This window comes from Nicotiana tomentosiformis, chromosome 5 (genome assembly GCF_000390325.3).
Source record: "Nicotiana tomentosiformis chromosome 5, ASM39032v3, whole genome shotgun sequence".
NCBI lineage: Eukaryota > Viridiplantae > Streptophyta > Magnoliopsida > Solanales > Solanaceae > Nicotiana > Nicotiana tomentosiformis.
In genome coordinates this window covers 127,198,303-127,270,391 of record NC_090816.1, presented here as the reverse complement: position 1 = coordinate 127,270,391, position 72,089 = coordinate 127,198,303, and the positions used below count along the sequence as shown (strand labels likewise).

Sequence of the window (72,089 nt, the reverse complement as noted above, 5' to 3'; positions counted from 1 at the left end):
TGTGGAGCCTCAGGTGGATTTCGAAGCGTAGGTTCTAGCTCAGACAGTACCTATTGGACCAGTTCAGGTCCCGGAAGGATTCATAGCTACTCCAGTACTGTAGGACGCTCTAGTCCATTTGGTGAGCCTAATGGAGGGGGTGGCCCAAAATGGTACATTTCCAGTGGCACCAACCATCTCACAAGTTGGGGGAGGAGCACAAACTCCCACTACTCCCGCTCCGGAGCAGATAGCTCCCCAGTATCAGGCTCCAGCAATTTCGCCATTTGGAGTAGTTCAGCGTGTTGTTGCGGCATAGGCCAGTGATAGGCCCGCCATGTCTTCTGAATCCCTATTGAGATTGGATAAGTTTACAAAGCTCTTTCTAGTTCACTTCAGTGGTACACCTACTGAGGACCCACATGATTATCTTGACTGCTTCTATGAGGTGCTGCAGAACACGGGAATAGTTGAAAGCAACATAGTCGATTTTGCTATATTTCAGATGACTGGTTCCGCCAAGAGGTGGTGGAGAGATTATGTATTTACTAGACCAGCTGATTCACCTGCACTTACCTGGGAGCAGTTCTCACAATTATTTCTGGAGAAGTTTGTTCCTATTACAGTGAGAGAGGAATACCACAGGCATTTTGAGTGTCTCCAGCAGGGTAGTATGACTGTTAGCCAGTATGAGACCCGATTTGTGGACTTAACACGTCATTCCATCATCTTACTTCCTACTAAAAAGGAGAGAGTGAGGAGATTCATTGATGGACTCACTTATACTATCAGGCTTCAGATGGCCAAGGAGACAGGGAGTGATATTTCCTTCTAGACAACTGTGAATATTGCTAGGCGGATCGAGTTAGTTTGTGCTTTGGAGAGAGGGCCAATTTCAGATAAGAGGCCCCGTCATTCTAGTAATTTCTGAGGCGCCTCATCTGGAGGCAGGGGTACGTATGATAGGGTTCATCCTCTCATGCCATTTTATCCAGCACTTCAGGCATCTCACGGTGCTTCAGGGAGTCATGGTCCTATTATGCCTTACTCTGGGCAACAATCATTTAGTGCACATTCAGCTCCTATCAGTGCACCACCGCTCCAGAGTCACTATAGCGGTTATCTGGCCCGTTCGGGTTAGCTTCAATAGCCACAACAGCAGGATGGGTGTTATGAGTGCAGGAACATTAGTCACATCTGGAGACATTTCCCTAGGTTGTCGAGCAATAGATCTTAGTAGGATTCTTGTGTCATCATACCGGCACAGGTTGCTTCACCGCCCGGTCGGCCAGCTAGGGGCAGGGTTTAGATAGTTAAAGGTTGATGCCAGTCAGTTAGGGGCTGTCTCAGAGATACAGCTCCGAGTGGTGGGGCCCATCCCCGATTTTATGCTTTTCTAGCTAGGCCTGATGCCGAGTCATCCGATGTCATGATCACATGTATTGTTCCATTTTCCATAGAGATGCTTCAGTTCTATTTGATCCAGTATCTACTTATTCATATGTGTCTTCCAACTTTGCTTCTTATTTGGTTGTGCCTCGTGATTCTCTGAGCGCTTCGGTGTGTGTCTCCACACCGGTGGGAGATTCTATTATCGTAAATCATGTATATCGTTTGTGTGTGGTTACTATCGGGAGTCTTGAGACTAGTGTGGATCTTCTACTTCTTGATATGGTATATTTTGATATCATCTTTGGTATGGATTAGATGTCCCCTTATCATGCTATATTGGATTATCACACCAAAACAGTGACCCTAGCCATGCCGGGGTTGCCTCAATTAGAGTGGAAAGGGATTCCTGGCCATTCTACTAGTAGGGTTATGTCTTATGTGAAGGCTCGATGTATAGTCGAGAAGGGCTGTCAAGCTTATTTGGCTCATATTCGCGATTCTAATGCGGATGCTTCTTCTATGGATTCATTCCCAGTTGTCCGTGACTTTCCAAATGTCTTTCCTGCAGATTTACCGGGGATGCCACCCGACAGAGATATTGATTTCTGTATTGATTTGGCTACGGAAACCTATCCTTTTTCAATTCCATCATACAATATGGCCCTATAAAAATTAACGGAATTGAAGGAGCAGTTACAAGACTTGCTTGACCAGGGATTCATTAGACCTAGTGTCTCGCCCTAGGGTGCACCAGTGTTATTTGTAAAGAAGAAAGATGGTTCAATGCAGATGTGTATAGATTATCGGCAATTGAACAAGGCTACTATCAAGAACACGTATCCATTGCCAAGAATTAATGACTTATTCGATCAACTTCAGGGTTCCATGGTGTTTTCAAAGATCGATTTGAGGTTTGGTTACCATCAGTTGATGATTAGGGCATCCGATGTTCCTAAGACAGCTTTTCAGACTCGGTATGGGCATTACGAATTCCTAATGATGTCATTTGGGCTAAGAAATGCCCCAACAAAATTTATGGATTTGATGAACCGGGTATTCAAGTCGTATTTGGATTCTTTTGTGGTTGTATTCATTGATGATATCTTGATTTACTCCAACAGTCGAGAGGAGCATGAGCAACATCTTCGGATTGTGCTTCAGGCTTTGAAGAATAATCAGTTATATGCTAAATTTTCAAAATGTGAATTTTGGTTAGACGTAGTTGCCTTTTTGGGGAATATTATATCGGCATAAGGATTAAATGTGGATCCTAAGAAGATTGAGACAGTTCGGAATTGGCCTAGACCTACTTCAGCTACAGAGATCCAGAGTTTCCTGGGTTTGGCAGGTTATTATCGCTGGTTTGTGGAGGGGTTTTCATCTATAGCATCTCCATTGACAAAATTGACCCAGATGGGTGCCCCATTCAGATGGTCAAACGAGTGTGAGTTGAGCTTTCAGAAGCTCAAGACTTCTTTGACTATGATTCCAGTGTTGGTATTGCCAACAAATTTAGGATCTTATTAGGAATATTGTGATGCATCTCGCATTGGGCTTGGTGCAGTATTAATGCAAGATGGCAAGGTGATTGCATATGCGTCGCGGCAATTGAAGGTTCATGAAAACAATTATCCTATTCATGACTTAGAATTTGAAGCCATTGTTCATGCGCCGAAGATTTGTAGGCACTACCTTTACGGTGTATCGTGTGAGGTATTCACTAATCATCCTAGCCTACAGTATTTGTTCAAACAAAAAGATCTCAATTTGAGGCAGATAAGATGGTTGGAGTTGTTGAAACACTATGATATTACCATTTTGAATAACCCCGGAAAGGCCAATGTGGTGGTTGATGCTTTGAGTAGAAAGGTTGTGAGTATGGATAACCTTGCGTATATTCCGATTGGTGATAGGTCATTAGCTACAAATGTTTAGACTTTGACCAATCAATATATGAGGTTAGACATTTTAGAGTCCAGTCGGATTCTAGTTTGCAAAGTCGCTCGGTCTTCCTTGTATGCGTGCATCAGAGAGCGACAGTATGATGATCCCCATTTGCTTGTCCTTAAGGACACGGTGTGGCACGGTGGTTCCAAGCAGGTTGCTGTGGGAGATGATGGAATTTTGCTAATGCAGGTTCGTATCAGTGTGCCTAATGTGGATAGGCTTCGTGAATTAATTCTTGAAGAGGCCCACAGTTCCCGATATTCTATTCTTCCGGGTGTCGCCAAAGTGTATCAAGATTTGCGGCAACATTATTGGTGGAGGAGAATGAAGAAGGATATAGTTGCATATATAGCTCAGTGTTTAAACTGTCAGCATGTCAAGTACGAGCATCAGAGACCTGGTGGTCTGCTTCAGAAGTTAGAAATTCCTGATTAGAAGTGGGAGAGTATCATTATGGATTTTGTTGTTGGGCTCCCACGAACTCAGAGAAAGTTCGATGCAGTATGGGTCATTGTGGATAGGTTGACCAAGTTAGTACATTTCATTCCAATGACAGTTACCTATTCTTCAGAGCGGTAAGCTGAGATTTACATCTTCGAGATTGTCCGCCTTCACGGTGTACCCGTGTCTCTCATTTCTGATTAAGGCACGCAGTTCACCTCGCACTTCTGGAGGGCTGCATAATGTGAGTTTGGCACGCGGGATGAGTTTAGTACAACATTTCATCCACAGACAAATAGACAGTCAGAGCACACTATTCAGATATTGGAAGATATGTTTTGTGCTTGTGTTATAGACTTTGGAGGTTCTTGGGATTAGTTCTTACCACTTGAGAAGTTTGCCTATAATAACAGCTACTAGTCGAGCAATCAGATGGCTCCGCATGAAGCATTATACGGGAGGCGATGTCGTTCGCCAGTTGGATGATTTGAACTGGGAGAGGCTCGATTGTTGGGTACTGATTTGGTACAGGATGCCTTGGATAAAGTCAAGGTTATTCAGGATCGACTTCGCACAACTCAATCTAGGCAAAAGAGTTATGTCGACTGTAGAGTTCATGACGTTGCATTCATGGCAGGAGAAAGAGTATTGCTCCGGGTTTCACCTATGAAAGGTGTAATGAGATTCGGAAAGAAGGACAAGTTGAGCCCTAGGTATATCAGACCCTTTGAAATTCTTGAAAGGGTGGGTGAAGTAGCCTACAGGCTTGCATTATCACCTAGTTTATCAGCAGTTCATCCGGTGTTCCATGAATCCATGCTCCGAAAATACCATGGTGATCTGTCCCATGTATTAGATTTCAGCTCAGTTTAATTGGATAAATATTTGACTTATGCAGAGGAGTCGGTAGTTATTCTAGCCCAACAAGTCCGACAGTTGAGGTATAAGAGTTATCCTTCAATTCGGGAGAAATCGAGTGGTCAATAGATTGAGGCAGCTACCTGGGAGTCCGATTCGGACATGCGGAGTAGATATCTACATATTTTCACCAGCTCAAGTAATTTTCTAATTCCATTCGAGGACATTCCGTTCGAGGACGAATGCTTGTTTTAGAGGTGGAGAATGTGATGACCTGAAAGGTCATCTTTAAATTTAATGTTTATTTATGTGTTATGAGACCTTGAATAGCACCTTTCAGCATTCTTCAACTTGCGTGCGCAGTCCGTAAATTATTTTGGAAAGTTGTTATGTGAAAAATTGATAAAAATATGAAATAGATCTTCAAAACTCATTAGAGTTGACTTCGGTTAATATTTTGAGCAAATAGACCTGGATCAGTATTTTGATAGTTCCGGCAGATCCGTATCGGTATTTGGGACTTGGGCGTATGCCCAGAATTTAATTTGGAGGTCCCTAGCTCGAGTTATAGCCAATTATTGAAAATTAGAAGTTTGAAAGCATAAAGATTTTAACGTTTGACCACAAATTGACTTTTATCGATATCAGACTCGGAATGAGATTCTGAGAGTTGGAATTGCTCCGTTATGTCATTTATGACTTGTGCGCCAGTTTTGAAATCATTCCGGATTCATTTAATACGTTTCGACACGAGTTTTGTAAAGTGAAAAGTTTAAAACTCATAAGTCTGAATCGAGGTGTGAATTGAAATTTCGACGTTATTTGACGTGATTTGAGATCCCGAGTAAGTCTGTATTATGTTACGGGACTTTTCGGAATATTTGAACGAGGTGTCGAGTGGCTCGGGTGAGTTTCGGACGTGTTTCAAACTTGCAGGTCTGGTTCTGGTGTGTCGTACCTGCGCAATTTTGGCTGCAAGTGCGTGATCGCTTCTGCGGAGGAAGTGTCGCTTCTGCAACTTTGAGTATATTGGATTGTTTGTGACTAGATTTGAGTTCGGAAAATTAGTAATTGCATATGGAATTAATTCCTACGATTCGTGTTGAGTATATTGGATTGTTTGTGAATAGATTTGAAGCTTTCAGACACCAATTCGCGAGGAAAAGATTTATTGGAATCTTGAATTTGGTTGCGAAGCGAGGTAAGTATCGTGGTTAACCTTGACTTGAGGAAATAGAACCCTTGAATTATTTATTAAGTGAATTTCATGTGTAATGACGTATAGGCGAGGTGACGAGTGCCTATACGTCATCAAATTGATTGTTTGCATATTTATCTGAAAATAATAAATTATTTTAAATTATGAATTAATTATTGTATTAATTATTTCTCTCATATTCTTTGCCCAATATTATGTCTTGAATTCATGCTATAATTGACACATGCTTATTTGACTTATGTGTCTTAATTGCTACTTGTCATTACTTGTTTCCTAAATAAATTATAATAATTGTATGCTTTGTTGCCTAATAATTTCTTAATAAATTTGGTATTTATTGGAGGATTTTTTACATTTAAGAGTTGTTTAATTATATTGTTGGAGCGGGTTGCACTCCGCAATTGATTTGTTTTAAGTTTATATTGGTGGAGCGGGTTGCACTCCGCAACGAATTTATTAAAAGTTTATATTATTGGAGCGGGTTATACGCCGCAACGGAATTTAATTAAAATATTATATTGTTGGATCGAGTTGCACGACGCAACGGAGTTATTCTAAGTTTATATTGTTGGAGCGGGTTGTCCGCCATAACGGAATTTAATTGAAGGTTTATGACTGCTGAATTGACTTCAATTATTGATATGATTTACTGGTCTTACTTCTTATCCTGTTATTATTATTATAATTACGTACAGGTTAATGTACGCGACCTGCCTTAGCCTTGTCACTACTTCGTCGAGGTTAGGCTCTGCACTTACAGAGTACATGGGGTTGGTTATACTCATACTACGCTCTGCACTTCTTGTAGAGATACCGGAGTTGGTCCCAGCGGCATACTGTAGATTTGCCCGGATTCAGCTATCAGATGAGACTTGAGGTATAGATGCACAACGTTCGCAGCTCTGAAGTCCCCTTCTACTTTATCTTGGCTGTATGCTTTCTTTCAGACAACTTTATTTTATTTAGACTCTTATTTGTATTATTCTAGAAGCTCGTGCACTTGTGACTCCAGTTCTGGGATAGTATTTAGACATCGTATTATTTTTGGTTTGCACATTTAAATTCAAATATTATTCCGGTTGTTGGTTTCTTTACTACTTAATTAAAATGAATTGTTAAAAATAGTTTAAATTATTCTAACGTTGGCTTGCCTAGCAAGTGAAATGTGGGCGCCATCACGTCCCGAATGTGGGAATTTCAGATTGTGACATGCATTATGCTGAAATAAAAAACATGAGACGGATCTCCGACATACTTTTGGAGCATAGAAACATGAAACACTGGATGAACACCCGATAGACTAGGTGACAAAGCAAGTTCATAAGCCACATCTCCAATCTTCTTAAGTATTTCAAAAGGTCGAATATACCTAGGACTCAACTTGCCCTTCTTCCCGAATCTCAACACATCTTTCATGGGTGAAACCTTGAGCAGAACCTTCTCCCCAACCATATAAGCAACATCACGGACCTTCCAGTCGGCATAACTCTTATGTCTAGACTGCGTCATGCAAAGTCGGTCCTGAATCAATTTAACCTTTTCCAAAGCATCCTGTACCAAAATACCGAATAGCCTAGCCTCACCCGGCTCAAACCAACCCACCTGAGGCAGCGTCGGTCTCCCAGCTACCAATCCCCACTAGTGACATCTCTGGAATCACTGTGTTGAACTGTGTCCTTCAAGACAAGCAAATGGGGATCATCATACTGGAACTCTCTGATGCGGTCATATAGGGAAGACCGAGAAACCACACAAGCTAAAACTCGACTGGGCTCCGAAACATCTAATTTCATGAACTGATTGGCCAGGGTCTGAACATTGACTGCAAAAGACCTTTCACTAACAAGAATGAAGGCAAGGCTACCCATACTAATTGCCTTTCTACTCAAGGCATCGACCACTATATTGGCCTTCCCGAGATGATACAGAATAGTGATATCATAGTCCTTAAGAAGCTCCAACCATCTCAGTTGCCTCAAATTTAGATCTTTCTGTTTGAACAAGTGCTGGAGACTCCGATGATCTATAAACACCTCACAAGACACACCGTAGAGATAATACCTCCAAATCTTTAATGCATGAACAATAGCTGCCAACTCCAAATCATAAACATGGTAGTTCTTTTCATGTGGCCTCAACTGACGCGAAGCATAAGCAATCAATCTACCCTCATGCATTAAGACACACCTAATAGCAATCTGAGAAGCATCATAATACATTATATAAGAGCATGAAGCTGAAGCCAAAACTAGAACTAGAGTTGTGCTCAAGGAAGTATTGAGCTTCTGAAAGCTCTCTTCACACTCATCTGACCACCTAAATGAAGCACCTTTCTGGTTTAATTTAGTCAAAGGCGATGCAATAGACGAGAAGTCCTCCACAAAGCGACGATAATAACCGGTTAAGCCGAGAAAACTCCGCATCTCAGTAGCTGAAGATGGCCTGGGCCAACTCTGAACTGCCTCTATTTTCTTTGGATCCACATTAATTCCTTCACTAGACACTATGTGTCCCAAGAATGCCACTGAACTAAGCCAGAACTCACACTTAGAGAATTTGGCATAAAGTCTCTCCTCTCTCAGCCTCTGTAATACAATACTCAAATGTTGTGCATGCTCCTCCTGGCTATGTGAGTACACTGGGATACTGCGACAAATGAATCAAGATACGGTTGTAATACACTATTCATCAAGTGCATAAATGTTGCTGGGGCGTTGGTCAGCCCAAAAGACATCATGAGAAATTCATAGTGACCATAACGAGTCCTGAATGTCGTCTTTAGAATATTCGAATCCCAAGTCATAAGCAACCGCAGCTGATACGTGAGGCCATCAATGAACCTCCTAATCCTCTCCCTATTAGTGGGAATCAAACAAACTATATGACGATCCAACTCATAAAACCTCATCTCGTACTAGGTCACAGACATGCCATCCTGCCGAAGTTGCTCAAACTGTCTGTGCAGATCCTCCCTATGAGACTACAGCACGGCCTTCTCCAAAAATAGAACAGAGAACTCCTGCCATATAAGTGGTGCTGCACCGACCGACATGCGCCTCTCATAAGCCTCCCACCATCTGAAGGCAGCCCAGAAAACTGAAAAGTAGTGAACGAGACCTCACTGGTCTCCAATAAACCCATTGTCCGAAACATTCGTTGGCACTTATCCAGAAAACCCAGAGCATATTGTGGCTCAACACCGCTAAATAATGGAGGTCAAAGCCTCCCGAATATCTCAAGTCTCCTCTGCTCATCATCTTCCATAATGGGGACTACCGGTGACTGAGCAGATACAGCCGACTGGGCTGGTAGTGCCCCCGGTATTTGAAGTCCCAGTACTACGTACGCTGGAGTACGAGTAACCAGGGTATGAGTACCTTCCCCGGCCTAAGAAGTGGCTGGTGTGGCCTGAGTCGAAACTACCTGAGCAAGGCCAGTGCAAACTATCAATATCTGGGCCAAAGCCTCCTGAAGTCCAGGAATCACAATGGGCACAGCTGGTGCCTGGGCTGGTCCCGCCGGCTCAACTATGTTTGGAATCTTCTCCTGAGCTGGAGCAACCGGTAGTTCTACAGGTGCTGCTCCAACTGTTGTACGAGCAATACCTCGACCTCTACCTCGGTCTCGATCTCTACCATGACCCCGGCTTCTCGTGGTCCTAACGGGTCGCACTGTTGGCTGACCGTCCGATCCGATAGTACGTGTCCTCACTATCTGTGAGAGAATAGAATAACAGAAATTTAGTTTTCGGAATCAACTAATTCGCATGATAAAATACAAGAAAGTAAATGTTTTCCTAAGGTTTCGGCAACCTCTCTAAGATAAGTACAAAAGTTTCTTTACCGATCCGTAAGACTCTACTAAACCTTCTCATAACTCGTGAGACCTATGTAACATAGGCTCTGATACCAACTTGTCACAATCCAAAATCTGCATGTCGTGATGGTGCCTATCACGATACTAGGCAAGACGACAACCTCAATAAACCATAATTTCTTTTAAGTTTGAAAATATAATATTAAAGTGAATAAAAAAATCTCATTAACACCGAGATAAAACACTCCCAAAACCCGGTGTCACTAAGTACATGAGAATCTAAATGATAACAAAGTATGAATGCTAAAAGCACTATCTAAATATATAGAACAATAAAAAAACTGAAAGGAGAGAGAGTCAAGGTCTGCGGATGTCAAGCAACTACCTCAATAGTCTCCAACAGATAAAGCTCAGAAAATCTTGCAACTGCCGTGTCCAGAAGTACCTGGATCTGCACACGAGGTGTAGGGTGTAGTATGAGTACAACCAACTCAGCAAGTAACAATACTAAATAAAGAGCTGAAGATAGTGACGAGCTTCACAGCTAAGTCAAATTATAGAAATTTCCAACATAAGAAGGTAGACATGCTTTCAAGTTCAACATTTAATACTCAAACAGTAATTTCATATCAAATTCGACTGAAACAAAAGACAATATCTTTCATAAATTTCCAAAACAGTGATATATGACAGCTGAAGTGCAGCAATAATGAAATCAATGCATCCTCTCAGAGTAACAGTCACTCAATCCTCCCATTCACTCCAACCTCACAATCACTCTTTCCTCACAGTCACCCATTCCTCTCAATCACTCAGCAATCGGCAATCGACAATCGCACTCAGTAGGTACCTGCGCTCACTAGGGGTGTGTACAGACTCCGAAGGGGCTCCTTCAGCCCAAGCACTATAACAAGCCAATCATGGCATAAATCATTGAAACATGTTGCAACGTGCAACCCGGTCCCATAAATATCCTCACAATCAGGTTCTCGACCTCACTCGGTCATCTACCTCTCTAGTCTCTCGAGCCTGGGGAAGACCGATGACTACATGAGGGAGAAGCTTTCGTAGAAGCTTTACCCCTTGCTTTACAGAGATAGTTATGAATGATGCTATAATTCTTCATAAAAGTGCTTTATTTTTTATAATCAAACAAAAGCGAGTCTGAATGGGTATATTTAGTCATGAAAATATAGGAGTTTATTTTATCGACTATTATTTTTGGAAACGGCTAAAAATACATTTCTCATTAGTTTTTCTATATTAGGATTTGGACTTTTCAAAGTTCATTATTTCATCTACATTACCTATTTATGCCATATTTTTATTTATTTTTATCTCCAATTAGATTTGATGATGTCACGACCCAAAATCTTCATGTCGTGATGGCGCCTATCTCGATTCAAGGCAAGCCGAGTACCTCAATAAATCACAATTTCTTTTAAGTTTGACAATATAATATTTAAAGTTAATACAAAAATCTCATTTATACCGACATAAAACACTCCCAAAATCTGGTGTCACTGAGTACATGAGCATCTAAATGATAAAAAAGTTTGACTCATAAAAACACTGTCTGAAAATATAGAACAATACATCAACTGAAAGGAAAGAGAGTCAAGGTCTGCTGACGTCAAAAAACTACCTCGATATTCTCCAACAGACAAAGCTCCGAAAATCTTGCAACCGCCGTGTCTAGAAGTACCTGGATCTGCACACGAGGTGCATGGTGTAGTATGAGTACAACCAACTCAGCAAGTAACAATACAAAATAAAGAGCTGAAGATAGTGACGAGCTTCACAGCTAAGTCCAATTACATAAATTTCTAACATAAGAAGGTAGACATGCTTTCAAGTTCAGCATTTAATACTCAAACTGTAATTTGATATCAAATTCGACTGAAACATAAGACAATGTCTTTCATAAATTTCCAAAACAGTGATATATGACAGCTGGAGTGCAGCAATAATGAAATCAATGCATCCTCTCAGAGCAATAGTCACTCAATCCTCCCATTCACTCCAACCTCACAATCACTCTTTCCTCACAGTCACTCATTCCTCTCAATCACTCAGCAATCGGCAATCGACAATCGCACTCAGTAGGTACCTGCGCTCACTAGGGGTGTGTACAGACTCCGGAGGGGCTCCTTCAGCCCAAGCACTATAACAAGCCAATCATGGCATAAATCATTGAAACATGTTGCAACGTGCAACCCGGTCCCATAAATATCCTCACAATCAGGTTCTCGACCTCACTCGGTCATCTACCTCTCTAGTCTCTCGAGCCTGGGGAAGACCGATGACTACATGAGGGAGAAGCTTTCGTAGAAGCTTTACCCCTTGCTTTACAGAGATAGTTATGAATGATGCTATAATTCTTCATAAAATTGCTTATTTTTGTATAATCGAACAAAAGCGAGTCTGAATGGGTATACTTAGTCGTGAAAATATAGGAGTTTATTTTATCGACTATTATTTTTGGAAACGGCTAAAAATACATTTCTTATTAGTTTTTACATATTAGGATTTGGACCTTTCATAGTTCATTATTTCATCTACATTACCTATTTATGCCATATTTTTACTTATTTTTATCTCCAATTAGATTTGATGATGTCACGACCCAAAATCTTCATGTCGTGAAGGCTCCTATCTCGATTCAAGGCAAGCCGAGTACCTCAATAAATCACAATTTCTTTTAAGTTTGACAATATAATATTTAAAGTTAATACAAAAATCTCATTTATACCGACATAAAACACTCCCAAAATCCGGTGTCACTGAGTACATGAGCATCTAAATGATAAAAAAGTCTGACTCATAAAAACACTGTCTGGAAATATAGAACAATACATCAACTGAAAGGAAAGAGAGTCAAGGTCTGCTGACGTCAAACAACTACCTCGATAGTCTCCAACAGACAAAGCTCCGAAAATCTTGCAACCGTCGTGTCCAGAAGTACCTGGATCTGCACACGAGGTGCAGGGTGTAGTATGAGTACAACCAACTCAGCAAGTAACAATACGAAATAAAGAGCTGAAGATAGTGACGAGCTTCACAGCTAAGTCCAATTACATAAATTTCTAACATAAGAAGGTAGACATGCTTTCAAGTTCAGCATTTAATACTCAAACAGTACTTTCATATCAAATTCGACTGAAACAAAAGACAATGTCTTTCATAAATTTCCAAAACAGTGATATATGACAGCTGAAGTGCAGCAATAATGAAATCAATGCATCCTCTTAGAGCAACAGTCACTCAATCCTCCCATTTACTCTAACCTCACAATCACTCTTTCCTCATAGTCACTCATTCCTCTCAATCACTCAGCAATCGGCAATCGACAATCGCACTCAGTAGGTACCTGCGCTCACTAGGGGTGTGTACAGACTCCGGAGGGGCTCCTTCAGCCCAAGCACTATAACAAGCCAATCATGGCATAAATCATTGAAACATGTTGCGACGTGCAACCCAATCCCATAAATATCCTCACAATCAGGCCCTCGACCTTACTCAGTCATCAACCTCTCTAGTCTCTCGAGCCTGGGGAAGGCCGATGACTACATGAGGGGGAAGCTTTCGTAGAAGCTTTTCCCCTTGCTTTACAGAGATAGTTATGAATGATGCTATAATTCTTCATAAAAGTTCTTATTTTTGTATAATCGAACAAAAGCGAGTCTGAATGGGTATACTTAGTCGTGCAAATATAGGAGTTTATTTTATCGACTATTATTTTTGGAAACGGCTAAAAATACATTTCTTATTAGTTTTTACATATTAGGATTTGGACCTTTCAAAGTTCATTATTTCATCTACATTACCTATTTATGCCATATTTTTACTTATTTTTATCTCCAATTAGATTTGATGATGTCACGACCCAAACTCTTCATGTCGTGATGGCGCCTATCTCGATTCAAGGCAAGCCGAGTACCTCAATAAATCACAATTTCTCTTAAGTTTGACAATATAATATTTAAAGTTAATACAAAAATCTCATTTATACCGACATAAAACACTCCCAAAATCCGGTGTCACTGAGTACATGAGCATCTAAATGATAAAAAAGTCTGACTCATAAAAACACTGTCTGGAAATATAGAACAATACATCAACTGAAAGGAAAGAGAGTCAAGGTCTGCTGACGTCAAACAACTACCTCGATAGTCTCCAACAGACAAAGCTCCGAAAATCTTGCAACCGTCGTGTCCAGAAGTACCTGGATCTGCACACGAGGTGCAGGGTGTAGTATGAGTACAACCAACTCAGCAAGTAACAATACGAAATAAAGAGCTGAAGATAGTGACGAGCTTCACAGCTAAGTCCAATTACAGAAATTTCCAACATAAGAAGGTAGACATGCTTTCAAGTTCAACATTTAATACTCAAACAGTACTTTCATATCAAATTCGACTGAAACAAAAGACAATGTCTTTCATAAATTTCCAAAACAGTGATATATGACAGCTGAAGTGCAGCAATAATGAAATCAATACATCCTCTTAGAGCAACAGTCACTCAATCCTCCCATTCACTCTAACCTCACAATCACTCTTTCCTCATAGTCACTCATTCCTCTCAATCACTCAGCAATCGGCAATCGACAATCGCACTCAGTAGGTACCTGCGCTCACTAGGGGTGTGTACAGACTCCGGAGGGGCTCCTTCAGCCCAAGCACTATAACAAGCCAATCATGGCATAAATCATTGAAACATGTTGCGACGTGCAACCCAATCCCATAAATATCCTCACAATCAGGCCCTCGACCTTACTCAGTCATCAACCTCTCTAGTCTCTCGAGCCTGGGTAAGGCCGATGACTACATGAGGGGGAAGCTTTCGTAGAAGCTTTACCCCTTGCTTTACAGAGATAGTTATGAATGATGCTATAATTCTTCATAAAAGTGCTTATTTTTGTATAATCGAACAAAAGCGAGTCTGAATGGGTATACTTAGTCGTGAAAATATAGGAGTTTATTTTATCGACTATTATTTTTGGAAACGGCTAAAAATACATTTCTTATTAGTTTTTACATATTAGGATTTGGACCTTTCAAAGTTCATTATTTCATCTACATTACCTATTTATGCCATATTTTTACTTATTTTTATCTCCAATTAGATTTGATGATGTCATGACCCAAAATCTTCATGTCGTGATGGCGCCTATCTCGATTCAAGGCAAGCCGAGTACCTCAATAAATCATAATTTCTCTTAAGTTTGACAATATAATATTTAAAGTTAATACAAAAATCTCATTTATACCGACATAAAACACTCCCAAAATCCGGTGTCACTGAGTACATGAGCATCTAAATGATAAAAAAGTCTGACTCATAAAAACACTGTCTGGAAATATAGAACAATACATCAACTGAAAGGAAAGAGAGTCAAGGTCTGCTGACGTCAAACAACTACCTCGATAGTCTCCAACAGACAAAGCTCCGAAAATCTTGCAACCGTCGTGTCCAGAAGTACCTGGATCTGCACACGAGGTGCAGGGTGTAGTATGAGTACAACCAACTCAGCAAGTAACAATACGAAATAAAGAGCTGAAGATAGTGACGAGCTTCACAGCTAAGTCCAATTACAGAAATTTCCAACATAAGAAGGTAGACATGCTTTCAAGTTCAACATTTAATACTCAAACAGTACTTTCATATCAAATTCGACTGAAACAAAAGACAATGTCTTTCATAAATTTCCAAAACAGTGATATATGACAGTTGAAGTGCAGCAATAATGAAATCAATGCATCCTCTTAGAGCAACAGTCACTCAATCCTCCCATTCACTCTAACCTCACAATCACTCTTTCCTCATAGTCACTCATTCCTCTCAATCACTCAGCAATCGGCAATCGACAATCGCACTCAGTAGGTACCTGCGCTCACTAGGGGTGTGTACAGACTCCGGAGGGGCTCCTTCAGCCCAAGCACTATAACAAGCCAATCATGGCATAAATCATTGAAACATGTTGCGACGTGAAATCCGGTCTCATAAATATCCTCACAATCGGGTTTTGGATGACCCGAGAGCATTTTTGCACTTAATAGTGAAAGTTGACTATTTGAAGGTTTTAAAGTTCTTTAAATTTGGTATGGAGTAGGTCTTGGTGTTATCGAGGTATGTTTGGAATTCCGAGCCTAAGAATAGTCTCGTATGGTGATTTAATACTTGCACGCAAAATTTGATGTCATTACGAGTAGTTTAAGTATGTTTCAGCGCGTTCTGAGTAATTTTGGGGGTATGATTCTTAGTTTTTATGTGCATTCCGAGGGTTCGAGCGAGTCCGTTTTATGATTTTAAACTTGTTGGTATGTTCGGCAGGGCCCCCGGGGGCCTCGAGTGTTAATCGGACGAGGCTCGGACAAAGTTTGGACTGAGGAGCAACAGTTAAAGCTTCCAGCTTCTGGTACAATCGCACCTGCGCTTGGCCGGTTGAATGTGCGAGCCACAAGCTGTAAAAGCGGCCAAGCAAAGGGTAGTCCAATGACCACAGGAGCGAGCCAGGGACCGCACCTACGATGGCGCAGGTGCGAGTTTACTGCCGCAGGAGTGGGCTCTCACGTGCGACCAACTAGGTGGATGTGCGAAAATGTCAACCTGGCCTTGGTCTGCACCTGCGTGGATTTGTCCGCAGAAGCGGAACCGCAGATGTGGCTCTTCCTTCGCATGTAAATTTTAAACAAAAATATTTTGGGTAAATTTTAACATGTAAATTAGTGAAAATTGTGGGTTTAGATGAAAGACATAGGTTTTGATAAAAATGAGATTTTAACCACTATTTGAGTAGATCAAGGCTCGCCAGTTTGATGATCTGCACTTCTTGGTTCTCCAAGATACCGTACTGCGGGGTTGTGCCAAGGAGGTTACTACCGGCGATGGTGTTCTTCGACTCCAAGGTCATCTATGTGTTCCTAATGTTCGTATGATGATCACCAAGTTCGAGATTTGAAGGTTCAAATAGGTTCGTATGATGATTTTGGACTTGGGCATATGTTCAAATCGGGTTTTGGATGACCCGGGAGCATTTTGGCACTAAACGGTGAAAGTTGACTATTTGAAGCTTTTAAAGTTCTTTAAATTTGGTTTGGAGTAGGTATTGGTGTTATCGAGGTCCGTTTGGAATTTTGAGCCTAAGAATAGTCCAGTATGGTGATTTAATACTTGCACGCAAAAATTAGTGACATTACGAGTAGTTTAAGTATGTTCCGGCGCGTTCAGAGTAAGTTTGAAGAACTTGATGTTTCTAAGTTGAATAAATTTGGTTTGGAGTATGATTCTTAGTTTTGATGTTGTTTTATGCGTTCCGAGGGTTCGAGCGAGTCCGTTTTATGATTTCAAACTTGTTGGTATGTTCAGGCGAGGCCTCGGGTGTTAATCGGACGAGGCTCAGACAAAGTTTTGACTTAGGAGCAGTAGCTGAAGCTTCCAGCTTCTGATGCAATCGCGCCTGCGCTTGGCCAGCCGCAGAAGTGGCCATGCAAAGGGCAGTCCAATGACCACAGGAGCGAGCCAGGGACCGCACCAGCGATGGCGTAAGTGCGAGTTTACTGCCACATGAGCGGGCTTGAAGGCGCGACCAACTAGGCGGAGGTGCGAAAATGTCAGCTTGGCCTTGGTTCGCACCTGCGTGGATTTGTTCGTAGAAGCGGAACCGCGGGTGCGGCTCTTCCTTCGCAGGTGCGAAAAACCTGCTGGGCAGAATGTTTTAAAAGAACGAGACTCAGCCATTTTTTAGCCCATTTTCTTCATTCTTGGGCGATTTTTGGAGCTACTTGAGAGAGGTATTCACCTAGCAACTTGGAGATAATTAATTCTACCTATTGTGAGTTAAACACATAGATTTTGGGTAGGTTTTAACATGTAAATTAGTGAAAATTGTGGGTTTAGATGAAAAGCATAGGTTTTGATAAAAATGAGATTTGAACCACGAAAATAGTTATGGAATGGGATGCAAATTGTATACTTGAGTTCCTAAGGTTGTGGGTAACGATCCCCTCAATATCACTTACAATTTGGCCCTTAGGCCCAAACTCAATCGTCAATCTCTCCAGTCTCTCGGCTCATAATGTCATAAAATCAGCCCAAAAATGATGATATGATGTATCAATAAATAGCAACAGAGACTGAGACATGATATGAAATGAATGAACATGACTGAGTACGAAATTACAATTTAAACAAATAATTCAACAGCAATACGACCTCTGTGGGCCTCAATATTACCAATATATAGCCTCAGCATAAATTTTAACATGATTCTCAGCTCTAATTCTTTAACACATGAAAGTACATGGATAATGCCAAGATTATTTGACTACAAAATTCCACAGAATCAATTACGTCAGAATTACTAAGGTGCATGCCCACTTGCCCGTCACCTAGAATGTGCGTCACCTCCAAAAAAACATCACATAACACGTATATTTGTGGTTCATACCCTCATCTCCAAGTTTAGAAATGTTGCTTACCTCGAACAAGCCAAATTTGATGCCAAGCAAGCTAAACAATACTCCCTAAATTCTATTCTGTGCGTATCAACCTCTGAACGCCTTCCTATCTCCTCAATTCCAAGACAAACTATTCGAAACTAGTCAAACAAAGTGCAAATCAATTAAAATATACTCCAATACTTACAATTTAATAATTTATAAAAGAATTCAACTCTACTCGAAAAGTCAACCAAAAGTCAACAGTGGGGCCCACGTCTCGGAATCTGACAAAAATTACAAAATCTGAACCCCCATCCAACCACAAGTCTAACGATACAAAAATTTACTCAAATTCGATCAAAACCCCGCCTTCAAATGCTCAATTAAAGTCTATGAAATTTTCTACCATTTTCAACCCAAAACACTAATTTGTTGATAGAAACAACAATAGATTCATTTAATTTAACCAAAACTGAATTAGAATCACTTACCCCAATCCATATGGTGGAAACCTTCTCAAACATCGCCTCAATCCGAGCTCCATAGCTCCAAATGTGTTAAAAATGGCCGAAACCCCCGTTTTAGAATCTGTCCAGGCAAGTCGCATTTGACACATGCGACTTGCCGCTGCCCCAGAAAAACAACAATCTTTCCCGATATGGAAATGAGAATAACTCTCTCATACGATGACTGAATTTGACGATTTATTTTTGTTATGGCTTCGTAATTTCAATACGGATCTAATGCTTCAATCAAAATAGAATTTGGATCTCATTTGCTTAATGTGGTACTATTTATGCTTGAAATAACGACGTCGAAACATTCTAGAAATATCCAAATTAAATTCCGAGCATACGCCAAAGTCCAAAATCACCATCCGGACCTAACTGAATCATAAAAACTCCGATCCGAGGTCGAATACTAAAATGTCAAATTTGATAAACTCTTTCAACTTAAGGCATCCAACATGGAATTCATTCTTCCGAACATATTCTGAAACACCTGAAAACAAAGCCAACGATTCATACACGTCATAATACATCATATGAAACTTTTCAAGACTTCAAATATTTGAAATGGGCGTAAATGCTCAAAACGACAAGTCAGGTCGTTACATTCTCCCCCACTGAAACATATGTTCATCCTCGAACGTGCCAAGAGTTGTTCCTAAACCTTCAAATCACTATTCCACTTTACCATGCACATACTCGGGGGTGATCCCATGGCACCATATTCCATATAGGCCTGAAAACACAACATAATTGAAGATTATTACTTTAACCATAATCCGTAAAACTTAGAACCCAATTTCCAACATCCTGAATTTCTTACAAGACCCGAATCTCACATCTACACACTGTATAAGTCTGAACAAGCTATATCAATCCATAGCCATAACCCAAGACGTAATCGCATAACATACCATACAACTCGCATACTCGCAGCACCATTCCCGATCACAGTAACTACTCAAAACCAACCAAGTACTAGTATAAAATCCCACATTCAACAGAATCTCGTTCCAAATCCTTCGTACACTACCGATAATGAAAGAAATATACAAGAACTCACAACCACTCACCAGATCAACAAGTCATGGAGCTTAATTCGTTCAACAAGTACCATAGCCAATTATTTAAGCCGGATTCTAAATTATTCATCCAAACACACCGTAATCAAACCTGATAGTACCCATTCTAGGTCCAATGACCTTATATTATCAAACATAACTATTCCACAGACATGCCACACCAATATAACTAAAGCCACAAACTACGCAACCCGTGCACCCAAAAATAGGAAATGTCTCAAAGAAGAGAACCGTTTCGCAAGTTCAACAAGCACCACTACAACCGCAATGCTATGAGCTCATCATACATAATAGAACCAAGACACACGAATCTAATAATGGTAACTAGCTCTTCTAGAGCTCAACTTAACATCAACCGTACGGACAACTCACGTGTTATAGTATCAATATCTGGACCCTCACGGACAACTCACGTGCCAATAATATAAATGTCTGGATCCGCAGTGCTAGTAATATAAATTGCCTAGCATGGTCACATGCCTCCAGTTCAAGCATATCATACAAGAGCAATCAAATAAGTACACATGTATATGATAATTTAAATAAGACTCTTATACTCCTAGACTGGTATAAATAACATGCCATAGAGTAGGCATGTGCAAAGTGTGCTATCACAACTCAAAACGGCAAGTTAACGCAGAAACAGATACTGAAGGCTACGATGATCAGTAAATACCTCATACGAGACACCGTAGAGGTAATGCCTCCAAATATTCAGTGCATGAACAATGGCTGCCAATTCTAAGTCATGAACATGATAATTCTTCTCGTGAACTTTCAACTTTCGCGACGCATATGCAATTACCTTGCCATCTTGCATTAATACTGCACCAAGCCCAATGTGAGATGCGTCACAAAATACATTATACGATCCTGAACCTGTGGGTAATACCAACATTGGGGTTGTAGTCAAAGCGGTCTTGAGCTTCTGAAAGCTCAACTCACACTTATCTGACCATCTTAATGGGACACCTTTCTGGGTCAATCTAGTCAATGGGCTTGCTATAGATGAAAAGCCTTCCACGAACCGACGATAATAACCTGCTAAACTCAGGAAACTCCGGATCTATGTAATTGAAGTAGGTCTAGGCCAATTCTGAACAGCCTCAATCTTCTTAGGATCCACTTTTATGCCTTCTGTCGATACAACATGCCCCAAAAGGCAACTGAGTCTAACCAAAACTCACATTTTGAAAACTTGGCATATAACTGATTATTCTTCAAGGTGTGAAGCACACTTCGAAGATATTGCTCATGTTCCTCTCGACTGCTGGAGTAAATCAAGATATCATCAATGAATATAACCACAAAAGAATCCAAATAAGGCTTGAACACCGATTCATCAAATCCATAAATGTTGTTGGGGCATTTGTCAACCCAAGTGACATCACTAGGAATTCATAATGCCCATACCGAGTCCAAAAAGCTGTTTTAGGGACATCAGATGCCCTAATCTTCAACTGATGGTAACCAAACCTCAAATCGATCTTCAAAAATACCTTGGCACCCTGAAGCTGATCAAATAAGTCATCAATTCTTGATAACAGATATTTGTTTTTGATAATGGTCTTGTTCAACTGCCGATAGTTTATACGCATCCGCATAGAGCCATATTTCTTCTTTACAAATATTACCGGTGCACCCCAGGGCAAGACATTGGGTCTAATGAATCCCTGATCAAGCAAGTCTTGTAACTGCTCTTTCAATTCTTTCAACTCTGGCGGGGCCATACGGTATGGTGGAATAGAAATGGGCTGGGTGCCCGGAGCCAAATCAATACAGAAGTCAATATCTCTGTCGGGTGGCATCCCCGGCAAATCTACAGGAAATACTTTTGGAAAGTCACGAACAACTGGTACTGAGTCCATAGAAGGAACATCCGCACTGGGATCGCGAATATAAGCCAAATAGGATAGACACCCTTTCTCTACTATACGTCGAGCTTTCATATAATAAATAACCCTGCTAGCAAAATGACCAGAAGTTCCTTTCCACTCTAACCGAGGTAACCCCGGCATAGCTAGGGTCACTGTCTTGGCATGACAATCCAATATAGCATGATAAGGGGACAACCAATCCATACCCAAGATGACATCAAAATCTACCATATCAAGAAGAAAAAGATCCACACTTGTCTCAAGATTACCAATAGTAACCACACATGAACAATAGACATGATCTACTACAACAGAGTCTCCCACCGGTGTAGATACACATATAGAAGCACTCAGAGAATCATAAGGCACACCCAAATATGAAGCAAAATAGGAGGACACATAGGAATAAGTAGATCCTGGATCAAATAGAACTGAAGCATCTCTATGGCAAACTGGAATAATACTTGTGATTACAGCATCAGATGACTCGGCCTCAGTCCTAGCTGGAAAAGCATAAAATTGGGGCTGGGTCCCACCAGTCTGAACTGCGTCCCTGGGACGGCCTCTGACTGGTTGGCCTCTACCTCTAATGGTCTGACCTTCACCTCTAATAGCCTTACCTCCACCTCTAGCTGCCTGACCCCTACCTCTAGCTGGCTGAGCAGGCGGTGAAACAACCGATGCTGGTATGATGGCACGAGAATCTTGTCGAGATTTGTTACTCTCCAATCTAGGGCAATACCTCCTGATGTGACCAATGTTCCCACACTCATAGCACACATCCTGATGACGTGGCTGTTGAAGCTAAAGCTAACCCAAATGGGCCGGATAACCGTTGTAGTAACTCTGGAGTGGTGGTGCATTGATAGGAGCTGAATGTGCATTGAATGCGGGATGTCCAGAGTAATGCATAATAGGACTGTGACTCCCTGAAGCACCGGGAGATGCATGAAGTGCTGAATGAAACTGTCTGGGAGGATGACCCCTACCAAAATTACCCCTGCCTCCAGACGAGGCACCACTGAAACCACCAAACTAACGAGGCCTCTTATCAGACCTCTGCCCTCTTTCCTGTGCAAGAACCATCTCGATCCTCTTTACGACATTAGCAACCGCCTGAAAAGAAATCTCATTTCCGGTCTCCTTGGCCATCTGAAGTCTGATAGGGTGAGTGAGTCCCTCAATAAACCTCCTCACTCTCTCTCCCTCCGTAGGTAGTAAAAGGAGAGCATGATGGGCCAAATCCACAAAAATGCGACTCATACTGAGTAACAGTCATACTGCCATGCTGTAGACGCTCAAATTGCTTGCGGAATTCCTCCCTCAGTGTGATAGGAAGGAACTTATCCAGAAATAGCTAAGAGAACTGCTCCCAGGTAAGTGCAGGCGATCCGACTGGTCTGGTCAATGTATAATCTCTCCACCACCTCTTGGTGGAACCCGTCATCTAAAATACATCAAAATCAACCTCATTGGTCTCAACTATACCCATGTTCCGCAGCACCTCGTGGCAGGGTTCAAGATAATCATGTGGGTTCTCAAAAGGTGTACCACTGAAGTGAACTGGAAAGAGCTTGGTAAACTTATTCAGTCTCAATAAGGCCTCAAAAGACATGGCGGGCCTATCACTGATCTGTGCCGCAATAATTTGCTGAACTACCCCAACTGACGGGGTTGCTGGAGCCTGATTCTAGGGAGTCGTCTGCTCCGGAGCGGGAGTAGTGGGAGTTTGTTCTCCTCCCCCAGCTTGTGAGACGACTGGTGCCACCGAAAATGTACCATTCTAGGTCACGCCCTCCATAAGACTTACCAAACGGACTAGAGCGTCCTGAAGTACTGGAGTAGCTATGAATCCTTTCGGGGCCTGAATTGGTCCAGCTGGTACATTCTGAACTGGAACCTCCTCCTGAAGGTCTACCTGGGGTTCTTCAACAGGTGCAGCTGCTCGAGCTCTGGACTGAGCTCTACCTCGGCCTCTTCCTCGGCCTCTAGCACGACCTCGACCTCGACCTCTACCCTTGGCCATAGTTTCCACCGAGGGTTCTGGTCCCTGTCTATCTGTACTCTGTAGAGGTATTACGTGTTCTCACCATATGCGAGAGAATAAGAGTAGAATGGTTCAATCATCGATAATAGAATAAAATCGTACGACAGAATAAGAAAAAAGTGATATTGTTCCTAAACTTCACAGCCTTTGAGAGATAAGTACAGACGTCTCCGTACTGATCCTTCAGACTCTATTAAGCTTGCTCGTGAATCGTGAGAGCTATGTAACATAGTGCTCTGATACCAACTGTCACGAGCCGAAATTCCCACCTTCGGACCATGATGGTGCCTAACATTTCACTTGCTAGGCAAGCCAACGTTAGAATAATATTAACCAATTTTTAAACAATTTTTAAATTATTAATAATCAAAGAAACAAATGCGGAAGCAAAGTTTGAAACATAGTGAATAATCCATAAATATAACGGTGTCTAAATACCATCCCAGAATTAGTGTCACAAGTGCACGAACTTCTAGAATATATACAAATAAATGTCTGAATAAAATAAAGCTGTCTGGAAATAAACACACAGTTAAAGTAAAATAAACGGGGACTTCAGAACTACGGACGCCATGCAGTTATACCTCAAGTCTCCTCTAGTAGCTGAAATCCGAGAAAGTCTATGGTACGCTGCTAGGACCAACCCCGAAATATGCACAAGAAGTGCAGAGTATAGTATCAGTACAACCGACCCCATGTACTGGTAAGTGCTGAGCCTAACCTCGATGAAGTAGTGACGAGGCTAAGGCGGGTCACTTACATTAACATGTACGCAATATTAGTAACAACAACAATAATAGAAATAATTCAGGTAACTTATTCATAATAATTGAAGTCAACTCAGCAGTCATAACCAATTATCATTTCCATCAATTCTGTTGCAGCGTGCAACTCGCTCTCACAATATATTCACATTCAATTCTGTTGCAGCGTGCAACCCGCTCTCACAATATATTCACGTTCAGTTCTGTTGCGGCGTGCAATCTGCTCCTCCAATATATTCATTTTTAATCGAGTCTATCATATATTTATTTCAATCAAGTATATATAGACTTTTTAATAAGTCTGTTGCGGCGTGTAATCCGATCCCCCAATATTGACTTTTAATAAGTCTGTTGCGGCGTGCAACCCGATCCTCCAATATGGACTTTTTAATAAGTCTGTTGCGGCGTGCAACCCGATCCTCCAATATGGACTTTTAATATGTCTGTTGCGGCATGCAACCCGATCCTCCAATATAGACTTTTTAATAAATTTGTCGTAGCGTGCAACCCGATCCTCCAATATGGACTTTTAATAAGTCTGTTGCGGCGTGCAACCCGATCCTCCAATATATCCATTTATCAATTCTTATAGAAGAAATTTCTCCAATAAATGCAACAATTGATATAAAATTATAAGACAACAAACATACAATAATTATGATTTAATCATGAAACAAACAATGACAAATAGCAAATTATTATGGAAATCAGGGAGAAAATAAGCAGTTTAATATTTAATATGCTAAATGTCAAATAACAATTAAAACACATAATTCAAATAGCATGTAACAATTAATGCAGGAATTCAAGAATTAATATTTAACAAAGAATAAGAAAGAAATAATTATTATAATAATTAATTTATGATATAAAACAATTTATGATTTTTCAAGTAAGCAGGCAAACAATTAATTTGACGACGTATAGACACTCGTCACCTCGCCTATACGTCGTTCACATGCAATTCACATAACAAATAATTTAAGGGTTTTATTCCCTCAAGTCAAGGTTAACCACGACACTTACCTCGCTTTGCAAATTCCAATCAATTATTCAACCACAACTTTTCCTTTTAAATTTGACTCTGAAAGTTTCAAATCTATTCACAAACAATTCGATATATTCAATACTAATCATAGGAATTAATTCCATATGAATTTATAAATTTTTCGGATAAAAATCTGAAATTCATTAAAATATTCGACAGTGGGACCCACGTCTCAAATTCCGTAAAACTCACGAAATCCGAACACCCGTTCCACTACGAGTTAAACCATACAAAATTACGTTAAATGGTCATAACTTGGTCATAACCATACACCCGTTCAACCCCGTGGTCAAACTTGGAATCTTTAGCCTTTAAATTGCTAGTTCCGTTAAATGGTCATAACTTGAGTTAGGGACCTCCAAATTAAATTACGGGCATACGCCCAAGTCCCAAATCACGATACGGAGCTACCGAAATTGTCATAACACTAATCCGGGTCCGTTTACTAAAAATATTGACCAAAGTCGACTCACTTGAGTTTTAAAGCTCTATTTCATATTTTAATCCATTTTTCGCATGGAAACTTTTCGGACTGCGCACGCAAGTCGAGAAATGAAAAATGGTGCTTTTCGAGGTCTTAGAACACAAGATTACTTATTAAATTTAAAGATGACATTTTGGGTCATCACAAAAATGTGGCACATATATTTTATGTGGTTATAAATCATTGCATAGAGTTAAATTATTTCTAAATATGGAAAGGAATAATTCTTTTTGACACGTACTAATAAGGAAATATGTTCACATAAATTGAAACTGAGGGAGTACTTTTTATATAAAAAAAAAACTCTATTTTTAAAACTCGAACCGTCAATGCGTCATAAAATCCATAAATAGTCGTAGCTCGGATTGAAGTTACTAATATTTGATGCAAATTGAAAAGCTCATATTATTTTGAGTTGTGACTAACTATGATCTATGAGTGATTAGTGCATGCGAAGAACTCGACCTGTCTCACATACGACTCCGACGTCGTTTTTGTGTTTATGTTAAAATAAATAAAAAAGACTAAAAAAGAAGGAAAAAAAATAAAAATAGAAAAGGAAAAATATCCAAACGCAGGAGAAACACTTAGGAGAAGTCTGGGCGTTTGCGCACCTTTCATCAGCAGCCACAAACAGGAAAATAGAGAGAATTAAGAGAACTGTGCAAATTCTCAGAAAAATATATAGAGAAAATACACTCTCTAAGTAATTGATTTTCTTTTGCTTTTGTACATACAAAAGAGTTGCAGGTAGTACCCTTTTGGCTCTAAAAAGAAATGGCAGTAAGAACACCTATAACAGGGATAAGCATGGCTTCAGCACCCTCTATTTCCTCTTATAATAGGATTATTGTTGTAAAATCACTGCCTTTCAGAGCTTCTTTCTTTGGTCAAGGAGGTAAACTTTCTTGCTATCTGTGAAATTTGCTATACTGGGTTTTCTTTAATTTGCTCTATTGTTGCTTAAATTATCTAAGTGTGGGAACATATTTTGACAAAAATCATAATTTTATGCTCAATTGCTCAGTGGGGTTTCCTTATTTTTCTCTATTGATTCTCAAACTACATAAGTGTGGGATTAAATCTTGATAAAAATCAAAACTTTATGTTCAATTGCTCAGTGGGGTTTCTTTAATTTGCTATATTGATGCTTAAATTATAAAAGTGTGGGATTATATCTTGAAAAAAATCAGAACTTTCTGTTCAATTGTTTAGTGGGTGTTGCATTCTTGGTTCTTCTCTCAATATTGTACAGACCCTTTTCAGTTTTTATACTTTTGGTTACTGTAGTTTTACCAATTTTTAGTTTGTAAGTAATGTTAAACTGTGGCATTTATAAATTCACGTAACGTAAAGATGCAGCCTTTTGTTTTATTTTGTATCTTTACTTCTTCTATGTGACTATGTCTGATTTGATTAGAATTTGTGAACCAATTCTCTTATAAGTTGTAGACTGTTAGAAACTGGTTGATGAAATACTTCTTCCTGCTTTACAATGCTTTGCGGTTGAGTATTCATGCATCACCAAAATGGATAGTGCACTGGAATTTATCAATGTTACAGTTTGTATTTGAATGTGAGTGGATGCATTTTTCATCTTGGAGTAGGAAGATGTAGAACTGTAGATATAGACATAGGCCCTTTAGGTGCTTTTTAAAGTTATTGTACTGGTGTTTGGATTTGTATGTAGAAAGGAAACTCAGGTTAATTAATTCATCGCAAATAGATAGTATAGAACGGATTTGTGATGTAAATATGTTGAACTTGCTGAAAGGTAATAAAAAAAGGAAGAAAATGATGTTCCACTTCAAAACCCCGTGTACACCGATTCCATGAATTTCTCATAGCCAAATGTCTTCTGGGTTGCTGCTAAGCTTGCCAACTCTTATGTTCCTTTGATATACCCATATAAGTGAGGTGAAGTGCACAACTTGAGCTTCAGGCTTAAGCGTGCCTCAAGCGATGTTTAACAAGATATTCCTTTATATTCCATTCCACTTTGCTCTGGTCCAGTTCATTGCAACACCAAATATTTTGCCTTTCTAAGTCAATGATTCTTTATAACTAGAGGTAACCAATTCCTATACGGACATAAAAGTCTCTATCCTGACCAAATAGACCTAGAGTGTAAGTGTAACAACAACAACTAACATTTAAACCTAGCTAGTTGATATTGCATATATGGATTGTTTTTGCTTCCGTAGTGTTGTTCTTAGATACATTTGCATTTATTCAGTTGGGAGTAAAAGTCTTTTGAGACAAAATTTCTCTCTCGAGATTTTAGGTCTACCTTGTCCTTTTTAGCACTTTCAGTCGTAATCGCGTCAGACTTAAAGGCGGGTGCATTTGGAGGTCTACGTAGGGCATGGTTAAATTATCAAGTATACAGGTTTGAGGTGAAAGCTATCTTTAAAGAGTAAAAAAGACGAACGTCATTTTGCTAAAGGGCTTCGTAAATTTAATATAGTATAGATCATTGTCAAGCATTCTCATCAAGTCCTATAGATGACTTTTTTTGAGATTGTTTACCAACCTTGAACCCTTGACTTAGTAGTTTGGAGAGAACTCCCCAACCACTTAATATAGTATAGATGACTTTATACTTGTGTCACTCCTTGCGGATGTCAGCATTGTCACCTTCAACGTGCTATCTCATAAGTTGCCTAATTGTTTTTGCGCTTTTGGCATTCTTTGAGGATGCCAGAACGGCTAGTGCTATAGTCCCTTCTATGCGTGTTTTTGCTTATGCTATCATAATCTGAGGCTGAGCTTCTGTGTAAGAAACTTGGGCTATTATTCGTATGTACATGTAGCTCCCTGTTTCTTGTGTAAAATAGTAGAAAATTGATTTGTAGTTGATGTGCGATTGTTTTAACATGATCTCATCATTGCTGAAGAGTAATTAATGTGTTGGTCAATTTCCTTCTTCAAATTTTGTCTTACTTCAGACGCCTACTTGCTTGTGCCGTTTAAGCTTTGTCCAGCTTTTTAGCTGATTGATGAAAAATATTATACTTATTCTATGTAAGGGTTGGCTCAATTTGAACCATGTCAAAGCTATGTGCCCTTTATAAATAAAACAGCAAGTTGGCATAGCAAGTACTATCAAAGCTTTGTGAATATAGAGGGTGGACATTTAAAATTATATATATTACCAATATACATAAATTGGAAGGATTAGATGTATAAGTTTTTTATCGTACACTACTTAGGTATATAACAAAGTCCAAGTTTTCATTTTCAACATGTTCAAGTCATAGATCAAGGTATCCCTTTTTTGGTTAGAAAAGCATAATATGCTGTTGCTTATGTCAGACTAGGTCTGAAGGTGTTTTTAATATACTAGTTGGTATCTCCTCAGTTTTATCTTCTTTCGTTACTCTGCTTGACATGCCCCTTCGTGTCGCATTTTTTCTCTCCTCCCCCCCCCCCCCCACTCCCTCCCTCCTATCCTTCCCAAGCATTAGTTTTGCTGACACACTCTATTCACTTGCAGTTGGAGCTGTAAAACTTGCAGGGCTACAGCTTACTCATTCTAATAGATCCAGATGTAACAGTCATGGTGGTGGTGCCCTTGGAGCTCGTATGAATCTATTTGATCGGTTTGCTAGAGTTGTCAAGGTTATTTGGTCCATGATGTTTGTCATTCATTAGTCACATCTCCTCTCTTATACTTGTTCTCAACTCAGACTATTTTTCTTTTGTGTTGTATAGTCATATGCAAATGCACTTATAAGCACCTTTGAAGATCCGGAGAAGATCTTGGAACAAACTGTGCTCGAAATGAATAACGATTTGATAAAGATGCGACAAGCTACAGCACAGGTATGCTCTTAGTGAGTGCCTTTTTATGTCTTTTTTTTTTAACTCTGTTGCGTATTGCGATTGAGATTCCATAGTTAAGGAAGTGAAAAAACTTGATGTTTTTCTTTTTTCTGAAGGTACTGGCTTCACAAAAGCAGTTGGAAAACAAGTATAAAGCTGCACAACAAGCTTCTGAAGATTGGTAAGAGCTAGAGAACCTTAACAGGTTCTGTTTGTAATAGCTAAGGTTTAATTTTGCTTCAATCATAGGTATCGTAGAGCCCAACTTGCTCTTGGAAAAGGGGATGAAGACCTTGCTCGTGAAGCTCTTAAAAGAAGAAAAGCTTATGCTGTAAGGCCATTTTCTGTTGGAAAATTGGAAAAGTTCATTTATTATGTAATGTTTGATATGGATTTCTAATGGAGTTGGAAGTTATCTTATCTCAGGTTATTGGAATTTGTGTTGTGGCCTTTCCTTTAATTTTTAGTTTTGTTGCTACTTTTATATCTAGTTGCCCTCAATCTCATATAAGAATCGAGCAAGAGTAGACCGAGGGATTTGGTTTGATGAGTTAGATTCTTGTGCGACTTATATAATTACTGATGAAAGTCTGAGTGTGAAGGACTTTCTTTTTATCCCTTAGATCTCATCTAAGAACTTTCCACTCGAACATTTCCTAATTAAGCAGAAATAACGTTAAGAAATGATGCTTGGTGGGTGGTTTTGCTGGTCAGGCTGAGCCTCCGACAAGAAATGATGTTCGTAGATGGGCCGCTCAAACCTGGAAGGTTGCTCATGGTTTCAACGTATATGACATGAATGGAGTTCAATTCCTCTTTGAATTCCCCTCAAGGAAATTGGCGGAACACGTTCTGGTGGGTCATTGGCAAAGACAGAACAGTAAACTCAGGCTGGAGTGGTGGAGCCCAACGGCAGGGGTGCTTTCCAACGGCAAAAAAATTTGACTGGACTTGGATTAGAGTCTTGGGCCTTCCTCTACAATTATGGAATAAGAAGGTGATGACAATAATCAGCGATAAATGTGGGGGGTGGCTGGAAACAGAAGAGGAGACTGATCTCAGAAACCACTTGAGATGGGCACGGCTAAAGGTTAAAGGACCACCGGAATTAATTCCTGCTAAGGTTGAGATTGAATACGAAGGCTTGATTTTACAATCCCGGTATGGAGTGAAACTCCGGTGTTATTCCGGCATTCGGAGGAGGTGGTTAGTCTATACGGTGTAGGGGAGATTAGGAGGGTAGAGGAGAAGGACAGTGATGGGACAAAAGTCGGTGGGGGAACAATCGAGGCTGCCGAATCTTATAATCCAGCAGTTATAAAGGGTAGTGGTTCGGATAGTGTTTCTCTAGGGGTAATCAATGGTGTTAAGGGTGCTTTTAAACATGTTGGGTCGGGACGAACAAAAGGAAAAGGGATGGAGCTTTGTCAGATTGTGGAAAATGGGCCCAATCCTGTATGTGAATCACGTGAGAGGCATGGGGGAGTAAAGGATTTTGTTGGGCTAGCTGAAGATGGGCCTAAGGAGAATCAAATCAAGGAAGAAGAAAAGGGCTATTTTAACAACAATCCAATTATCACAAATCAAGACAACCCTGATCCTTTAAACTTAAATGCTGCGGGAGGAAATCTCGAAAGTTTTCTTGCACAAATAAAAGCTCTGGTGGCAGAAGCAATCCGTGAAGAACAACAGAAAATGGAGGATCGCATCTCGACTCAGGAACAAACTCTTCTCTCTCTCAAACAATCTGCAAACCAGACCCTCAACACAACACCATCCACAGTGGGAGAGGAACATGACGGATCAGTTGGGAAGAACCTAGACTCTCATCTTCCTCTTGTAAATTACATACAAGGTGACCCAGGGGATGAAGACGCCCATACAGTCTTTGTAGACTGTCTCTCTGAAGGCGAAGGCGTTACTGATGAATCAGACATGCAATTGGTCCAAAACCAACAGATCGATATAGCAGAACCAATTGAGGTGCACCCACAGGCCTGTGATCTAGATGTTCTTGCATGGATCAAAAGAAACATTGGAAAGATGAGCAAAACATACGGTGTTAGCTTTGAAGGATGCGAATGGGAAGTTATGGCTCTATTTTTGAAGATAGACAGTAGGAAAAAGGAAATGAAAGCAATGATGCGATCAAAAAATAAAAACACAGTTGTTTCACCAAAATTAAAAGGAGTTTATGAGAGGAAGAATCTGAAGGTTGGAGTAAAGTACAAAGATGGAATCCCAAGGAACAGAGGGAGGCAACTACTCATTAAAAGTTGATGAAGATACACATAATTTCCTGGAATGTAAGGGGTCTTAATTGTGGGGGGTGGGGGGGTTGGGAGAAAAGGAAGCTGATAAAGTCAGCTTTCAAAGAGTGGAGGGCAAACATTTACTGTCTGCAAGAAACGAAGATTGAGGGGGACTATGATGGTATTGCAAAACAACTGGGTAGCAGTAGGTGGATTGATCATATAAAGCTAGAAGCTGAAGGGACAAGGGGAGGCATCTTAATTATGTGGGATAAGAGAGAATGGAAGGGGGAACTAGTTGAAAAGGGAAGATATTCTATCACTTGTAACTTTAGCTCAGTGTTAGATAATTTCTTATGGGCTTTGACTGAAAAGATCTTTGGTTAGAGGTGGGTGCTATGAAAGGATTATGTAATAGAAATTGGGTGGTATGTGGTGACTTCAATACCACTAGATTTGCAAATGAAAGGAAAAATAGAAACTCATACAGTAGAGCAATGGCAGATTTTTCAGAAACCGTGAAAGAACTGGAATTGATTGATCCTCCACTTCTGGGGGCCAGTTCACCTGGAACCAAGGCGACAACTCTGAATGTGCTTCTAGGATAGACAAATTTCTTTTCTCTATGGAGTGGGATGGGGAATTTAGTTTTATCAGACAGAGCCTTCTCCCAAAGGTAATATCTGATGATACACCAATCTCTTTGAAATGTGGGGAATGGGAACTCAACAAATCGTATTTTAAATTTGAAAATTGGTGGTTAGATGTTGAAGAGTTTCCGTCAAAAGTGCAAACTTGGTGGAATTCCTTTGTGATTGTAGGTAGGCCAAATTTTGTGCTAGCCACCAAATTAAAACTCCTCAAAACGAAGCTAAAAGAGTGGAATAAGGAGGAGCATGGCAGTCTAGAGAAAAGGAAGAAGACAATTCTCAGTAACATCTCAGTAGTTGATCAGATTCAAGAAAACAGAAAGCTCACTGAAGGAGAATTACTGGAAAAGGCTGGCCTCATGCTAGAAATTCAGGAGTTAGCTAAGCATGAAGAGACAACATGGAGGCAAAGGTCCAGATCCTTATGGCTGAAACAAGGGGACAAGAATACGAAGTTCTTCCACAAAATGGCTAATGCACATAGGAGATATAATCACATTGATAAGCTGGAGGTACAAGGGCAAACGACCACAAACTCTGTAGAAATCAAGAAGGAAATCATAGACTTCTATCAGAAGTTGTACGCTGAACCTGAAATATGGAGGCCAAACTATAATCTTGATAGAGGGACCTTACTAACAGAAGAGGAACGTTTATGGTTGCAAAGAGAGTTTGAAGAACAGGAAGTCGTGGAATGCCTCAAGTCCTGTGTTTCAAACAAAGCACCCGGACCTGATGGCTTCACCATGGGTTTTTTCCAGAAATGCTGGCCAACAGTCAAGGAAGATGTCATGTTGACCCTGAAGAATTTTCACTCTAATGAATACTTTGAAAAGAGCTTAAATGCATCCTATGTGGCTATTATCCCAAAGAAGAATAAGGCTAGAGAACTTAAAGATTTTAGGCCAATTAGCTTGATTGGAAGTGTTTACAAGATTATAGCCAAAGTCTTAACTGAGAGGCTAAAGACTGTAATTAACAAACTCATTGGAGGTCATCAAATGGCTTTCATAAAAGGTAGACAAATCATGGATGCTTCTCTTATTGCTAATGAGGTGGTTGACTCTAGACTCAAAAGCAAAATTCCAGGTGTTCTATGCAAGCTGGATATAGAGAAAGCCTACGACCATGTCAACTGGAAGTTCCTCCTGAGATTAATGTCTGATATGGGCTTTGGAACTAAGTGGATTAACTGGATCCGTTTCTGTCTTAGCACTGTAAAATTCTCTATCTTGATTAATGGCTCACCACAAGGTTTCTTCTCTTCAGAAAGAGGGCTAAGGCAAGGGGATCCTTTATCCCCTTTTTTGTTTCTGATGGCAATGGAAGGGTTGAATCAGATGATCAACACTGCAAAGTCAAATGGCTGGATCAAGGGTTTCAAGGTGTCAAACAGACGAAATTGCAGCCTAGAGATTTCACATCTCCTGTATGCAGACGACTCTATCATTTTCATGGGAACTCAACCAGAAGAGATGCTTCATCTCAGACTGATATTAACAACCTTTGAAGTTGTTGCAGGCTTACATGTTAACTGGGGAAAGAGTAAGCTATATCAGGTAAATGAAGTTCCAAACATACAAATTTTGGCTAATATTTTGAAATGTGGAATAGAGAACCTACCTACTAAATATCTAGGCCTTCCTTTGGGCTCCAAAAACAAGTCGCAAGAAATCTGGCAAGGGGTGATTGAAAGGAGTGAAAAAAGACTTTCAAGATGGAATAGTCAATACTTGTCACTTGGAGGCAGGGTGACTCTTGTGAATAGTGTCTTAGATGCACTGCCTTCTTATGTGATGTCCTTATTCCCAATACCAAGTAAGGTGAGGAAAAAGATTGATTCCCTAAGAAGAAATTTTATCTGGCAAGGAAATAGTGAGAAAAAGGCTATCTACTTAATCAAATGGGATACTCTTTTGTGTTCTAAGCAGGCAGGTGGTTTAGGTATTATAAACTTAAAGGCTCGGAACAACAGTCTCCTTGCAAAATGGTTATGGAGGTATAATTTGGAGGAAACGGAGAAGGGTGATACAAGAGAAGTATGGCCATGGAGAACCTTGGTGCACCAAACCAGTATCATCCCCATATGGAGTCTGTGTATGGAAAACAATTAGGGGACAATGGAGGTTCATTGCTGATCATTCTAGTATCAAGGTTGGAAATGGAAGAAGAGTTCTCTTCTGGTGTGACACATGGTTTGGGCACACTCCTCTGAATGATCAGTTTCCAGACTTATATAACATTGCTGCGAACCCAAGAATTTCAGTAGCAGAAGCAAAATTCACACATGGGTGGAATATTGTTTTCAGAAGAAACTTAAATGACTGGGAGTTGCAAAGTGTAGCAGAATTCTGAGAAACCTTAGAAGCCTTCCAAGGTCTCACAGAAGAGGAAGATGTTTGAATGTGGAAGGGTCACAAATCAGGAGCATTTTCAGTGAAATCTGCTTATCATTTCTTTAACACTACTAATCCTACTCAAGGATGGCCATGGAAACAAATTTGGAGGGTCAGGGCGCCCACAAAAGTCTTATGTTTCACATGGTTAGTAGCAAGGGAAACTGTTCTAACCCAGGATAATCTTATTAGGAGAGGAATCCAACTACAAGCTAAGTGTAGTCTTTGTGGCAAAGATGGGGAGTCAGCATCCCATCTCTTTATACACTGTCCAGTCACTATTCAACTTTGGCATTTCTATTGTAATTTGCCTGGAATCTCATGGACAATGCCCAATAACACTACATCTCTTCTAAGTAGCTGGAACAATGGTGGTGCAAATTTTAAACAGAAGAAATGGTGGAAAGTAGTTCCTGTTTGCATCTGGTGGGTCATATGGAAGGAAAGGAATGCCCGGATTTTTGAAGATAGGCCTAGCTCTTACCAGAAAATTAAGCTTAATTGTTTTTTGTTATTTCATTTTTGGTGCAAAGAGAGCTATAGGGAGGATGTACACTCTTTACTAGATTTGCTAGAAGAAATGTAATCGAACAGAATAGGCTACGCAGTCTCTGATCTTTTGGGGTCTGAATGTGGCTCACACAATCTCTTGTAAATATTTTACTCTTTTATAAAATTTGTTACCATTATCAAAAAAAAAGAAGCAGAAATAACGTTAATACTACTTGAATCTGCCTGTGTATCATGATTTTATTCCTACCTAAAATTTTCAAAAGACAATTCTTACTGAAACTGAAGGAATTAGAAAATATAATAGAAGTGCATCAAGAAGTTGCAAGTTTTTCTACCATAGGATCAAGCGGCAAGAATTAGGATAGACAACTCAAGCTAACTAGCCTCACGTGGGACTACAATTGCTCAAAAGGGTTGGTCTCTGTGATGTAATAGCACATCTATTTGCTAGATTTGGCGGACCACTCTAGTGCTGAAATATCCTGCGTGTCCGTTTTTTCCCTTTTAAACATCACATATAACGGAAGATCCGTCAGCATATTTATGACAGGAAAAAAAAAAGTGCAGCAACAATGAAATTATATCTTTAATAGTAACCTCAAAACTATAACCACATTTGTGTGTTTACTCTTTGACATTATTATTTGAATATTTTCACCCTCGACAGTGACGAAGCCAGGAAATTCAATAAGGGTGTTCAAATTTTGAACACCCTTTGCCAGTGGGCTATGCAAGGGTGTTCAAAGTATATTTTTAATCAATAACAAGTAATAATTTACCTTAGACGTAGTATAATTTTTCGGCGAAGGGTGGTCAGTTGACCACCCTTGGGCCAACATAGCTTCGCCCCTGATCCTCGGAGTTATGGTTTCAACAACAATGAGATTATGATTTCACTGTTAGCAGAAATCAAGGATTATTGATTGATGTAATGTTGGTTCGTTTCATGGTTTTCCATTGTATAATTGCAATACCAACACAAACACGAGATATCATAGATTTTATGTCTAATGTATAGGTTAACTTCTAGTGGAATTTGGGCGGAGATTGATACAACTCAATTTTGATCTTTTTTATAAGTAAGCAACTATATAATTTAATTATGATTGGCATCCATGACTTTCTTATCTAGTTATGTAACATGGAAGCTGGTTTAAACTCCAAACATTCAGGAGTCTTATGTGGTCATTTCCTTTTCTATATCTTATTAGATACTCTTTTGAGCTTGAGATGTCAAAGCGGATGACCGAATAAACAACTAGTATATTTTAGCATTAAGTTTCCTGTTTCCAAGAATAAAAGAAAAAAGAAAGGAAGATTTGAATAATGGAAATAGAGGCGGGGGGGGGGGGGGGTGGCTAGTGAACTTGCAGAGCTTTGTGCCAAGAATGTCACGTGCCATCATTTTCTTGATTGGCTTACGGGGTGTCTGTTTGAGAGGATAATGAAGTGACATGAACATCATAGCTATCAAGTCTCGAGTTTGTATCAACTCAAGTTTAAATTGTGCAGGATAATGCAAGTGCCTTGAAGGCTCAACTTGATCAGCAGAAGGGTGTGGTTGAAAATCTGGTCAGCAATACACGGGTATGTTCCTAAACTTTTCTTTTATCTGGAGAGCTTGTTATTCTAAAGTTTTGCTTTTTCATCAAAATGCTAAGCTAGATATTGATGCGTCAATTGCTCATCTTTTGTGTGTATATTTAAATGTTTTTCAGTTAATAAAAAAGTTTGGTTGTTAATCTCCTTATTGTTTGGGAAATAGTTTATAGGTTTCATATAGCAACAAATTTTACTAATCTGGTCCAACTCTATGTTTTTCTTTGATCGGTGATCTAACTCTATATGTTAAAATGAACTGGAGCTTTGTCTTTGACTGTTGTACTCTCTCATCTGACAGCTTTTGGAGAGCAAGATACAGGAAGCAAAATCGAAAAAGGATACTCTGAAAGCACGTGCTCAGTCAGCAAAGTCAGTTCTTGCCTTTTCATTATTTCATGTTTATCTTGAATTATAGCATCCATGCTCACATTTTGGGTATACCTCTTGTATATGGGGTATTTTCCCAACTTATCAATAAAATTATTATTTTATAAGAAATATGGATGGCTCATAAAAATGTCACACTGCCATAATTTATTTCTTTTGAAGAAAATGACTATGAGGTTTGTCATTTAGGACCGCAACCAAAGTAAGCGAGATGCTGGGAAATGTAAATACAAGCAGTGCCCTTTCAGCCTTTGAAAGAATGGAAGAAAAAGGTTCTGACTACACTTTTCCCGCCCTATCTTTCCCTCCTTTCTTCTTTTGTTTCCAATTTCAGAAGCTTCCTTTGGTTTTACTTTATATATTTCTTGTCCTATAATAATAGCTCTAGAGGTTGACTTTCTGCCTGCCCTAATACAAAACAACGAGACTGAGCGTTGATCATATAAGCCTCTTAAAGATGACCTTTACTCTTCTCCTTAGCGTCTCGAGTACTTTATTAGTATGTCAATCAAAATGAAGGGTCTCTAAGTATATGTTTTGTCTGAGAAGTTATTCACTGAATACAGGCTTTTGCAAATCATGATCTTTTTTAGTATATACTACCAACTGGAATCTTGGGTACCTTAAAGCCTCTAAACTATGTGTTGCTAACATTGGTAGGTTAACCGCGGAGAATCAGCAATCTGCAGCCTTTTTTTTTAAAGGAATAACTTTGTTATGGTTGTTTGAACTGTTCTGGAGCACTTTCGTCTAAATTTTACTTTTGATCAGAAAAATATGACCTTCAGTAAAACTGTCGAGTCACTGATTCAAATGATTTGTGTCTTTATACATTCTCTCCTTGGCATCTAATGTTTGACAGACAAGATGTATATTATATGTTATGATGTCTTTAAAAGAGATTCATACGAGGTTGTCTTAGCCAATTTATATAGCTCGTCATATTCATTTGACCATTTTCAGTTTCATGTACTGAAAGCATACAAATTAGAATGGGACGATCTCAACTTATTGTGGTTGTATAAGTTTGGCTGGGTAACAGGGTGATATTTGCACTTAACTGTGATTGTGCCATGTTGAAATCATCTGCTACTGCGTATTGGGGAATAAGAATCGTTTATCCTGGATATAATTTAGATGAAACTGGAATCACCTCTGTTCGTCATGTTATAAGATATATATGGAGTGATTAAATGATTGGCTAACTTTTTCTTTATATTCTATAGTTTTGACGATGGAGTCTCAAGCTGATGCTCTTAACCAATTAACCAGCGATGAGCTTGAAGGAAAGGTATTGTAATATTTAAAAGTGATCCTAATGTTAATAGCCTTAGTTTGCGTTTTCACCTCTCGTGTAACACAGCTGTTTGGTGAAAAATATGCTTCTTTTTTGGTACTAATTTCTTGTGACCACGAAATGCCAAAAAAGAGTAACATGCTTGTGCTGCAAACACAAAGCTGTAGTTTTCATTATGCAAAGCCTTTGTTGGAGAAGTTAGCGCTCCTTTGGAGGATTATATAATTTATTATCCTAACGATCTTTCTGCTACTGACAGTTTGCAATGCTGGAGACCTCTTCCGTTGATGATGATCTTGCCAGCTTAAAAAGAGAATTGACTGGCAGCTCAAAGGTACTTTCTATGGAAATGAATATTTTGGACGTGTCTTCTTTCTTAGTCAAAAGCACGAATTTGTGAAGTATGGGCACCTGGAGGACAGGCTAACATCTTCCATATAGATTGCGGTATGCTTGGTTAAGTATGCTAAACCGGAGGCGGAGCTAGGATTTCAAGCTTGTAGGTTCGGGATTTTAGTCCTTTTAAGTTAATAGGTTCTATATTAATAAATTGTACATCTCCAATGAATGTTTTAAGACTAATACAAAATTTGAACCAAAGTTACTGGGTTCAGCCGAACCCGCAGTCGGCACTCTGGCTCCGCCCCTGTGCTAAACCATACCAAGCATAGGAGGTTGGGTTCAAGAATAAAAGAAGATTCTCATGAATGTGGACCAGAGTTAAAAGAAGGATTGTTTGAGCCTTGTTTTCCATCAGGTAGTATAGCTGCTTTTTAATAGGCATTTCAGTGGACAGAGTAGATAAACAAAATGGTTCCTATATAAAATCCAAGGAACCAACAAAATCCAAAACTCAGTAAAATGATGTACATTAGATAATTTGCTCCAGCAAAAAAGATTTTGAGAGCATTTGTGGGGTTGTACCTTGCATCACAATGTATAATCTGCTTTCTTGTTATTTGATGGGCAAGGTATACAAAAATTGTGTATAAAACAGGATCTGCTTGCTTGTTGATGTGCTATTTCCTTCAAAATCTCCAGTATTAAGTTTTCCTTTTATTGTCTTAGCAGAAAGGGGAGCTTCCACCAGGTAGAACGACAGTTGCCAGTTCAAGCTCAACATTGCAATTTCAAGATTCAGAGATTGAGAAAGAATTGAATGAATTAAGAAGGCGGGCAAATGATTTCTAGAGATCATATTCGATCTTCCTCCATGTTCACATATCGTCTTTCTAACCCTTTTTTCACTCGAAGAATGTGGTTTTGGTTTCCAGAAAAGTTGCCTTATCGATAAAGGCAACGAATATAGGAAGTGAAAAATGGATATTGAGATATGTCGATACGTCTTCTTTCATATTATTGACCTACATTATGGCAATATAGTGTAAGCTAGACTTCAATTTTGTATATTGTCACCCAAATGTTTCAGGAGTATAGTTGTCTAAGTTACATTGTTTGGAAATTATATAATTCTGGTTTTGCATAGGATGTTATCTGAGATTCTTTGCCAGAATGCTGTAAACTTTTTTGAAGTTTTGATTCCCCCCCCCCCCCCCCCCCCCCCCCCCCCGTTTTTTTTTGTTGTTGCAAAGACTATCAAACACAACGAACTGAGTTCAAATAGATCTTTGAAAAAACTAAAATGGTGCTGCTCTGTTATACAGCATTAAATTGAGAGAGTTTTCATATATAATTCCATTTTTTTCTTGAACAAACTAGAGTTGAATATTGAATGGCGACCAGTTATTCTTCTTACTGTACGAAGTATAACAACTTTGATAGTCGTTTACCACTATAGTCAATTTTTTTATAATAACTTCATTTGTTCCAATATTTTTTAACTGCTACAGTGAAATGCTATTATAGAAAACATATATTATAACATAACATAAAAATCGGTTCCAAGAAAAACTTAAATTTTATGATGAATGACTGCTATACAGTGATTCTGTCATAGAGGGTCCGACTGTATTATGATAATATTAGAGATTGTCAACTTGTAAACTATTATTCAAATAATAATTGAACTTATAGAGGAATTTCTATCTTTTCTTTGAAAATACACGTCAACAAATAAGATGATAAATCTTCTCTCATTTAGTCTTTGTCATTTTTAGGAGTGGTTGAGAAAGAACAAAAGTGGACAGATAATAAAGTTTCCTGGACAGAGAACATCAGAAATCCGTTGTAGTCTAGGTGGTTAGGATACTCGGCTCTCACCCGAGAGACCCGGGTTTAAGTCCCGGCAACGGAATTAACAGTTTTTACTTTTTGAATTATTTTTATGTTTTTGTTTTTTATACACCTTCCCTCATGTATGCAATCTAGATATTGACAGGTTGGCGAATTCGGATATGTTTTGTCAAGCCATATATAATCATAGTTGAATTAATTGAAAATAGAAAGTTTTTTTTTAATCATTAATTGATTACCAGTACTAGGGGTGTACATGGACCGGGTTGGTTCGGTTTTGTCGGGTTTTCGATTTTTTTATTGCTTAAATATTATTTCAATCTTACTTTGTTAAATATTTGATAAGTAAATATATATTTAGTAAAAATATAAAAAATTGACAAACATATTATCGATTAAAATATTCTTATGGGAGAATTCTATTAGTAACACATAACAGTTATTTTTTTAGTCGTCTGACAATAATTTTTCGTTGATGTACATTTTCAGGTTAACCGAATTTAGTAATTAAACATAAAAAATAACTATTATGTGTTACTAATAGAATTCTCCCATAAGAATATTTTAATCGATAATATGTTTGTCATAAAAATAAATACGATACATAAATATTAATAATCACTTCACATTCGAAAAAGATATAAGAATCTAATAGATCTTAACATATGATATGAATATGGAAGAACAAAGAGAAAGACGCATTTCAGTAACACTTGATAAGAAAGTGATCATACAACCCATTATTTAAGGTCAATAAATATGGAGCACTTCATATTCTATTCAAATTTATATTCCGCAAGAGAATCCCAAATATTTCTAGATATTTTTTAAAGAAAAATCTATATAAAATCTTTAAAGTATATATGAAAATTACATCTAAAAATATAACTATTAATATGATACATAAATATTAATAATCACTTCACATTCGAAAAAGATATAAGAATGTAATAGATCTGATATGAATATGGAAGAACAAAGAGATAGACGCATTTTAGTAACACTTAAGAAAGTGATCATACAACCCATTATTTAAGGTCAATAAATATGGAGCACTTCATATTCTATTAAAATTTATATCTCGCAAGAGAATCCCAAATATTTCTAGACATTTTGTAAAGAAAATTCTATATAAAATCTTAAAAGTATATATAAAAATTATATATTTATATGTCGGGTTGGTTCGGGTTTTTTTACTCAATACCAAACCAAATCAAACCATACCAAGTCGGGTTTTTTAATCGTTTTGGTTTGACTTTTCGATTTGGTTCGGTTTGTACATCCCTAACCAGTACTAAGAAAATGCTCTACTTACAATTAGCAATATTTTAAAAAAATGTACCAAAAAAAATTTGAAAAAAACTTGCCAAAATCTATGGCCAAACGGGGCTTAAAGGGTTCATCAAATTTCAGTTAAATATCTTAACAATACTAATGAACAAATGGACAAATTATTAAGAAAACTGTATCTCATGAACTGAATTTAGTGCCAGTTTTGAGTACCTATCTATGTGTCTTTGTTTAGGCTAAATTTGGAATCTTCTACGATTAGAATCCAAATATTGGCATACTGCATTCTATAGTACCTTGTGCTGTCCATGTTGTACTTTCCAGAAGAAAAATCCGTCTAAATACCCAACGGGAGCTCCCAAAAACTCTCATTTTCCAAAAATGGCCTCCATCCCTCTCCTCCGTTTCACTCTCCCCAAAACCCTAAAACCCAAAACCCCTCTCACACCCCACCACCTCCTCTTACCCCACCCCCTCAAACCCACCATCCCAAAACTCCTCCAAGCCCAAAAAGCCCAAACACAAACCAAGCCCAATTCCATCTCCGCCACCTACAACCCAATCCCCGCCACAGACCGCTTAATCTCCGCCGTAGCTTACTTTCTTCCCTTTTTCAACGGCCTTCAATACGGCCGTTTCTTATTCTCTCAATACCCTTCCCTAACTCTCCCATTTCAACCCATTCTTCCACTTCTCTCACTCTACCGTTCAATCCCATACGCTAGCTTTGTCACCTTCTTCGCCCTCTACTTAGGAATTGTACGGAACGAGAGTCTAAACCGTTACGCCCGTTTCAATGCGCTTCAAGCGGTTGTACTTGACGTTTTATTGGTGGTACCGATGTTGATTCAGCGGATATTCTCTCCGGGTCAATCTGGAATTGGGCTGAAACTTACAATGATGATGCATAATGGGCTTTTTGTGTTTGTTGTGGGATGTTTTGTTTATGGGCTTGTTAGTTGTATCCTTGGGAAAACTCCTTACTTGCCTTTTGTTACTGAAGCTGCTAATAGGCAAATGTAAGCCTTTTTCTTTGTGAATGAACATTTTGTTATGTGTTCCTTATTTGATTTCTTTTGATACTTAATATTTGGTAATGAATTTTTGGCAGTGTGTTAATTTTTTGTGTTTGTATTTATGTTTACCCAAGTTAATGAAATGGTTGGAGAGAAGTGCACTAGTAGCCACTTTTAAGCCCCATATCACAATTTACAAATGTATTTAAAGATTAGTATCTTATCCAAACTGCAATACTAAGTACCTTGAATTTTTGAGCTAACAATGTTTAAGTCTCTTGAAGTAGGAGGGAATTGACTAATTTTTAAATATATTATAAACTATTAATATATTTTAAATAGTATGCTTAAAAGTGGCTACCTTGTGTCATTTGTCAATACTTAAGTTCTGAAGAAGGTCGGGAGATTTTGTTTTGTTGTCCAATAAGTAAAAAGAATAAATGAGATCTTTTAGGATCATTTTCTTCTATTCAAATTTATACTTTTAAGGTCTAAACAAATGTTATATTTTTGGTACTTTAGACTTAGTTTTTACCCCTTACTACTGAACTTGCCTATAAGAGTAAAAATAAAGCCTTAAAACTCGTATGTGCAATGTTTGGTAATTTAAAAGTTTGAAGTGTTAAACAGATATATGTCATCATCATTGTTCCATCAAGACAAAACAAATATGGGAAGTACACAATTTTCATAACTGCAAGTCACTTGTTTGGAGGATGATTGAGTGAGGCTACTGTTTAATAGTACATTCTAATCCTAACACCTGAGAAATTATGGTGCAGTTTAGACTAACTTTCGCACGCCTACTATTTTATCAAGTAATTTGCTACCTCTCAACAGCAGAACTATTAGCTAGCTTTGTCTGCCAATGCTTGGCTGATGGAGAGAAATAACTTGGTGTTCTTTGTCTCCTCACACCACCTTATCGTATGCAAGCTCCGCCCTCATATGGAATTCATGGTGGGTCTTACACCAGCGACGCCATCACATAAAATTTAGTAGATAATTTCTCATGTTAGAGACCTTTCTTGGCTCTTGCAGAAATGCAGGTTAGACTGCGTACAATAGACCCTTGTGGTCCGTCCCTTTCTCAAATCTCGCGCATAACGAGAGTTTAGTGCACCGGGCTGCCCTTTAGAGACTTTTCTTGGCTACCTCAAGGTTGTGCCCTCAAAAGAGATTCACATTTTCATAATCCATGGAAAGAATTGACTTGGTAGCCTCAATGGCCAAATGTTTTGGATCCTCCTAATTTATATCCTAAGCTTTGTTGTGGTGATACTAATATTGTCTCCTTTTGTCCGAGGGTCTTTCGGAAACAGCCTCTCTACTCCTTTGGGGTAGGGGTAAGGTGTGCGTACACACTACCCTCCCCATACCCCATTAGTGGGATTTTACTGGGTTGTTGTTGCAATCTATATCCAAGCTCCGAAACTTCAGCGATGCACTCAAGTTCCAAATCTAGGGCCGCCGGTCCAGGAATGCAGTAGCTGTAGATATTCATCAAGTCTACAGCCATATTTCATTTGTTGCTGCTCCGATGTACCAAAATGAGCACAGAGAACATAAAAGTTTCTCCTTTCTCGTACATAGACACATTGTCAAAGGGGTGAACTTCAAAGGATAAAAGAAACTGCAACTTGTTCATCCTACAAGCCCAAAATCAGATTACTATCATCAGCCAAAGAACAAGAGGCATGATCAATGGATGCATCCTTCTCGCTCAGCCCACTGAAATATAGGGGGCTCGCTACCTGGACATTGTAAAAGACACAATTTTGAACCCTATATGAATTGGTGTGTATTGTCTTCAATCGAAATATTGTGTGCAGTGTAGCTAATTTGTTCCATTTATTCTATGCACTACTCTCATACCTGTCCATGTACAATTTGTCCTAATGTGAATAAAAAAAATATATACAAGGAAATAAAAAATACAGCTAAGTAATCTGACATTATCTCCTTCAAGGATAGAGTTGTCATTTCATACTCCCATTATATTTGGAAACAAAATACTACTTCGGATATCTCAAGGAATGCTTTTGTACTTTGAGTCCTAAACCAATATCTTTCTCTTTTATGTTTCCCTTTGTCAATCGGCAGTGATGAAGAGTCGATCAATTCTCCGATTAACTTCATTTGTTGAAATCAAGTCTTAGATTGTTTTCTATCCTTTCTTCAACAGACATCAACTGAAAACCATCTCAACGCTACCACCAATTAGCCATTGTTTTCCACCACGTGAAAGCAAACTATACAGTGCAGAAAACATGGTGTTTATCGAACAACTCTTGCAAGTATATCTTCAATACATTGATGCTACCATGACTTGAGTTGCTAAAGACTCCCAACAAATAGCTGTGAAATTTATACTGTACTCCAGCCAACTTCTTTCCTCACTTTTCGTTCCTTCATTATTTTCCTCACCATTTCAACCTCTTCCCACATTCCTACAGAACTATATAGGTCAGAAATTGCTACATAGTATCCATCATTTTCCGGGTCAGAGTCAATAGCATGTTTTGCAATTCTTATACCCTTCTCAACCTGACTGTGAATTTTACAAGAACTTAGTAAAGAACCCCAGATAGCTGAATCAGGAGCAATTGGCATGGACAAAACCAAAGCTTCAGCATCATCCAAATTACCAGAACGACCTAAAAGATCAGCCATACAAGCGTAGTGCTTCAGTGTAGGCATCAAAGAATAATCTTTCATTCTGCTAAATATGGACTTTCCTTCTTCAGCCAATCCAGCATGAGCGCAGGCTGAGAGAACAGCAAGAAAAGTCAGTTCATTTGGCTTATTTTTCGACTGTTCCATCTGTTTGAAAATTTCTATAGCAGATGTTGCTTCTCCATACATAGCATAGCCTGAGATCAGTACGTTCCAAGAGACGACATCTTTCTTATCCACTGAATCAAATATTTCTCTGGACTTTGTTAGCTGTCCACATTTCGCGTACATATCAGTCAAAGCAGTAGCAAGCAAAGTATTCTTTTCAAACCCAACTTCCTTGATGTATTCGTAAACTCTCTCTCCTTTCTCCAGGGAGGAAACTTGAGAACAAGCAGAGAGCAGAATCAGCAGTGTTGCAATAGTAGGCTTGTAGCTTTCTGCAATCATTTTATCAAAAAGGCCGAAGGCCTCTGTAATTTTTCCACAACTAATATAGGAAGTCATCATTGTGTTCCACGTGACAACATCCTTATTAATCATCATACAAAAGAGTCTCCACGATAAACTCAGGTTCTTGCTTCTTCCATACATATTTATTAGAGAATTGGCAACAGAAACATTTTCAAGCATCAGACTCTTAACAACACGGCAATGCAGGGAAAGACCTAAATGGAATCCTTCCAACCCGGAGCAAGAAGAAATTACAGATATCAAGCTGTTGACATCACATTCAATTCCCAAGTGTTGCATTTCTCTGAATAAATTAATGCACTTGCCTTCTAACCCAGCTTTGAGATAGCCAATCACCATTATGTTCCAAGCCTCTGTAGTTTGTCCATTTCCTCCATCAAATAACTTTTCCGCCAAGTTCACGAGTCTAAGCTTACAATACATGGCCAATAATGCATTACAGACCATGTGATCGTCAACATAGTTTCTTCTCAAGATGAATCCATGGAAAGCCTTAGCTTCAAAAATCTTCATGGAATTACCTAGACCAGAAAGCACACAACTAATTACCATCCCATCTGGGGTTATCCCACTGGCCTGCATTTTCAAGAACATATCAATGCATTCGACCATACACTCAAACTTTGCATAAACAGCAATTATCGACGTCCAGGAAAGCAAGTCCTTCTCATGAACCTCACAAAACGAACAATATGCTTCTTCAACCGACCCACATTTTGAGTACATTGACAGAACAGAACACTGAACAACGTGATGACTAACAAAACCAGACTTAACTGTCAGCCCATGCAAGCATTTCCCCTCTACCAATGCACCTAAATTTCCACAAGCTTGAAATCCACCCTCTAACGTCCGAAAATTCGGCCTTACCTCACCTTCCCCATTCTTATGCATCAAACAAAGATACTCCAACCCCTTCTCACTCTCCCCATTCTCCACATACCCCTTTACAATTGCAGTCCAAGAAACCACATCTCTCACATTAATTTCATCAAACACATCAGCAGCATACTCCATAAACCCGCATTTCGAGTACATATAAACCAAAGATGATCCAACAGCAGCATTATTACCGTGAAAAAGATTCAATTTTGAGACTAACCCATGAATATTTTTGCCATAATAAATCAACCCAAGTTCCGCACAAGCAGAAACAACAATGGGAATCGTAAACTGGTTAGGCAGAGCATTAAAACCTCGCATATTGGAGTAAAAATCAAGAGCTTCTGAATAATACCCATTGGAGAAATAAGCTTTGATAATTGAATTCCAAAGAAAAGGGTCTTTAAAACTGATTAAATCAAACACTTTTCTTGAATTAATGAGGTGGGGTTTGTTAGAGGCGTATAAAGATATAAGCTTTGCTGCTGTGTAACCGTTGTTTGAGTGCCCAGTTGTGATTATGAAAGCGTGGGATTTAAGAAGGGTTTTAAGTTCAGAGGTTCTATTGGAGAGGAATGTATTGATTATATGGTGAAGGTATGTTTCAGTTGAGTAGCAGAGTTTGTGAAGTTTAGTTGTGAACATGGGGAGAGTGTACAATGAGAAAATGGAAGCAAAAAGAGGAAAAGATCTTGTACTTTTGGAGCTGTGGCCTGTGGGGGCCTTGTTTAAGGGGAAATCTTTCTGATGTCTCTGTTTATTACTAACAGTGAAGTGAAGGGTCGGACAATGAGGTTTTGGTTTATCCTACATTTCTGTTCCAGTTTTTACGGCTCAAATCGGTAATGTTTTAGTTAAGTAACAGTAATTTTATCACTTGGGCCAAGATTACCTTCATTGTTTATTATTAATAGTCAAATAAGAATATTATAAGTATTCGTGAGGCCTTGAAAAAAAGTGGGTTGGGTGGGTGGGTGGGTGGGGGGGGGGGGGGCGATCCCTTGCCCTACTAATACTAATGAGAGTAGGAAATGCCCTACACTCTTTACACTCTTTGCAAGTGTGCAAAAAATAAGAATTAGATAAAATCAAATACCTTCTCATCATTTTAGAGTTTATAACATACCCTAAATGACATATATTATATAGGATAATACTAAATAATTGAAAAATAAAGAATCATTTTACAAAAAAGGAAAACAAATTAACATGATTATTGGACACAAAATATTTTAAGCTTCCAACGCAGTTCTGGCCTCTACAATGACATAAGTGTGTCCTCTCCAAATAAAGAGAGGCGGAATCATAATTCGAAGTATACGAGTTCTAATTCTAGTCTTGTTAAATTACTGAGTTTACATTAATAATTTGTTTATAATCATTGAATTTGCTAAGACAAATATATAATTTACACTAAAATTACTGAGTTCGACCAAATCCATAATAAAAAAACTAGCTCCGCCTCTATTTCCAATTTTTATATCCCAGGAATACATCATATCTCCATAAGAATCGCGTAGACAATGTGAAACCCCAAAATAGCACGCTTGAATTGTCCAGAGTTGAGAGAAATCCAGCTTCATTTGCAAAAGAATTCTAGACCCTCGACGCAACTGTAACAGAAAATAAAACACATGGTTTGAAGATCGTAAATTTAGCTTTAACATCCTTTTTCTATTCAATATATTACTTAAACCTTCTTTTTTTTTTTAAATTCAGTATGTTAAATGTATTTAAAAAATATTAAATATTGATCAGTGAACTAATCTTTATATGATAATTGGACTAGTTCTAATTTTTAGAGATCGTGGTTATTTAATTATAAGTGCGTGACTTGTAAACAACAATCCGTTGTAGTCTAGGTGGTTAGGATACTCGGCTCTCACCCGAGAGACCCGGGTTCAAGTCCCGGCAACGGAATTTCTTTTTCCTCGAGTCCACTTTTTGTCCTGAGAAAGAAAAAGGTGCACAACCATGAATTGTTTTTAACATTCATTTCAATCTTATATAGAGGTGGCTTTCGTTCATTGAAACATTCACTTAACTATTAATTAAGTATTTATCATTATGAGACGTCATATTCTTGACTTCTATTGTTACTACTTTCTTTTGCATTATTTTTTGAACTGAGAGTCTATCGAAAATAACTTTTCTACCTTCACAAGATAGGAATAAGACTTATGTACAGACTACACTTCTCAAACCCAACTTGTAAGATTCCACTGGATTTTATTGTTGTTATTGTATATCCTTGACTTTTGATAAGCAAAGAAATGATGAACTATAAATTCCACCAACACCTGGTTGTTGGAAGAGCTTAACTTGTCTTCGGAATTCAAGAGCCGAGGCCGGTGATGTTTGAGTCATTGCTTGCATACGCCTCAATATTCATCCCGATACCTTATACCTCTCACTAATACAAGTATTGAAGAACTTTGTCGACCAAGGATTAGGGGGAAAAAAAAAACAAATAATATTTTTTGTGTTTGCTTGAATTTGAACTGTAGTTACCAAAATTTTCACTACTTTATTGATCGTTTAAGTCACCTCCTTGGCTGCAGAGATGAACCTAATGTATTAGCTCTGGATTAACTTAAGCGTATTAACTTTAGTTCAGCCCCTATGTAAGATATGAAAAAATAGGTTAAAAAATGGTCATAAGGATGATCAAATTTTAACCAGTTCTCTAAATTAGACATATTTTAGGAATAAAATGAATTGTGCATCTGATTTTTGAGAAAACCGGAAAAAGCCAACTATAAGATTGTAAATCATTAATTGATGATTAAAGCATCTATAACTAATGTTATTAGAACATCCAGGTTGTAAGCATGTGCTTAAAGATTCTAATTAAAGTGATAATATTGTTAAGGATGTTCTTTCAAGGTCTGATTCACTAGTAATAATAAAACTTAAAACATACTCATAGCTATTTATTAGTCCGACAAAGAATTAAGTTAAACTTATATTAAATCATACTACATAAAAAGAACAAATGGGTCACAGCTAGCAAAATAATCTATTAGTACTATAATTATTGGTCGGTTTGGATGACTGCATGCTTGTCCTTTTTTTTTTTCCAATTTAATTTATATTCTAACATATTATTGTAGGTATCATACTTTATTTTTTTAGGTTATTCATTAGAAGATTTCCTGTAATTATCTTTTAGTGCATGATAGTGTAAAGTTTCTTACTTTCTTTTAAAGTGTAACCATAAGGCATGACTTTCTTATACACTTTTGTTTCCTATCCACTGCATATAGTAATTGGTTGTCTCATATCGTATGCAGTCCAAAACGATATGATAGAACTTTTTTTAAAATTTTATTTATTATTATTATTATTATTATTATTATTATTATTATTACACAGAGAAGTATTTAGTCGAGAAAAGATAGAATAATATTAAAAAGAATTTTTTTTAGGAAAGGCAAAAATGAGCCACATTTAGGGGTCGTTTGGTATGATGTATGCAAAAATAATTTTAAGATAAAAATTTTGTATCGTCTTATCCCTGGTTTGGTTACTAATCCTGGGATAATTTATACTAAGATTAAAAATAGTACCAAGATAACTTATACTTGTCAGATGGTGGAATAGTAATCCTAGGATAAGTTATCTCGGGATAAAGCAGTAAAATTGATAATCTCATGATTAATACAACATACTCCCTCCGATTCACAATAAGTGACCAATTTACCTTTTTATTTTAGTCCAAAATAAGTGTCTATTTATATAATCAAGAAAAAAATTAATTTATTTTTCTAAAATTACCCTTATGTACGTATCCCTAAAAGTCTTTTATTCCTCACATTAAATTACTAAAATTAAATTGCAGCAACTAAAAAGTCAGTCAAAGCCTCGAGAACAACTACTCAAGTTTGTTTTTTCAAAAATATTTTTAAAATTTTAGCAAAAGTTTCAAATTTTATTTTGAATAATGTAGTGATTTGATAAGAGATGTAAGTGCTACGCTATAACTATGTTGCAATATTAAATTAAGGGTAGTTTAGTCACACTAACTATTTTTGTGTGGAACTTAGTATTTCCTTAATGGGTGTGCCCAAGACAAATTGATCACTTATTGCGGATCAGAGGGAGTACCAAATAGTCAATAAGAAATAATATCAAGATAACTAATCATAATATAGTTAATCCCAATATAACTAATCTCACCGTAACTATGTATATTATCTTTTTATTCTAAAAGAAAATTTCCTTTATGTCACACTCTTTTTGTCACAATGGCCCAAATGGGGTTATTAATGTAAAATCACACCCAAATTAGGGGTTTTGCGCTAATTTTATACCAAAAATTATCACGACCCGAAATTCCCACCTTCGGGACCGTGATGGCGCCTAACATTTCACTTGCTAGAAAAGCCAATGTTAGAAAAAAAAATTTAACCATTTTTTTTAAACAAATCAATTTAAGTGAAAGTCATTTACTGAAATAAAGTGCAGAAAGCCACAACAATCGAATCATCAACATACACCCCCAAATTTGGTGTCACAAGTGCACGAGCTACTAGAATAATACAAATAAGGGTCAGAATAAAATTCAAGTTGTTTGAAAGATAATACACATGTAAGATAAGATAGAAGGGAACTTTAGAACTGCGAGCGCTGTGCATTTATACCTCAAGTCCCTTTGAGTAGTTGAATCCGAGCAAGTCTATGGTACGCCGTTGAGACCAACTCCAAAATCTGGACAAGAAGTGCAGAGTATAGTATGAGTACAACTGACCCCATGTACTCCGTAAGTGTCGACCCTAACCTTGACGAAGTAGTGACGAGGCTATGACAGGACACGTACGTAAACAACCTGTACAAGTATATACAAATACAAAGCAACAATAATACAATAAATAGCACATTATAAATTTGGGAGAGAACATGCGAAGGGGGATGATATGATAATTTCAGCAGGAGAAGTACCACTTAGCAGCCAATTAATTCCTCAACAATAAAATGAGCAACTGCTAATATGAAAATGGCACGACACCACACATCGTGCTTTTACTCTCATTCCTCTCATAATTTGATAAATAAATAATAATAATTGGTATGGCATCACCCTTCGTGCTTTAACTCTCTTTTGGCACGGCATCACCCTTCGTGCTTTTACACTCTCTGAAAATGGCACGGCATTACCCTTCGTGCTTTTACACTCAAAAATGACACGACAACACCCTTCGTGCTTTTACACTTTTTCTCACCATGACAATGATAGTATAAATAATAAAAATGACACGACATCACTCTTCGTGCTTTTACACTCTTTCTCACCATATTCAACAATAATTAAATCAATAAAAAATTCATAAATATTGATCAAATAATCAATAATAAACTTAAGCAGGAATATCTTAATTAAATAAGTAATTATTCAAAATGAAATAAATTCCTCCAGCATGATTTGACTCAACCACAACGCATAAGTACTCGTCACCTCACATATACATTGTATCCGCACATTAAATCACGTAGCAAATAGACAAATAAATTCTACTCCCTCAAGTCAAGGTTAACCATGACACTTACCTTGATTTGCAACCAATTCAAGTTCCAATAAACCTTTGCCTCGCGAATTCGTGTCCGAAAGCTTCAAATCTAGTCACAAATAATTCAATATACTCAACACAAATCATAGGAATTAATTCCATATGAATTTATTAATTTTCCGGATTAAAATCCGAAATTCATTTTAAAAATCGTCAGTGGAACCCACGTCTCGAATCCAGGAAAAACTCACAAAATCTGAACTCCCGTTCCGATACGAGTTCAACCATACAAAAATTATCAAATTCCGATGTCAAATGGACCTTAAAATCTTAGATTTTGTTTTTTGGAAGATTTTATAAAAATCTGATTTTTCTTCCATAAATTCACGGATTCATGATGTAAATGAGTATGCAATCATGAATTATAATCAATATAGGATAAGGAACACTTACCCTAATATTTTTCTTGAAAAATCTCCTGAAAATTACCTTACCCGAGCTCTTAAAATCCAAAAATGGGTAAAAATGATCAACCCACGAATTTATATGCTCTGTCCAGGGCTTTTCGCACATGCGACTAACTTAGCCATTTCTGCGGTCGAGTAGTCGCTTATGCGACCTCGGCCTCAACCCATCTCTGGTCGCTTCTGCGACCTTGGCCTCAACCCATCTCTGGTCGCTTCTGCGACCTCGGCCTCAACTCATGCCTGGTCGCGACCTCGGCCCATCTGCTCGCTTCTTCGACCTCGACCTCGACCTCGACCTCTACTCATGCCTGGTCGCGACCTCGGACCATTTGCTCGCTTATGCGACCTCTACCTCGTCCTTGACCTCGGCCCATGCTTGGCCGCGACCTCGACCTCGGCACATGCCTGGTCGCAACCTCAACCTCGGCCTATGCCTGGTCGCGACCTCAACCTCGGCCCAAACCTGCGAGCTAAATTTTGCAGGTGTGATTGCACAAGAAGGCTAAAATTTCCAGCAACTATTTAAGTCTAAATTTCGATCCGTTAGCCATTTGAAACTCATCCGAGGCTCCCTGACCTCAACCAAATACACCAACCAGTCCTAAAATATCATACGAACTTAGTCGAAACCTCAAATCACATTAAACAAAGCTAAAACTACGAATCATACCCCAATTCAAACCTAATGAAACTAATAACTTTCAACTTCTACATTCAATGCCGAAACCTATCAAATCAAGTCCGATTGACCTCAAATTATGCACACAAGTCATAAATAAGATAACGGACTTATTCAAATTTTCAAAATCGGATTCCGATCTCGAAATCAATAGTCAACTCCGCGGTCAAACTTTAAAAATATTTAGCCTTTAGATTTCTAGTTTTCGTTAAATGACGATAATTTAAGCTAGGGACCTCCGAATTCAATTCCGGATAAACGCCCAAGTCTCAAATCACGATACGGACCTACCGGAACTATCAAAATACTGATCTGAGTCCGTTTTCTCAAAATGTTGACCAAAGTCAATTTAGTTGAGTTTTAAAGCTCTATTTCACATTTTAATCCATTATTTACATAAAAAAAAACTTTTCGAAAAATTATACGGACTGTGCACGAAAGTCGATGAATGATAAATAGTATTTTTCGAGGTCTTAGAACACAGAAATGAATGTTTAAATTAAAGATAATATTTTAGGTCATCACAAAAATGCCCTTCCTGTTAGGTTTTGAATTTCTCTCCTTGATTCTCTCTCATCCATTGAATGACTGTCTTCTCAATACATAGGAAATATCAAACATGCAAACTCTCTTTCCCATAACCATATTTTTTCATCTTTTTTGTAGTATACGCATATACATTTCGAATTTATTCATCAATAAACATATACTTGATTGTGTATTTCGTATATCTTTCGTATAATAAGGTCTTCAAAGTCATAATATTTAAACAACCCTAGATGGCCGAAAACAAAATCCTAATGTATATTTTATCCCTCTTCAAAGCCCTATTACTTAAACAAACCTAATACTTGATTGTTTTTCATCTCTTACTCACCTATGTTCTTCTACGTGTGAGTGAATAAGTATTTCTACCACACTATATTTTATACATAAATTTATAGTTTGACTCGAAGTTATAGATTCAACGGAACCTGTCATTAGAATACTAAATCAGTACATCTATCCCTGTGCGTATCATTTCGTGTTTGACCGGACACAAGATATTTATTTATACGGGTACGTATTTAAAACCTAAGAAAATATTTTGATAAAGATATTGTTGTATAAGTTTTCTAATTAGTGGAGCAAATTTGGAAAAAAATCATAATATGAGTCTTTTGACATATTTGAGTTTGTATATTTCCATATGGTACATATGACATTGTCATTATGATAACGAAGTGGTTAAGTGCGTGAACTTACAAGTAGGATCGATGTCATATTTTTTTGTAAAAAAATTATATGCTCTTCTAGTATTTGAAAAAAATATTCTTAATTAGGCTAATAATTTAACCACTGAAATTACTTACATTCTAGTTAGCCTAAAGAATCCTCCATTTTAGTTAGCCTAAAGAATCCTGTGAGTGAACGAACAACCTATTACTGGTGCGACTATCTGGTTTGGTTTGAATAGAGTTGTTGTAGAAACTAATGGTGTTAGTTGAATTGTATTAACTATTTCGGTTACAAAATTGTATTGATAACTATAATTTTTGAATCCCCGTGTAGATATTGAATCCTATTTACTAACAAAACTATTCACATGCCAACCATTTTACTTCTTAATGAAGTATTTACACCTCTTATTTACTCTTCCTAACTCTTTCGAATTCAAGATTGTTTTAGTCTTTTAAAATGATATAAAAAATGAAAAAAAAAGATACAGTTATAACAAAAAAAACACGAGAGCTGGATGAAGATAGAATTTTTCTATCATTTATAGTTCAATAGAAAATACACATACCATAACTGGATTAACTTAAAAATTAAAGCTAAAAAGGGGAAAAAGCAACACAAACATAACCTAAAAACTAATTAATTTCAACCGAATCTTCAGAAGTTCCTTGTCCTTTCACTTGCACTTTGAAGACAACAAACAATGGTGCAATTTCAACCAACTCAAATTTAACGACCCAACCTCGCTTGAACCACAAAAATTTTCCAACCTTCTTTGAGCCTTCTTCGATCACCAATGGTCAATCCTACAAAACCACTCTTTGCCACCATATTGAAGAAGCGCAGTATTATTTATTTCAGGAAGATGCTCGTAGATTCATTTTGGAATATGCTGCAAATAGAATAAAAAACCATTAGTAATATATTTTAACCCTAAACTATAAAACACAAAGTCACACTGCCGGAGGCATCAAAAATATACCGATGCATATATTTATCTGGAGTTAAGGCATCAAAAAGAATAGTAAGAAACTCATTCAGCCCAAACTCATAAGTACTTCAAATGTTGGATTATGCTCTTCCTCGTTATCATCAGAAGAAGAGTAAGATATGGATCGTTTGGCACAGCTGGGAGAGGAGTCCATAGTTGGTTTTCTAGCTTTTGTGTAAGAGCGTGTGTTTATGTCTGTCACGACCCAAAATCTCACCTGTTGTGATGGCGCTTATCTCAATACTAGGCAAGACGACAATCTCAATAAACCACAATATCTTTTAAGTTTGAAAAAATAATATTTAAATTCAACGGAAGAAATTTCACAAATATATATATATATATATATATATATATATATATATATATATATATATATATATATATATATATATATATATATATATATATATATATAAACACTCCAAAAACCCGGTGTCACTGAGTACATGCGCATCAAATATGAATACAAAGTTTGACTGATAAAAACACTGTCTGAAAGTATAGAAAAATACAATAACTGAAAGAAAGAGAGTCAAGGTCATCAGACTCCACACAGTTACCTTGATTGTCTCCAACTGATAGCACTTTGAGATCTAACGATCGCCGAGTTCGAAAGCACCTAGATCTGCACACGAGGTACAGAATGTAGTATGAGTACAACCAACTCAATAAGTAACAAGACTAGCCTCTGGGTTGAAAGTAGTGACGAGCTCCGCAGGTACAGTCCAGTATAAATAATGGTACAGAAATGTAGGCATGCTTTGAGGAATATGACATCTCACTAGAAAGACTTTATGTAATACTGGTCATAAATCATTCGGTCACTCGGTACTGTTTATGGCTAATCCGGCCCAGGGATATTTCATCCCGTATATATATACACATCGAATAACAGTCAGTCACTCGATATCGTATATAATTTATCCTCAAATGTAAATGATACGAACAAGATCCATGTCGAGGGAAATTTAGCACAATATAAATAAGTAAGGCAAGCTTATGCCCTGGGAAGTCCATCCCGAATATATAATCATCTACGCTCACTGGGGGTGTGTACAAACTTCGGAGGGCTCCTTCAGCCCAAGCGTAATATAAAGTCGATATGACCTTTTGCAGGCGGGCAGTCCCGATCCGTATAATAAATAAGCCTATAAGGTCTGTTGCAGGCGGGCAGCCCCGATCCATATAATAATAAAGCCAATAAGGCCTGCTGCAGCGTGCATCCCCGATCCAGAATAATAAAGCTATAAGACTTGCTGCGGCGTACAGCCCGATCCCATAATAATAATAATATATATAAAGCCGATATGGTCTGCAGCAGGCGGGCATCCTCGAACTCATAAATATCCTCACAATGGATGAGCATGACTGAGTATGAAATTTATATTTTAAAATAATTAATTTAACAGCAACACGACCTGATGGGTCCCAAAATATCGGCACGTAGCATAAACATGATCTTTAATAAGTGCCTCTGTTCAATTTCTCTAACACATGGAACATGTTCAGATAATACTACGATTCTTTAATTTTACAACTTCACAGGATTTATTCAAGTCACAATTTCTATGGTGCACGTCCACACGCTCGTTAACTATCGTGTGCGTCACCTCCAAATAATTTATATAACACCAATTCGGGGATTCATACCCTCAGAACCAAGTCTAGAAGTGTTACTTATCTCAAACCGTGTAATTTCTTACTCTGCTATGCCCTTGCCTCGTGAATTGGTCTCCGAAAGCCTCGTATCTAGTCACAATTAATTCGATTCAGTCAATACAAATTATTGAAATTAATTCCATAAGAAAAATACTAATTTTCTAATAAAATCTGAAATTGCACCCAAAAGTCGTTCGTGGGGCCCATGTCTCGAAATCCGACGAAACTCACAAAATCCGACAACACATTCAATTACGAGTCCAGCCATACTAGTTTCACTCAAATCCGACTTCAAATCGACATTCAAATCCCAAAAAAATATTTTATAAAGTTTCTACAAATTTTCCCAAATGTCCATCTCAAACTACTAATTGAATGATGAAAACAATGATATATTCATGTATATTAACCAAATCTAAGTTAGAATCACTTAACTCGATGAGTTTTTTGAAAAACCCACGAAACACCGTCACAAACCGAGCTCCCAACGTCCAAATGTGAAATAATACATTAATCCTCGGTTATATAGTACCACGTCTGATCTCCCAATGTGCGGTACACACATTTTCAAGTGTTGTCCGCACATTTCCAAGTTCTGCGGCCACAATCCAAATTGTGCGACTATACTTCACAGTGACTGCTTACCAGGCTTCAGTAAAATGCCATAACTTTTTATACAAATATACAAATGATTAATGCTATACCTTTCTGAAAACTAGATTCAAAGGACTAAAACGTTCGTTTTTGAATCATCTCCAAAATCGTTGTATATTAAAAGATATAAGCCTCCGAAGTCGGACCATCGAACCTGCAGAACACCCTGAAGTGCGGCCGCGAGAAGAATTATGCGGTCCGCACTTTTTCTCTGCGGTCCGCACTTTTCCTTTGCCTCAGCACTCAAAAATGTTCCCCCGCACTTCCAAAAATTCCAGAACAACATCAGAGTGCCGAAATACCCGGACTCGCTCAAAACTCACCTCGGAACTCATTCGAGCCACTCGGGACCCCGTCCGAATATACCAGCAAGTCCTAAACACACGATGCAAACTTAGTCGAGCCCTCAAACCACATCAAAAACCATCAAAAATACAAATCGCACTCCAATTCAAGCCTAATGAAAAACTAACAATTTCCAACTTCTACCTCCAATGTTCAAACCTATCAAATCAAGTCCGATTGACCTCAAATTTTGCACACAAGTCATAAATGACATAACTGAGGTATTCCAATATTCAGAATCAGATTCCGTCCTTGATATCAAAAAGTCAACTCCCCGGTCAAACTTCCAAACTTAAATTTCTATTTTAGCCATTTCAAGCCTAATTTAGCTACAAGCTTCCAAATAATTTTACAGACACGCTCCTAAGTCTAAAATCACCATACGGAGCTATTGGAATTATCAAAACTCTATTACGGGGTCATTTACACATAAGTCGATATCTGGTCATTATTTTAACCTAAGCTTTAAACCTTGGAACTAAGTATTCTAATTCATTCTGAAACCTCCCCGATAAGTCTCATAATTATACTTGAATATATAATAAGCAGTAAATGGGGAAACAGGGTTGTAATACTCAAAACGACCGATCGGGTCGCTACGTTCTCCCCCACTTAAACATGCGTTCGTCCTCGAATGTGCCAAGAGTTGTTTCCAAGCCATCAGTTCACTATCCCACCTTACCATGCACATATCCGGGGGTGATCCCACGCCACCCTATTCCATATAAGCCTGACAATACCACGTAATTGAAGATCATTACTTTAGCCTTAGCCCATAAACCTTGGAATTCAGTTTCCAACATTCAGAATTTCTTTTCAAGATCGAATCTCACATCTATACACTGTATAAATCCGAACAAATTATATCAAGCCATAGCCATAACTCCAGATATAATCGCATAACATACTACACAACTCACATACTCGCAGCACCATTCTCGATCATAGTAGCTACTCTAAACCAACCCGGTATTGGTATTAAACCTCATATCAAACAAAACGTCATTCTAAAACCTTCGTACACTGCTGATAATGAAAGAAACACGCGGAATCTCATGATCCCTTATCAGATTATAAAGTCATGGGACTCTCTCTCCCCAACCAGAACCATAATCACTTTCTAAGACGAATTTCAATATTATCCTCCCAATATACCGTAATAAAATCTTATAGTACCCATTCTAGGTCCAATGAATATATTTTATTAAACACAACTATCCCACTGATATGCCACACCAATATAACTCTAGCCACAACTGCACAACCTTGTACCCAAAATGGAAGATGTCTCAAAGTAGAGAATCGTATTGCAAGTTCAACAAGCACCACCACAATTGCAATGTTATAAGCTCATTATATATAGTAGAACCAAGACACGCAAATTTAATAACAGTAATCAGCTCTTCTAGAACTCACATTAACATCACTCGCACAGACAACTCACGTGTTATAGTATCAATATATGGATCCGCATGGACAACTCACGTGCCAATAATATCAGTATATGAATCCACACGGACTACTCACGTGCCAATAATATAATCTGCTTGGCATGGTCACATGCCTCCAGTCCAAGCATATCATACCCAAGCAATCAAATAAGTACACTTGTATATGATAAATGAATTATGATTCTCATGCTCCTGAACTGGTATAAATAACACGCCATAGAGTAGGCAGGTGCAAAGTGTGCTATCACCACTCAAATCGGCAAGTTAACAGAGAAATAGTAACTGCCCAATTTAGTCAGGGAATTAGCCTCTTTGTAACCTCAAGTGTAGTCTAGATAGTTCTCGACAAAGGTACGGATACGAGAAACGTTATAACTTTACGCTTAACAGTCAAATCTAGGCATATCTTTGCCTAAGCATTCTTCCGAGTATGAATACTTGCCTCGATACCCGCTTATGGGCTCAAACCTCACATATATGTGCACTCATAGTGCGTAACTATCATAAATAATTAACGCAACTAGTGACTCCACTGAGTTTAAATAAAATACTCACCTCAAATAGGTCATAACCCTGAAACAATATTCTTCTGAGAACTCCCAGTCTCCAAATTCATAAGACACATGAATCACTGTAACCGATCCTAACTCCAGCACTCGAATGACTAACACGTCTTTCATGCACGATTCTCCCACTAGGAATACTTCCAAAATTCTTCCATGCCACATAGCAATAATTTGAATATCAACAGTCTATCAACCAGGTGAGTACCGCAATACCAATGAACATCCGTAAATCAAAACACAATGCCCTTTTGAACTGCGCACCCTTCAGATTACCGAGCAATTATAACATTCATCTAAATATATAACACCTTCCCTTTAAGAATGAATTGTCACTTTGTACATGTAAATATTAATCCCGCACAACACAACACATCTATTATGCCATCATGTGACAAGCGCAAGAATTTCATTATCAACTTTGAGTCACCAGTAATTTACATACCCGGTTAGTTAGAAACCTTCATCTTGCTCCCAAAAAGGAGGAAATCACAATACACAACATGTTCCTAATGCCGGTAAGACAAATCTGGCTCAAACCATAGTAGAAACCACCAAGGACACTTTGAAATCCATTTGCACACAACCAAGATATCAAACGGAATTCCTCTAACTCGACCAAGCCATGCAGGTCACCAACCCAAGAATTATTTCCACTAAAACATCCGTAGAGCCTCGCTACTTCATAGGTACCCAAAGAACCGATCATATCATACTAGTCCAGCCTACTACCAGTCATCCTATTTTTCTCCGAGTTTCTTCTGAATTACCCTCAAGTTGACACTTCTCCCTGTCAGAACTTCACGATCCTTACCCAAAGTTCACTACAAGACATCCTAACATAAACCACACCGCCCTAAGGCCCATAAGCCATTGTATTCTTCTTAAGCACCCCCATAAGTACCGCAACTAAAACGCCCACTCTAAAATACCTTATGTGAATTTAAAATTATTCTTTTACCTTTCTTATACTGGAATATAGAATCCATAGTCATATAAAATTACCTCAAGTCCCGGCCAAATGAAAATCCCAGATTCTATCCATACACGAATTCGGAAAAATTCTCAATTGTTATATATAAATCTTGAACCCATTAGAACCTTCTAGAGAGTCCTCCACTATGCTTAAATCTAAATTGCACCGCCCAAACGGGCTGAAAGACACGTGCTCCCTTAGCTTGACCGCACTTTAAAGAAGTAACCCCGCCTTAACATCACCAATCAATTCATACTCCGTGCGTACTACATCCAACAATAATAACTCGATCATCCCATGATTTTCAGATACTTATCAAGTACAATATAACCCGTATCCAGGAATTTCTTTACTCGAGTCATCCTGTCACGACCCAAACTCCCTCCGTATAACGTCGTGATGGCACCTAGTCTCTACGACTAGGTAAGCCTAACAAAAATCGAAAATAACAATGCAAAAGTAAAACTTGGCAACTAACAGCAGTGGATAACTGAATAACTAGCAACAATGTCGCTCGTATGTACAATAATCAATACTCTCTAATATACAGTCTTCCCAAAACCCGGAACATCATGAGTCACAAGCTACAGAAAGAAACTAGTATCTCTATACACCAAAGTCTAACAAAAGAAGTATGGAAGGTAAATGACATATGAGAGAATAGAGGGGGACTCCGAGGTCTGCGGACGCGGCAAATGTACCTTGAAGTCTCTGTACAGCAACAAGCACTCTCAGCTAATAGTGGGGATGATAAAAAGTACCTGGATCTGCACACAAAATATGTGCAGAAGAGTAGCATGAGTACACCACAACGGTACCTAGTAAGTGCCAAGCCTAACCTCGGTAGAGTATTGACGAGGTGAGGTCCGGACCCTACTGGGATATAATAACAAGACAGATGATATAAGAAAATGAAGTAAAATAGAGAATTTAACAGAAGGAATTCATAGAGAAATAACAACACACAAATAATGTGATAACAACAAGGACGCTCCCGAGATACCGTCTCGTAGTCCCAAAAGTAAATACTTAATAGGGGATCTACCGAGATACCGTCTCGTAGTCCCAAAAGTAATTATGCGAGTAGATCTCCCGAGGTACCGCCTCATAGTCTCAAAAGTAAATGTGCAGGGAGAACTCCCGAGGAACTGCCTTGTAGTCTCAAAAGTAAATAAAAAGGGAGAACTCTCGAGGAACCACCTCGTAGTCTCAAAAGTAAATATGCAGAGAGAACTCCCGAGGAACCGCCTCGCAGTCTAAAAAGTAAACACGCAGCTTAAACCGATAAATACAACAGTTAACAGCAAGTTTACTATAGTTATAGTGAAAAAGAACAAGGAAAAACAGGAAATCAATTAGGCATGCTTCACATAGTTCAAATAAGCAATTAAAGCACATAGACATGAGATACTAGACTAAACAGGATAGCTACACATATTGGAATAGCTCAATTAAGAATGAAAACAGACTAATACTCATTTAAACGGTATACCTCAAATTAAAGGAAAAACAGATTACTACTCAGTAAAATAAATCGATTTTTTCTTCCAACAAGTAGCCAGTGTACGTACTCCTCACCTCACATACACGGCGCTTACATATCACAACAGTACCAAATCCTAGGGGGATTCCCCCCACACAAGGTTAGGCAAGCCACTTACCTCGAACCAAGCTCAATCAATCGGTAACAATGCCTTTTCCATGAATATCCGACTCCGAGTGGCCCAAATCTAGCCAAAATTAATTACATACCATAAATACAACTATAAGAAACTAATCTAGTTAATGAAATCAAAGCTAAAGCAAGAAATTAGAAAATCACCCCAAAAAGTCTCCCCGGGCCTACGTCTCAGAATTGGGTAAAAGTCATAAAATATGAACACTCATTCACTCACGAGTTCACTCGTACCAAAATTATCCAAATCCGATATCAAAATCTCAATCAAAAACCAAAACCTTAGTTGAAGAACTTCTTCCTATTTTTCCCAAATTTTCCGCCCAAATCTAAAATTAAAAGATGAAATTAGTGATAGATTAGTGGAATATAACCATAAATGGGTTAAGAATCGTTACCCAAAATCTTCCTCTGAAAATCTCCCAAATTATCGCCCAAATCCGAGCTCTCAAAATCCCAAAATGAAAATGAGACCAAACCCTCGAAATTTCCTCTTTTCTGCCCAGCGATCACGCACCTCCGGACCACTAGCCGCGCCTGCAACGCCGCACATGCGCTCCTCCTTCCGCACATGCGATCCCGCACCTGCGGTCTCCCCATCGCAGGTGCGAAAATACCAGAAACCAGAAGCTTCATCCATTTTCCTAAGTCCAAATTCAATCCGTTAAGTATCCGAAACTCAGCCGATTCGGAATCCGACCCTGATATCAAAAAGTCCACTACCAGTCAAATTCTCCAAAAATTTGACTTTCGCCAATTCAAGCCTAAATCAACTACATACCTCAAATTCACAGTCCGAACACGCTCTTAAGTACAAAATCACCCAACGGAGCTAACGGAACTGACGAAACTCCATTCCAGAGTCGTCTTCACACATTTCCGACTACGGTCAAAATTCCTAAAACTTAAGCTTCCGTTTTAGGGACTACGTGTCCGAAAACACTCCGAAACAAAAAATAAGACCTCTCGACAAGTCACATAAGCAGAAATAGATATGGGGAAAGAAAAAATAGGGGATTGGGGCTATTACTCTCAAAACGACCGGGCGGGTCGTTACGCATCCTCGATCTCAATCTCTGCAAGTCATAACCGATTCACATGTATGCCTCAAACCGAAACCAGTACAACACATAACCATGAAATCAAATCGTCAATACCAGGCTCCCCCACTTGGCTCAAATCCATAGAACAAAATATTTCATAACTCACAATATCCATATTCTATTACTACCATAATAATGCAGTCAGTTCAACGAAAATTCTTCACAAGCTTAGGCAACACAAACCATAAAATACCTCAATTCATCTGCTAAGCTCGCCTTCATTCTCGTGATAGTCAAGTCAACTTTCCCAACCAGATTCAAATTCAAATCTCAACACATACACTCTGCTGGTAGAAACGAAACTCTCCACTCAACATTATAAGGAATACACCTACATAGATTACTCCACAGGAGATAACTTACCTGCTTAGGCTCAAATTGGCATCTTGTTATACCCTTTCGCAGCCACAATTACTACACAATCACTTAATCTTTTTGAGTTTGAAATCATCAACATGCCATGAAAAATCTACTTCGCTCCACAATTAAACTGCATGACAGATCCTTCAACACACTCATAACTCGAGACTGTACGTCACATCAAAATAGAAATCAAGTACCCAATGCCCCTGTTTACATCTCAAGCAAACTATTCTAGGCACCATCAAACCATCTGAACACATTCCGTAGTCGCATCATGCTCATCATATAGCTATTCAACCGCTCATCGAGCCACAAATTCCACTCATAGGGACAATTCTGTACATATGAGTCCAAATATACAAGTTTACACAACTGAAACTACCGAGCCTAAGCTGCTGTCTAACCTTGGCCTCAAGTCCTCCAGATTGGCCCATCACCAAAACACAAAATACATATCACCAATCTCGTTTATGGAATCACAATCCGGTGATGCACAACTGATACCGAGCGCTCACATGCGCACACGAATGCATGGAAGGAATTCAAAGAGTTATGTTTCAAGCTTAATCAATTCTGCACGATAGAATACAAGAAAGTGTAATTTTCCTAAGGGTTCGGCAGTCTCTCGAAGATAAGTACAGGCATCTCTGTACCGATTCTCAAAACTCTACTAAACCTGCTAATGACTCATGAGACCTATGTAACCTAGAGCTTTGATACCAACTAGTCACGACCTAAAATCTCACCTGTCGTGATGGCGCTTATCGCAATACTAGGCAAGCCAACAATCTCAATAAACCACCATATTTTTTAAGTCTAAAAATATAATATTTAAATTCAGCGGAAGAAATCTCACAAATACATATATAAACACTCCCAAAACCCGGTGTCACTGAGTACATGAGCATCAAATATGAATACAAAGTCTGACTGATAAAAACACTGTCTGAAAGTATATAATAGTACAATAACTGAAAGAAAGAGAGTCAAGGTCATCGGACTCCAAGCAGCTACCTTGATTGTCTCCAACTGATAGCACTCTAAGATCTAACAGTCGCCGTGTCCGAAAGCACCTGGATCTGCACACGAGGTAAAGAGTGTAGTATGAGTACAACCAACTCAATAAGTAACAAGACTAATCTCTAGGCTGAAAGTAGTGACGAGCTCCACAGGTACAATGCAATATAAATAATGGTATAGAAATGTAGGCATGCTTTCAAGTTCAATAGTTAAACTCGGTACAAGTGAAATAGATCAATACTGCATGATATAAGAAATATGACATCTCAGTGGAAAGACCTCACGTAATACTGGTTATAAATCAGTCGGTCACTCGGTTTCGTTTATGGCCAATCCGGCCCAGGGATATTCCATCCTGTATATATATAAACATCGATTGAAAGTCAGTAACTCAGTACCAATAAGGTAAATCCATCCCTGGGTAATTTATCCCCAAATGTAAATGAAACGGAAAAGATCCAAGTCCAGGGAAATTCATCACAATATAAATAAGTAAGGCAAGTCCATGCCCTGGGAAGTCCATCCCGAATATATAATCATCTACGCTCACTGGGGATGTGTACAGACTCCGGAGGGGCTCCTTCAACCCAAGCATAATATAAAGCCGATATGGCCTACTGCAGGTGGGCAGTCCCGATCCGTATAATAAATAAACCTATAAGGCCCGTTGCAGGCGGGCAGCCCTAATCCATATAATAATAAAGCCAATAAGGCATGCTGCGGCGTGCAGCCCCGATCCAGAACAATAAAGCCTATAAGGCATGCTGCGGCGTACAACCCGATCCCATAATAATAAAGCCTATAAGGCCTAATGCGGCGTGCAACCCTGTCACGGCCCAATTTCCCCTCCGTGTGACGTCGTGACGGCACCTAGTCTCTATGACTAGGTAAGCCTAACATTTGTGAAATAATGAAATGAAAACATAAATTCAACAACTAACTGTAGCAATAACACCATAACTGAATATCATGCCGCTTGGCATGTACAATAACTAACTCCTTAGTATACTACATAACATTCCCCAAATCCGGAACATCGTGAATCACAGACTATAGAATGAAAATCTAGTGTCTCTATACATCAGAGTCTATCAAAAGAAAATACAGAAGATAATGGACATGGGGAAGAGTAGAAAGGGACTTCGAGCTCTGTGGACACGGCAGATATACCTTGAAGTCTCCAAAGCTGTCCCGACTCATTGATAGTGCGGCTGATAAGGAGCATCTGGATCTGCACATGAAAAATATGTGCAGAAGAGTAGCATGAATACACCACAATCGGTACCCAGTAAGTGTCAATTCTAACCTCGGTCGAGTAGTGATGAGGTCATGTCAGGGCCCTACTGGTATATAGATAATAACACAAGATAAAATGAAATACTGCAGTAAAATAAAGACTGAAATTTAACAAGAATGAAATCATAGAAGACAACAGCTCAGCACACAGAGAATAACAATAGGGAAATCTCCTGAGATACCATCTCATAGTCCCAAAGTAAATATACAGTACAGGGGGATCTCCCGGAATACTGTTTCGTAGTCCCAAAGTAAATATGCAAGACATGGGGGATCTCCGCGAATACCGTTCCGTAGTCCCAAAGTAAATATGCAGTACAAGGAGATCTCCCGGAATACCGTTCCGTAGTCCCAAAGTAAATATGCAGTACATGGGGATATCCCGAAATACCGTTCTGTAGTCCCAAAGTAAATATGCAGCTAAACAATAAAATTCAATAGTCACGGCACGAAATTCTACAGTTCAACCTAAGTACCAGTTAAGGAAAGACAAGTTAATTCACTAAACATGCTGCACATAGTTCAAGTAAACAGTTAAGGCAAGTAAACATGCTATTCTAATCTAGCAGGATACTACACATGCTGATGAAACTCAAATAAGAAACAAATCAGGTTATTACTTAGTAGAAAAATCAGGTTTTTTTTACACAATTAGCCCGTGTACGTACTCGTCACCTCACGTACACGGCGCTCATATATCAAAAACAGTACAAATCCTACGGGGAGTTCCCCCACAAAAAGTTAGGCAAGCCACTTACCTCGAACCAAGCTCAATCAATCGGTCACAATGCCCTTTCCATGAATATTTGATTCTAAATGGCCCAAATCTAGCCAAAAATAATTACATATCATAAATACAACTATAATAGACTAGTTCAATTAATGAAATCAAGATTTTCATAAAAATTCTGAAATCCGTCCTAAAAAGTCGACCCGGGACCATGTCTCAGAATCGGGTAAAAGTCACAAAATACGAACAACCATTCACTCATGAGTCTAACCATATAAAAATTACTCAAATCCGACCACAAATCCCCTTTCAAAACTCAAAATCTTTGTTGAAGAAGTTCTTCCAAACTTTTCCCAATTTCAACCCCAAAATCCGAAATTAAATGATGAAATCAACCATAGATTAGTATAATATAACCATAAAGGAGTTAAGAATCGTTACCCAATCGATATCTCTGAAAATCCCTCAATACCTTGTCCAAAATCTGATCTCCCAACTCAAGTTTTTGATAAAATGGCAAAACCCCTATTTTTGGAAACTTTAATACTACCCAGTGATTCCTTAATCGCGACCGCGAAGAACAACTTTGCTTCCCCAGAAATTAACTCTACGCGATTCCGTAAAACACCACGTGAATGCGATGCTCTAGCTCCATACTTACGCGATCGCGAACGTCCTCACGCATACGCGAACGCGACCTTGTCTCTGCGTTCGTTTAGCACCACCTCACATCACTACGCGTTCTCATGCCCATGTACGCGAACGCAAAGAACAATTCCATACTCTGCCCAGCTAAGCCTACGTGATCGAGGATCACCCCACGTGATCGCGTATAAGGAAACCAGAACTCAGACACCAAAAAACTTCAACAACCTCCTAAGTCCAAAAATCGATCCGTTGTGCTTCCGAAACTCACCCGAGGCCCTCGGGACCTCAACCAAACATACCAACCAATCCTAAAATACCATACGAATTTAATCGAGCCCTCAAACCACGTCAAACAACGCAAAAATCAAGAATCGCCCTCCAATTCAAACTTAAAGAACTTGAAACTTCAAATTTCCACAACCAATGTCGAAACCTATCAAACCACGTCCGATTGACCCCAAATTTTTACACACAAGTCATATTCAATATTACGGACCTACTCTAACTTCCAGAATCAAAATACGACCCCGATATCAAAATTTTCACTACCGATCCAAAACTCCAAAAATTCGACTTTCGCCAATTCAAGTCTAAATAAGCTACAGACCTTTAAAACAAAATCCGGACACGCCCCTAAGCCCAAAATCACCCAACGGAGCTAACGGAACCGACGAAACTCCATTTCGGAGTCGTCTTCATAGAGTTCTGACTACGGTTAAAATCCTAAGACTTAAGCTCCCAATTTAGGGACTAAGTGTCCCAAAATACTCCGAAACCAAAAACAAGACCTCCCGGCAAGTCACATAAGCAGAAAAAGATGCGGGAAAATAGTAAATAGGGGATCATGGCTATTATTTTCAAAATGACCGACCGGGTCGTTACAAACCCGATCCCATAATAATATTAATATATATAAAGCCGATATGGCCTACTGCAGGCGGGCATCCTCGAACTCATAAATATCCTCACAATGGATGAGCATGACTGAGTATGAAATGTATATTTTAAGACAATTAATTTAACAGCAACACGATCCCATGTGTCCCAATATATCAGCACGTAGCCTAAACATGATCTTTAATAATTGCCTCTGTTCAATTTCTCTAACACATGGAACATGTTCAGATAATAATATGATTCTTTAATTTTACAACTTCACAGGATTTATTCAAGTCACAATTTCTATGGTGCACGTCCACACGCTCGTCAACTATCGTGTGCGTCACCTCCAAACAATTCATATAACATCAATTCGGGGATTCATACTCTCAGAACCAAGTTTAGAAGTGTTACTTACCTCAAACCGTATAATTTCTTACTCTGTTATGCCCTTGCCTCGTGAATTGGTCTCTGAAAGCCTCGTATCTAGCCACAATTAATTCGATTCAGTCAATACAAATTATTTAAATTAATTCCACAAGAAAAATACTAATTTTCTAATAAAATCTGAAATTGCACCCAAAAGTCGTCTGTGGGGCCCATGTCTCGAAATTCGACAAAACTCACAAAATCTAACAACACGTTCAATTACGAGTCCAGCCATACTAGTTTCACTCAAATCCGACTTCAAATCGACATTCAAATCCCAAAAAATTATTTTATAAAGTTTATACAATTTCCCCGAAATTTCCATCTCAAACTACTAATTGAATGATGAAAACAATGATATATTCATGTATATTAACCAAATCTGGGTTAGAATCACTTACCCCAATGAATTTTTTGAAAAACCCACGAACATTTGTCACAAACCGAGCTCCCAATGTCCAAATGTGAAATAATACATTAACCCTCGGTTATATAGTACCACGTATAATCTCCCAATGTGTGGTCCGCACATTTTCAAGTGTTGTCCGCACATTTCCAAGTTCTACGGTCGTAGTCCAAATTGTGCGGCCGCACTTCACAATGACTGCTTACCAGGCTTTAGTAAATTGCTCATAACTTTCAGTACAAATATCCAAATGATTAATGCTATACCTTGCTGGAAACTAGATTCAAAGAGATAAAATGTTCATTTTTAAATCATCTCCAAATTCTTGTAGATTAAAAGATATAAGCTTTCGATGTCATACCACCGAACCTGCAGACCCCCCTGAAGTGCGGCCGCGAGAAGAATTGTGCGGTCCTCACTTTTCCTCTGCCTCAGCACTCAAAAATGTGCCCCCGCACTACCAAAAGTTCCAGAACAACATCAGAGTGTCGAAATGCCAGACTCGCTTAAAACTCACCTCGGAACTCATTCGAGCTACTCGGGACCCCCGTCCGAATGTACTAACAAATCCTAAAACATGATACGAACTTAGTCGAGCCCTCAAATCACATCAAACAACATCAAAAACACAAATCTCACTCCAATTCAAGCCTAATGAAAATCTAACAATTTCTAACTTCTACCTTCAATGCCGAAACCTATCAAATCAAGTCCGATTGATCTCAAATTTTACACATAAGTCATAAATGACATAATGGAGGTATTCCAATTTTCAGAATCGGATTCCGGGCCCGATATCAAAAATTCAAATCCCCGGTCAAACTTCCAAACTTAAATTTCTATTTTAGCCATTTCAAGCCTAATTTAGCTATGGGCTTCCAAATAATTTTTCGGACACGCTGCTAAGTCCAAAATTATCATACGGAGCTATTGGAATCATCAAAATTCTATTTCGGAGTCGTTTACACATAAGTCTACATTCGATCACTATTATAACCTAAGCTTTAAACCTTGAAACTAAGTGTTCCGGTTCATTCTGAAACCTCTCCGATAAGTCTCATAATTATACTTGAAGACATAATAAGCAGTAAATGGGCAAACAGGGCTGTAATACTCAAAACGACCGATCGGATCGTTACAATATCTTTAGGGTTGTGTGGGTGGATGTGTATATATATACACGGCCAACCGTTCAAAAAGGCATATTTGACCATAAAGCTTAGTGAAATGCAGATTTAGAACCTAATTAAAATGTGTATTTTTCATATTTAGTCCCATTGTAATGATAATTTTGACATCAGTTGTTAGATTTGGGACCTAATTAGCAATTTAATTATGAAATATTAATGAATTAAGTGGCCCTTATGTAATATTCATTTTGACCTAAATTGTTAAATTATTTAATTCAAACCATAATAATAAGTAGATATTAATAGTAACCATATAAATTCATTGGCTATGGTTGTAGTTATATAATCTATGTTAATTACATCGTTGCGATTCATAGTTATATTGATCGTTTATGTAATAACCAATATATAATTTTATTCATTAAGGTCATACGTATCGGCCATTAGTTATTCATAGCAACAATATAAGTCAATTGACTAAGGTTGTAGTCATATACTATGCTAATGTTAATTACATCGTTGCGATTCATAGTTATA

General features: G+C 38.4%; 4 protein-coding genes and 2 non-coding genes across 6 annotated transcripts; 5 read left to right on the top strand and 1 right to left on the bottom strand.

The window, feature by feature from the left end:
- Nucleotides 1–316: 316 nt before the first annotated feature.
- Nucleotides 317–814, top strand: LOC138893132 (uncharacterized). The gene has a single exon (XM_070176903.1). The coding sequence runs from the start codon at nucleotides 317–319 to the stop codon at nucleotides 812–814; it is 498 nt and encodes a 165-aa protein (XP_070033004.1).
- Nucleotides 815–26,481: 25,667 nt separating this feature from the next.
- LOC104096234 (membrane-associated protein VIPP1, chloroplastic) lies at nucleotides 26,482–40,312 on the top strand. Its single transcript, XM_070175337.1, has 11 exons — nucleotides 26,482–26,805; nucleotides 29,404–29,528; nucleotides 29,622–29,732; nucleotides 29,849–29,913; nucleotides 29,982–30,063; nucleotides 37,056–37,130; nucleotides 37,444–37,514; nucleotides 37,722–37,804; nucleotides 38,759–38,823; nucleotides 39,089–39,163; nucleotides 39,901–40,312. The coding sequence occupies exons 1-11, from the start codon at nucleotides 26,685–26,687 to the stop codon at nucleotides 40,018–40,020; spliced, it is 993 nt and encodes a 330-aa protein (XP_070031438.1). The 5' UTR covers nucleotides 26,482–26,684; the 3' UTR covers nucleotides 40,021–40,312.
- A 698-nt stretch (nucleotides 40,313–41,010) lies between these two features.
- TRNAE-CUC (transfer RNA glutamic acid (anticodon CUC)) lies at nucleotides 41,011–41,083 on the top strand. Its single transcript has one exon. It is a non-coding gene; the product is annotated as a tRNA-Glu (tRNA).
- A 1,478-nt stretch (nucleotides 41,084–42,561) lies between these two features.
- On the top strand, nucleotides 42,562–43,431 carry LOC104096231 (protein TIC 20-II, chloroplastic). The gene has a single exon (XM_009602571.4). The coding sequence runs from the start codon at nucleotides 42,694–42,696 to the stop codon at nucleotides 43,333–43,335; it is 642 nt and encodes a 213-aa protein (XP_009600866.1). The 5' UTR covers nucleotides 42,562–42,693; the 3' UTR covers nucleotides 43,336–43,431.
- A 1,213-nt stretch (nucleotides 43,432–44,644) lies between these two features.
- LOC104096232 (pentatricopeptide repeat-containing protein At4g39952, mitochondrial) lies at nucleotides 44,645–48,150 on the bottom strand. The gene is made up of 2 exons (XM_009602573.4): nucleotides 45,512–48,150; nucleotides 44,645–45,082 (listed from the first exon to the last, which is right to left on the bottom strand). Exon 1 carries the CDS (start codon nucleotides 48,003–48,005, stop codon nucleotides 45,696–45,698), a length of 2,310 nt encoding a protein of 769 aa, XP_009600868.1. The 5' UTR covers nucleotides 48,006–48,150; the 3' UTR covers nucleotides 44,645–45,082; nucleotides 45,512–45,695.
- A 1,057-nt stretch (nucleotides 48,151–49,207) lies between these two features.
- On the top strand, nucleotides 49,208–49,280 carry TRNAE-CUC (transfer RNA glutamic acid (anticodon CUC)). The gene has a single exon. It is a non-coding gene; the product is annotated as a tRNA-Glu (tRNA).
- The last annotated feature ends 22,809 nt before the right edge of the window (nucleotides 49,281–72,089 follow it).

Bases quoted from the DNA above. Each gene is read 5' to 3' on its own strand.
- LOC104096231 (XM_009602571.4), top strand. From the start codon at position 42,694: ATGGCCTCCATCCCTCTCCTCCGTTTCACTCTCCCCAAAACCCTAAAA.
- LOC104096232 (XM_009602573.4), bottom strand. From the start codon at position 48,005: ATGTTCACAACTAAACTTCACAAACTCTGCTACTCAACTGAAACATAC.
- LOC138893132 (XM_070176903.1), top strand. From the start codon at position 317: ATGTCTTCTGAATCCCTATTGAGATTGGATAAGTTTACAAAGCTCTTT.
- LOC104096234 (XM_070175337.1), top strand. From the start codon at position 26,685: ATGGCAGTAAGAACACCTATAACAGGGATAAGCATGGCTTCAGCACCC. The intron at 26,806-29,403 runs GTAAACTTTCTT...ATTCACTTGCAG, and splicing joins TTCTTTCTTTGGTCAAGGAG to TTGGAGCTGTAAAACTTGCA. The intron at 29,914-29,981 runs GTAAGAGCTAGA...CTTCAATCATAG, and splicing joins CAACAAGCTTCTGAAGATTG to GTATCGTAGAGCCCAACTTG.